This window comes from Coregonus clupeaformis, chromosome 30 (assembly GCF_020615455.1).
Source record: "Coregonus clupeaformis isolate EN_2021a chromosome 30, ASM2061545v1, whole genome shotgun sequence".
Lineage (NCBI taxonomy): Eukaryota > Metazoa > Chordata > Actinopteri > Salmoniformes > Salmonidae > Coregonus > Coregonus clupeaformis.
The window spans coordinates 53,776,003-53,848,091 of NC_059221.1; the positions used below are offsets into that span (position 1 = coordinate 53,776,003).

The window sequence follows — 72,089 nt, forward strand, 5'->3', positions numbered from 1 at the left end:
AAGGGAAGTGTTTGTGGCACGGCGTGAAAGACTGACGTGTGTTGCCAGTCCGGTCCGGCCCGTTCCTGATCCTCGGTTGAGGCCAGTGGTGTGTGTTCCCGGTACGGACCGGCCTGTTCCTGCTCCCCGCACCATGGATACGGTGCGCTACGCCAAGCCCGGCCCGGCCTGTTCCGGCCACTCGCACCAGGGATACGGTGCGCGTCGCCAGCCCAGCCCGGCCTGTTCCTGCTCCCGCACCATGGATACGGTGCGCTTCGCCAGCCCAGCCCGGCCTGTTCCTGCTCCCGCACCATGGATACGGTGCGCTCGCCAGCCCGGCCCGGCCTGTTCCGGCCACCCGCACCAGGGATACGGTGCGCGTCGCCAGCCCAGCCCGGCCTGTTCCTGCTCCCCGCACCATGGATACGGTGCGCTCGCCAGCCCGGTCTGCCCTGTTCCGGCTCTCCGTACTAGCCCTTATGTGCGTTCTCAGGGTCCAGCATGCCCTGTTGCTTCTCCCCGCACTAGCCCTGTGATGCGTGTCCTCAGTCCGGTACCTCCAGTTCCGGCACCACGCAACAGGCCTACGGTGCGTCCCCAGGGCCAAGCATGCCCTGTTGCTTCTCCCCGCACTAGCCCTGTGATGCGTGTCCTCAGTCCGGTACCTCCAGTTCCGGCACCACGCCACAGGCCTACGATGCGCCTCAGACGGCCAGAGTCTGCCGTCTGCCCAACAGGGCCTGAACTGTCCGTCGGCCCAACGGCGCCTGAACTGCCCGTCTGCCCAACGGCGCCTGAACTGCCCGTCTGCCCAACGGGGCCTGAACTGCCCGTCTGCCCAAAGTCTGCAAAGCCGCCCGTCTGCCATGAGCCATCAGAGCCGTCCGCCGGACCGGAGCCGCTAGAGCCTTCCGCCAGACAGGATCAGCCAGAGCCTTCCGCCAGACAGGATCAGCCAGAGCCTTCTGCCAGACGGGATCAGCCAGAGCCTTCTGCCAGACAGGATCAGCCAGAGCCTTCTGCCAGACAGGATCAGCCAGAGCCTTCCGCCTGCCATGAGCAGCCAGATCCGTCAGCCAGCCATGAGCAGCAGGATCCGCCAGAGCCAGCCAGCCAGGATCCGCCATTCAGTCCGGAGCTGCCCCTCAGTCCGGTGCTGCCACTTAGTCAGGTACTGTTCCTTAGCCTGGTGCTGGTCCTTATCCCGGTGCTGGCCCTTAGCCCGGTGCTGCCCCTTAGCCCGGTGCTGCCCCTTAGCCCGGTGCTGCCCCTTATCCCGGTGCTGGTCCTTAGTCCGGTGCTGCCCCTTAGTCCGGTGCCGCCCCTTAACCCAGTGGGGTGTAGTTGGGGGGGGGGGGTAATGTGTAGGAGGCATATTAAGTGGGTAATGACTATGGTGGGGTGGGGACCACGACCTGGGCCAGAGCCGCCACCTGGACAGACGCCCACCCAGACCCTCCCCTAGACGGTATGCTGGTGCGCCCGGAGTGCGCACCTTTAGGGGGGGGTACTGTAACACTCTGGCTCCAGGGACTCTGATTGTTGAGCCAGGGTTGTTATTTTCATTTAGGGTGTCTTTTGTTTTGGTTTTGTATTTCTAGGTTTGCCTTTCTGTTGGTTGTATTTCTAGGTTTGTCTATGACTCCCAATCGGAGGTAACGAGTGTCAGCTGTCGGCTCGTTATCTCTGATTGGGAGCCATATTTATTCTGAATGTTTTCCTGTGGGGTTTGTGGGTTTTTGTTTCCGTTACGGTGAGTGCACCGTGGAACTTCATGATCGTGGTTTATTGTTTTGTCGTGTTGCACTTTAATTAAATAAAGTCATCATGTTTATCGGTACACGCGCTGCGCGTTGGTCTCATCCTTCAGACGATCGTGACAAAATGGAACACTTTAGAAGTCAAACCGCCTTTTTTTGATGCGTTTACCTTATGTGATTTGAGCTCTTTTGTGCTCTTCTGTGGCGACGCAAACTTTGTGAGCGATGTGACTTCTTGATATCCTGGGGAGTGGTGTCTGACGAGGTTTTGTTACGTTCTCCTGTTTCTGAGAGTGAGCACATTCTTCCCCGTGGGTTCATTAGCATACATCAAGCCCCTGTCGTCAAACCGCAAACTTAATTTGAATCTTCGTTCGGGAACGGTGTCTTTCAACAGGCAGCTGTCAGGCACATCAACCACATGACACACAGCAGAGAAGGAGGAGGAGAAGTTAAATCGAAGTACACTCTCAAAGGCTATATTTAGATGACATGTCACTTTCTTTTTTCAAGAGAAGAAGCTCTTTCGAAGTAGTCAATACGGAGTGCTTTATCAGGAACAAAAAAAACTTAGAATAATTGGAAGAGATTAAGCGATTTTCAGTTTTTTTGCTTGAAAGACAGAAAAGTGAGATTGTTCCCAAGTAGACAGGAGCGTTTAAGGGCCTCGCGTTTTGAGCCGCCCGTCCTTCAAGGAGAAACGAGCAGCACCTCCCGATGGTGTCTGATCGTTAGGTGTCCTCATAGTGTCTCAAAGTATCTTTGTTATCGCTGAGCACGTCGATTAAAGAGACGAGTATCATTTATTCATCCCCGCCATTGAGGGAAAGAAAAGGATTCAAGAGTTTGTGTTTCATTTCCGTCAAATTTCAGAAGTACCTTGATGAAGTCAGCTTTCTTTGTCAAGCTGTGTGGTGAGACGAGGCAGAGAAATGTGGGCCATTTGAAAATTGATATTTTGGGGTGAGGGAGCACTTTGAATTGTTTTTGGTAAGATAAGCGGTATTTACACTTTTTTGTGGAACTTTGAATTGTAGGGCAGCAATACTGAGAAGAAAATACTACTAAAATGCAGCTCCACTGTTTGTAGAGCAGATGAAGCACGCTAACACACAACAATAGAGAAAACAAAATGACCTTGTAAGACTCTTGTGTGTAAGTGTCTATAGATGAATGTAAAATGGATTTCAGTGACGTGGACATTGTGTTAGAGTCAGACTTCATGGATCTGGTTGTCCTTTCAGTGTGGGACAAAAAAATATGAATTTAAACCCCCTTTCCGTGTGTGAAGTCTGATTCTTTAGTATCCTTGACAGTCGCAGTCCCATATGTTCCTACCGTTTACATTTTTAGATTACAATCCTGTTGTAAGGTTTCTTTTGGTGGTTGAAAAGTTGAGAAGTTTCGCCGTCTTCACTTTTCAACTGGCAAGATGAATATCGAGAGAAGAGAATGCTTTTGACTAGCCTTCTAACACCCAGGAGCGCATACTGTCTTTCTTTTGCAGTTCCCCATAACTGTCTGTCTCGCCTAGATGCTGAAGACACACTATATCAAATGCAAAGTGAGAAGTCAAAATCTTTCAAGTTACATCGGTAGGTCGTTGTGGAAATGCTGCTCTGCTATGCTTAGGTGTTTCAGAGCTTTTTTCCATTTAAAAAGAGGAGATTGGTTCATTTACTCCTATGTTTTTGGATGGTTACTTATGAGCAGTTATGAGCAGGAAGTGTTATAATAACCAGTTATGACCAGTTATGAGCAGAAATTGTGTGTTGTTTTTACTGTACTGCCATTCATTGTCAGCAGTCTTGTTTAAAGGAAGGATAAAGGCCTCTGTCTGTACCGTATTCACTAAAGTATAACCACAGGACGTTCACCCTAAAAACTCCCTTGAAATAAGTGCTGTGGCTGTCATCGGATAGCTAGGTGTCAACAGAGAAATGGCAGATGTTGTAATAAGGAGATAACACGATTTAGCACCAAAACAAACTTTAAGAGAAAACCATGATTAAGTGGATCTTTCTGGGGTGTTGTCACTTTTTTGTTTTAAGTATTTTGCTAAATGATAAGAAGCAAACGAGACGCTAATTCGATTTTACCCTGACACTTTCAAGTATCCCAGATCAGTCTAAAGACAGTTATACCATCCAACCACATCAAGACTACATTTATTTTCTCTCAAATGCAGTATGGTTTCTGTTGAGACCTTGATGTCTGAACATTCTGTGTTAGATATTTTAAGTCTAAACAGTCAGTGTTTTCTGTTCACCAAGATTGGGTGGCCAGTGGTTAACACTCTCAATAGCCCTTTCTCGGGTTAGAAACTGGAAACAGCATGTAACTAGACCTCATTGCAAATAATCACCCTGGGCTCTTTAAATGTTCTTTGCCCGTTTGTTTACGCATTGTAAATCGTGAACAGAAATGCTTGGACATTGTGCGCCATGTATATTTCAAGGTTTGAACATTATATGGTATCTGAATTTCTGCCACATGACCGCAGGCTTTCGGCTCTTTTTCCTCTGAAGTCTTACTCAGATTCCTGAGGAGAACAGAAAGAGTGATGCGTTCCGAGGTTTCGCAAAGAATGCATCTCTGACTGTTTCCAAAGGGGAATTTCCTCAGAGCGCAATATCTAGACTCAGACATGTGGCCTCTACACAAACTGTTGCATCCACATAACTCCCTGACCCTTTGGAGGAAGTTTATGAATCAGGTTTGGCACCGTACAGCAGCCAAGCAGGCACACCGGTTCCCAACACTGGTTTTCACCTCATAATTCTCTCCCTTTGAGCTGCTGTAGTTTCTAGTTTCGTAACGTCCTCTACTCCCTGTTTACCGTCCGACAGGCTAAGTCCCGGTGATGTCATTGTAGGCGACACCACCACCGCACCTGAGAGTATACCTGGCCGTTTCATCATCTCCGAGCTTTACTGAACACACCCCTGTGTGTGTGTGCGTGTGTGCGTGTGTGTGTGCGTGTGTGTGTGTGTGTGTGTGTGTGTGTTTGCTTGTATATGTGTCCCTCAGTGTCCTCCCCTGGTCTGCAGCAGCACAGGGGGGGAACAGAAGACCCAAAAGCGGCCCATCACTCCATGCCCCCGGATAGTGTTACATGGTGTGTCGTTCCAAAACACAAGGGCATAGAACAGGAAGGCTATGAGAATCAAAGGACACCGAGGAGGGTAACAAACAAGGGGACTACCTTTGTACATTCCGACAGGAAGGTAGTGTGTAAAACGGGGGATTTGGGACTGGAAATATTCTGACCTGCAAAAAAAAAGAAAAAAGGCTAACCCCCCCGAAAACTTGGCATTTAGTCAATGACCTTCTTCCACTCGACATCAAAACACACAAAACAAGTGACATCCTCTCTGTCAAGAGGCGAGGGAGATTTATATTGGGGAGAAAAGCAAGTAGGGTGACATTTTGAACCTTGGAGGCTGATGGAGGCTTTGAAAGGAAATATGATAAGGTATGCCTGTGGAATGTCTTTGAGAGTAGGCGCCTGGATCTGTAACTTGGGTTGCATACCAAATGGCACCGTATACCTATATAGTGCACTACTTTTGACCAGGGCCCATAGGGTTCTGGTCAAAAGTAGTGCACTATGTAGGGAATAGGGTGCCATTTGGGACACAACCTCAGGGTTCCTAAATGTAGTTGTTGAACTCTGACTGCATTGGGCTGTGCATTCCTTATAATGAAGTGTTTGGTTGAAGCATTTAAACAAAATACTTATGCAAACCTCAAAGTATGTCACACATTATCATGTTTTTTTGAGACTGAAACACGATTGATTGGATCAAAAAGTGGAACTGTAAACCTGCAGGGCCAGTAGAGCCAATTCACAGTAAAAGTCGAATTCACATTAAAAACAACTTCTCTTTCCCTGTCTCTGTCCACAACCTTGGGTTAGATCATATGAACCTATAGGTGATTTTAGGCACTTCATACTGACATTTTAATTTTTGGAGTTAGCGAAGACATTTTGTTGCTGTAAACATATATCTTACTACCTAGATATTACTATACTATCTACATATCGTATAATACAAATACTAACTTCTGCTTTTGGTTGCAGGTGGGCCTATCTGGAGGAGACTAGTGACACTGGAGAAGAGACTACAGACCAACATGCTGCCAGTGGTGAGTACCTGTTTACAAGTGGTGCATTAAATCATCACAAATACAATTGTATTTTGGAGCTGGGCTACATGGTTATACTGGCTTAAAAAGGCCAGTGACAAAGTCCCTATGGGACATCAATCCTGACATCACACACACATACACACATCAACCACACATTATCAAACACCAGCTCTTGCACTGAATTACATGGAGACATGAACACACACAACACACACACTCGAGGCCTGAGCCAGGCCATTCACTTCCCAGAAAGAGACACTACAAAGAGAGGGGTGACCTTGCATGACCACACACAGTCTTGTATAACTAACCTTGTGGGGACACACAATTCAGTCCCATTCAAAATCCTATTTTCCTTAACCACTAACCCTTACCCTAACCCTAGCCTTAACCTTAACCTTAACCCAAAAACATAACCTTAACCCTAAAACTAACCCTAGCTCCTAACCCTAAACCTAATTCTAACCCTAACACTAATTCTAACCTTAAACCTAATTCTAAACTTAATCCATTTGACCTTGTGGGGACTAACAAAATGTCCCCAGTTGGTCAAATGTGTGTTTGTTTACTATTCTTGTAAAGTATAGTTAAACACGTCCACAGTCTTCACACACACACACACACACACACACACACACACACACACACACACACACACACACACACACACACACACACACACACACACACACACACACACACACACACACACACACACACTGGCTCCACAGCACTACAGCTGCAGTGGGGTGCTAAAGTGACGTTGGCCCAGTGTGATTGAAGGTCCAGCTGGTGGCCACCCTTTTGATCCCCTCTCCCTTTCATGAGAAAGACAAACAGCACCGTGTCGTCACCCACGCCGGCTGATTGATACACACACACACACACACACTAATGGACGCCCTTTCTCACTGTAATCACTCAGCTAATGACCCGATTGAACTCTGAATGGAGCCTGAGGAGGATGGTGAGAACAGAAGGCGGAGTCAGCGGGAGAGAGGGCCCAGTGACTGATCAGAAGGGAGAATTTAGGGGGGACGGGATAGGGGGAGGGAGATCTGAGGAGTGACCATGAACTTGGTTGGGAAAATGTAAGCCTGAATTTTAATCATAGGATTCTGTTTCACATTTTCTTTTTGTTTCACTGTGTGAAAAAATGATTTATCTTGCCATGGTGGCACAGGGTTGAGGTGAGCCTGAGTCTTGGGCCCAAATCAGTGTATCCTTGTGGTCCATTCCATCAACAAAGTGTTTTCCCTTTATTACATTTACATTTTAGTCATTTAGCAGACGCTCTTATCCAGAGCGACTTACAGGACAGAAGAGCGACTTATCCAGAGCGACTTTATCACAACAGAAGAGCAGTTCTACTGATTGGTCAATAGCTCTACCTATAGCTCATCATGATTTATGATGTAATCGCCACCCTGGTGTTTGAAATAGAGACTCAAAACTATTGGATATTTTGAAGTAGTAGTTTTCCTCATGTCTTGTGGGTATTTTTCCCCTTTAGGCAAACAGAGGATAATAAGACTGACAACAATGCTAGTGGAGCAAAGGGAGAGGAATGCTCAGCCGGATCCTAGCTTCCTGGGTATCCGCCTCCCTGGAGGCCATTGTGGGGCCTCTTATTTCCTTGTGCCTCATTCATTTCCAATACATTTGTGTTCGACTGGGTTTCGATGGAAGCCACTTCCCACTGCCCGTGCCCATACTTGATCCTTGACCTAAAAATCACACATTTTCTTATCAGTTTCTCAGCAGATATTTTTGTTCTTATTGGAAGTCGGTCTTTATGAAACATGTAGTTTGAAGTGTGAGGATTGTCCCAGTGTAAAAAGTTGATAGACAAGAATGACAAGAGGGAAGGCCCTTTTAGAGCGGATGGTGTCATCTTCCTATTCCTTGTGTCACAGGGGTTGAAGGGTTTGAGTTTGTCAGGGCTGTTGACAAACTCAGCAGCAGACACTGGAACCCAGTCAAGAACCTCATCCCTTAACTCACTTTGCACGTCTCTTTTTGAACCTTGTATTACTGTTGTGTAAAGGTGGGGGCAGGTGTGTGTGTGTGTGTGTGTGTATATATCCGTATGAGCTTGTTTCAGAGAAAGATTCGTAGAAAGAGGGGTCGGGGTCTCTGTTACTGCTACCGCCAGTAGCAGTGAGCTGTTAGCCCCATAAATCACAACATTTGTATGAAATACCAGCGGGGGCAGAAAGGTCAGAGGAGGAAATTAGCAGCTGTCTTTTCCTCTCCTTTCATGTTAGCCGCCGGGCTAATCGCCACCGAGCCATCAGCTCATTTCCACTTGAAAACAAACTCAGCGATGAGACCGGGGAGGAGCTGTTTGCTCACATGTTATGGCACCGGATTTGATTCTGAAGGGAGGGGAGGGAACGATCCCCATGTTCTCACTCGCCTGTTCTGTCGCTCTCTCTCTCTGTCTTTATTTCCCACTCTCTCTTTCTGTCTCTCTCCTTGTTCAATTTCAATTTAAGGGGCTTTAGTGGCATGGGAAACATATGTTTACATTGCCAAAGCAAGTGAAATAGATAATAAACAAAAGTGAAATAAACAATATACTCACAAAAGTTACAGAAGAATATAGATATTTCAAGTGTCATATTAAGTCTATGTGTTGTAATGATGTGCAAATAGTTAAAGTACAAAAGGGAAAATAAATAAACATAAATATAGGTTGTATTTACAATGGTGTTTGTTCTTCACTGGTTGCCCTTTTCTTGTCGCAAGAGGTCACAAATATTGCAGCTGTGATTGCACACTGTGGTATTTTACCCAATAGATATGGGAGTTTATCAATATTGGATTTTTTTTTCTAATTCTTTGTGGGTCTGTGTAATCTGAGGGAAATATTTGTCTCTAATATGGTCATACATTTGGCAGGAGGTTAGGAAGTGCAGCTCAGTTTCCACCTCATTTTGTGGGCAGTGTGCACATAGCCTGTCTTCTCTTGAGAGCCAGGTCTGCCTTTCTCAATAGCAAGGCTATACTCACTGAGTCTGTACATAGTCAAAGATTTCCTTAATTTTGGGTCAGTCACAGTGGTCTGTGTACTCTCTCTCTCTCCCGCTTTCTATCTTTGTCTTCGTTCTCTCGCTATCAGCCCATCGCAGGTGTGGGAGGGTAAACACGGGAGCATGCTCCTTTCAAACTGCTCTGTTGACACATTTCAACACCGTTGGGGACTAGCGGTGATTAGTTGTGCTTTGCTTTGGCGGTCTACCAAGTTAAAATAGGCTACTAGAATGAGTACGGCATGAGTATTATTGCAACATGGCCTTTTGAACGCTGTTGACCTCAACATCAGAAAGCATAATGTACATTGTTTCTCTATTATATTCTCCTGCCTCTGCCAGCACTGTGGTCCTCTGTAGCTCAGCTGGTAGAGCACGGCGCTTGTAACGCCAAGGTAGTGGGTTTGATCCCCGGGACCACCCATACACAAAAATGTATGCACGCATGACTGTAAGTCGCTTTGGATAAAAGCGTCTGCTAAATGGCTTATTCTTATTATTACATAGATAGTGTACTTTCATTAGACTACTGTACCAAAAAGCCTTATATGCCAAGAGATATACGGTAGCCACAATAGAGCATGGATCTATTCAACATTATGTTTATAGTCTTCATCAAAAGTGAAAAGTGTTTTTCCCCCACATTTAATAGCACGATTCGAACTGATATGAAAGGAATTTGAATGTTTTCCCAGCATGCTTTCCTTTGCCCACTCTCTCTCTCTGTGGGAATGTTTCCCTATCTCCTGTCCTACAGCACAGAGAGAAGCACCGCACCATTGCCTTTGTTGATGTTCCTTGCCTATCTGTGCGCACTGTTTTTGAAGCTCACTCCCCTATTCACACCTGTGGAACACGGCTGACACAAAGAAGGGAAGGCAGCAGCATCCCACAACACTGGTCACAGAAGCAAAGCAGAGATCCCCTATTCTCTCTTGTCTTGAACTAGTCTTATCTCAGACTTTTACCTCAGAAGAAGAGAAATTGACGAGATAATAAATAATTTGCAGCTGGCCCTGGTCGAGGTCAGAGAAGCCTGGCCTGCCCCTCTCTTCTGTATCTGTAGCTCCCACAATTCCACTGGATCCACCGAACGTGTATCTACTGTTTAGAAAACACGATAACCTTGTGGGACAGAATAATTTATGTCCGGCAGTGAGGCGATATACAGTATAGCAGATGTTTAAATGGAAATAAACCTCATGTACACTATTTTCTTTAAACTAACTTAAACCTAAGGATTAGGGCAATAGGGTAAGTTTAGGGTATGGTTTAAGTTTGGAGTAAGTTCAAGTTTAGGCTAAGTATATCCTATTACCAAGTTAAGAACGGAATAGGGCGTATGTGTATAAAAACCGGTCACTGAGATATTTAATAGGTTTACGATTAATACACAGTGGTCTATTTGACTTTGTCGGAGGAGTCGCCAACCCTGTGTAGACATTTGATAGCTTTATGATTATTACACATTGGTGTACTTTACTTTAATTACTTTTCTGGCGCATTTGACACTGCGTATAGACACTGTAAATATGATAAACATCTCCTCCTATTCAGTGGTTTGGTTAAGGTTTGATGTGGTTACTTCCCGGTAACTTCCCAGCGCAGGATAGCCAACTGTAAATATTGTACTTCTACAGGTGTTGGGGTGTGAATTTGATTCCATCACCTCATTGTTTTTGCTCCCTGTGTTTTTACTATTGGACCCAAAACCTGGGTCTAAATACAATTTGAAATCTTTCAAATACATTGTGTGTTTGCTCTTGTCTGCCTGGAGTGGCAGATGGGTAGGGTTTGCACTTCTGCAAATATTATATTGGTTACTTTGTACCAGGCAAGCTCAATCAAGTACAGATAAAGTATCTGAAATTATTTCAAATAGTATTTGAACCCAGGTCTGTTGGGAACCAATGCTTGTGTACTGGAGTTAAGAATGTACAGTAGCTTGAAATGTAGCCAAAGGAGCTATCCAATTGGATCCTTTTTTATAGCTCAACATTTGGTACGTTGTCAAGGAGGGCGGTCACTTGTGTTGCGAAGAAGAGGGTAACTGGTTTGAGCCCGGTATGGGGACAGGGACAATGGAGGAAGCTAAACTGTTAGCAGAACACTGATGTCCATTTCACTTGTCACGGCGCCAATAGTCATTGGACACTCATTTGATCAATAGGAACAATTTATTTTCCTTATCGCCTCATTGACTTCCTGTCAGGACTTAGCCTCAGAATCACAAGACATGGTTAAACAGGGTACTTTGTCAGTTTAGCAGAGTGGCGAGCCTGTAACAGCTGTTTCTGCTCTTTATTACCAATCCACTTTAGTTTCCTTTCAAGCGGGTCGCTTTTCCGTCTCATTTGTCCGATTGTTATACAAAATTAGTAATTGATTGTTTTGTTTGCACATATGTTAACCATGCAATACCTTTCCATTCGACGTGACTAGCAACCTAATAAGTACTGTTCTAGTGCTGAGGCCTGTGGGTAGCAGCATCCATGCATGGACTGTAGGCTTTCTTAATACAACAGGCGTCATATTGCTGTAATAGATGGACAGTGGACTTGCAGAACCCATTTTTACACAATATTCCCTCTTTAGTAAATCAGTATTAAAGGACACACTGTTTTTAGTTTCTTCTCTAAAAGACACCTCTATATTTTAAAAAGGAGACATAAAGGACACACAGGTGAAACTGCATTGACAGAGAGAAGAAAGAGAATGAGAGAGACAGAGAGAGAGAGATAAAGAGATAGAGAAGAGAGGGAGAGGAAAGAGACAGAGAGAGAAAATAATGCCTATGATGACCCCATCCTGACCAGCCTGGCTCCCTTAGCTGTCCCGCTCTGCCACATCAGAGAGTTTTGGTTATTCAAAGTAGATCAGCATTGGGCCAATAATCTCAGTGATCTTTCCAGGGGCATCTGCTGAATGCTGAAAAGGATAGACCTTTTTCCAGTTCAATTCCATCACCCCCACCAGGAGAGAGGAGGAGGATAAAATGGACGCCATATTGTAGGCACACACACAAAGGTTTCCCTGGCCAAACGGATTAGGCTGAACATCAGACATCGTTTCTATACATTATTAAACTTTTAAGCCACCGCAAAACAGGATTAAAACAAATAGAGAGAGTGGGAGAGAAAGCAATTATTTATCTTTGGTGCCAAAACCCACCCCCATGTCCTACCCACGTATGTACCTGCACAAGGACAACCAGTTTTAAAAGAACCATCATCAGGTTCTTTCTTTCTGTCACGCCAGATATTTGTACACATCCGCAAGTCGCCCACTCTCAACTTACAGTGCCTTGCAAAAGTATTGATCCCCCTTGGCGTTTTTCCTATTTTGTTGCATTACAACCTGTAATTTAAATGGATTTTGATTTTGATTTCATGTAATGGACATAAACAAAATAGTCCAAATTGGGGAAGTGAAATGAAAAAAATTTCAAAAAATTATACACAGCGGAGATTGGAGTATCTGTCCATAGGACCACTTTAAGCCATACACTCCACAGAGCTGGGCTTTACGGAAGAGTGGCCCAAAAAAAAGCCATTGCTTAAAGAAAAAAATAAGCTAACTCGTTTGGTGTTCGCAAAAAGTGGGAGACTCCCCAAACATATGGAAGAAGGTACTCTGGTCAGATGAGACTAAAATTGAGCTTTTTGGCCATCAAGGAAAACGCTATGTCTGGCGCAAATCCAACACCTCTTATCACCCTGAGAACACCATCCCCACAGTGAAGCATGGTGGTGGCAGCATCATGCTGTGGGGATGTTTTTCATCGGCAGGGACTGGGAAACTGGTCAGAATTGAAGGAATGATGGATGGCGCTAAATACAGGGAAATTCTTGAGGGAAACCTGTTTCAGTCTTCCAGAGATTTAAGACTGGGACGGAGATTCACCTTCCAGCAGGACAATGAACCTAAGCATACTGCTAAAGCAACACTTGAGTGGTTTAAGGGGAAACATTTAAATGTCTTGGAATGGCCTAGTCAAAGACCAGACCTCAATCCAATTGAGATTCTGTTTTATGACTTAAAGATTGCTGTACACCAGCGGAACCCATCCAACTTGAAGGAGCTGGAGCAGTTTTGCCTTGAAGAATGGGCAAAAATCCCAGTGGCTAGATGTGCCAAGCTTATAGAGATACAGTGAGGGAAAAAAATTTTGATCCCCTGCTGATTTTGTACGTTTGCCCACTGACAAAGAAATGATCAGTCTATAATTTTAATGGTAGGTTTATTTGAACAGTGAGAGACAGAATAACAACAAAAAAATCCAGAAAAACGCATGTAAACATTTTTATTAATTGATTTGCATTTTAATGAGGGAAATAAGTATTTGACCCTCTCTCAATCAGAAAGATTTCTGGCTCCCAGGTGTCTTTTATACAGGTAATGAGCTGAGATTAGGAGCACACTCTTAAAGGGAGTGCTCCTAATCTCAGCTTGTTACCTGTATAAAAGACACCTGTCAACAGAAGCAATCAATCAATCAGATTCCAAACTCTCCACCATGGCCAATACCAAAGAGCTCTCCAAGGATGTCAGGGACAAGATTGTAGACCTACACAAGGCTGGAATGGGCTACAAGACCATCGCCAAGAAGCTTGGTGAGAAGGTGACAACAGTTGGTGCGATTATTCGCAAATGGAAGAAACACAAAATAACTGTCAATCTCCCTCGGCCTGGGGCTCCATGCAAGATCTCACCTTGTGGAGTTGCAATGATCATGAGAACGGTGAGGAATCAGCCCAGAACTACACGGGAGGATCTTGTCAATGATCTCAAGGCAGCTGGGACCATAGTCACCAAGAAAACAATTGGTAACACGCTACGCCGTGAAGGACTGAAATCCTGCAGCGTCCGCAAGGTCCCCCTGCTCAAGAAAGCACATATACCCGTCTGAAGTTTGCCAATGAACATCTGAATGATTCAGAGGAAAACTGGGTGAAAGTGTTGTGGTCAGATGAGACCAAAATGGAGCTCTTTGGCATCAACTCAACTCGCCGTGTTTGGAGGAGGAGGAATGCTGCCTATGACCCCAAGAACACCATCCCCACCGTCAAACATGGAGGTGGAAACATTATGCTTTGGGGGTGTTTTTCTGCTAAGGGGACAGGACAACTTCACCGCTTCAAAGGGATGATGGATGGGGCCATGTACCGTCAAATCTTGGGTGAGAACCTCCTTCCCTCAGCCAGGGCATTGAAAATGGGTCGTGGATGGGTATTCCAGCATGCCAATGACCCAAAACACACGGCCAAGGCAACAAAGGAGTTGCTCAAGAAGAAGCACATTAAGGTCCTGGAGTGGCCTAGCCAGTCTCCAGACCTTAATCCCATAGAAAATCTGTGGAGGGAGCTGAAGGTTAGAGTTGCCAAACGTCAGCCTCGAAACCTTAATGGCTTGGAGAAGATCTGCAAAGAGGAGTGGGACAAAATCCCTCCTGAGATGTGTGCAAACCTGGTGGCCAACTACAAGAAACGTCTGACCTCTGTGATTGCCAACAAGGATTTTGCCACCAAGTACTAAGTCATGTTTTGCAGAGGGGTCAAATACTTATTTCCCTCATTAAAATGCAAATCAATTTATAACATTTTTGACATGCGTTTTTCTGGATTTTGTAATTGTTATTCTGTCTCTCACTGTTCAAATAAACCTACCATTAAAATTATAGACTGATCATTTCTTTGTCAGTGGGCAAACGTACAAAATCAGCAGGGGATCAAATACTTTTTTCCCTCACTGTACCCCAAGAGACTTGCAGCTGTAATTGCTGCAAAAGGCGGCTCTACAAAGTATTGACTTAGTTATGCACGCTCAAGTTTTCTGTTTTTTTTTGTCTTATTTCTTGTTTGTTTCACAATAAAAAATATTTTGCATCTTGAAAGTGGTAGGCATGTTGTGTAAATCAAATGATACAAACCCCAAAATGATCCATGATAATTCCAGGTTGTAAGGCAACAAAATAGGAAAAATGCCAAGGGGTGCCACTGTATATGGAAATTAAAGTTTATTTTCTCAAATTGGCCCTTTAAAGAGGATCCTCTTAACAAAACATAAGGAGGGTATGAATGGCGGGCTTCTCTAATGTTAAGGGTGTTATGCACCATGTCCAACTTCAAAGACCGTCTTAACTCCACCCTCTAATTGTATCTTCGCTGAGCTGGCTGCCTGAACACCATCTGATTCCGCTGACAACTTCTCTCCTTCTCTCCTTCTCTCTTCTTCTATCTCTTCCCCCCCGTCCTTCTCTCTTTTCGTTTATCTGTCATTATGGATGGATACTTGTCTTTTTTTTTTCTTCACTCTCCCTCACTTTACCCCAAAAGACTGCCACCAAGTGTACTTCTCTCTCTATTCTTCCTCCTTCAGTCTCTCCCTCCTTCCTTCTTTGTCATTATGGATACCCCTCTCTTTTTTAAAATCTCTTTCATTGTCCTCTTTCACCTTTACTTCTTCTCCCTTCTTCCTTCCATCGATTCCTCTTTCTCACTTTCTATCTATCTGTCACGCCCTGGCTCTGGGGACTCTTAAATGTTGAGCCAGGGTGTGGATTTTTCGATGTTTAGTTTTCTATGTTTTTTGTTCTAGATCGTTTAGATCTATGTTGGCCAGGGTGGTTCCCAATCAGAGGCAGCTGTAGCTCGTTGTCTCTGATTGGGGACCATACTTAGGCAGCCTGTTGGCACCAGTTAGTTTGTGGGATCTATCCATCCATCCATCCATCCATCCATCCATCCATCCATCCCTCCCTCCCTACTTGCTTGTCCTTCATTACTGATAGATGTCCCTCTCTTTCTTTTTTTCTTTCACTTTCCTTCAATTTTCACCCACAAAAGTCTGTTACAAGTGTCAACTCGGGCACGAGCCTTAACATATTTATTTTCCATAGGCGTTGACCCCCCCACCACCACCACCACCACCACCACCAAAAGAGTTTAGGTGTTTCTTTCTCTTTTTCACTCTTGTGGCCCTATATAAACAGACATTCAAGCTCTTCTACATATGGGCTTTAATTTTCCATTGTCCTCCAGATATTCCTTCTCAGTCAGGCTTGAGATAAAGGGATAATCACTTCAAAGGGAGCCAGCAGAGAGTGTAACCCCCCAGCTGAAGTGGACAATGAACTAATTGAGAGGGGAACCATCACAGAGCCTGTTCAAAGGGAACCCTGGGCCACGCCCCCTTCTGATACACTTAATTTTATTAGTGTTTATGGGGATGCTTCAGTCAGAGTTATCACTCCTCCAACCACCACACTCTTTGAACTAGCAATATTGGGTTATTTATAATGATCCACCCTCTCTCTGATCCACCCTCTCTCTGTTTTCGTCTGTTCTTTTGGGGCTAGGGTGTGTGGGGTGTAGGAATAAGAAGGATGAAATTAGTTTATTGTTGTGCAATTTATTGTTGTCGCTGTTCATGAACATGCAATGTGGGTTAACATGTGGTAAGAAGCTTTCAAAATCTGCCATATTGCAGCTAGAAGGAACATATAGCCTACCACTTGACTTTTGCCACTTGTAACCTTACAGTATGCATGACTAGTAAACATCTGTTGGTTGTTAGTTACTGCTTTCCATACAGACAGTATGAGCTCTTTCTGTAGACCTAAATACTAATTTCCTATTTACCGAACCACCTGTATTTACACCAGTGAAGAAAGAAAACTTTCCCTATGTTGTTTAAAACAACTCCTAATTAGAGGCATTATTTCCAGTCTGTGGTGGTGCAGCAGTTGCCTTTAATTTGACTCTGTAGCAAGAGGCCTCAATTAGCCCCTGGGTGACCCCGTTTTATTGGGGCATAATAGCAAGAAGGTGGTGCTCTCATCCTGTATTGTGCTTTTAAAGCATTGGGGTCTTCCTGTGAAATGGTTAGGGCCCCTACAAAGAGGTCAGGGTAGGGTCAACATAAAAAAGGGCCACTCTGCCCCTTTCACCGCACCCTCCTTGGCTGCCACAGCTAGATAGTAGTGTGGGGCTGTGGGCACTGAGTGGTCAACAGGTGTGGTCACATGGCCATACAATGCAGTATGTCTAGTCACATTTCTATTCAATCATTCCAATATTTAGGTTCACACATGCTTAAGTTAATAAATTGATATTTTTGAAACAATGCCCCCATTGAGAAGTATTGAGAGAAGAAACAGACTAAAGAATGATACTCACAAAATGTGGTTGAGCATCTTGCTTTTTCAGTTCTGCCAAGTTCTGTCTGTAGTGCCAACTATAGTCAGGTCCAACATTATTGGCACCCTTGATAAAGATGAGAAAAAAGACTGTATAAAATAAATAATACAAATATGGAGCTACAGTGGGGAGAACAAGTATTTGATACACTGCCGATTTTGCAGGTTTTCCTACTTACAAAGCATGTAGAGGTCTGTCATTTTTATCATAGGTACACTTCAACTGTGAGAGACGGAATCTAAAACAAAAATCCAGAAAATCACATTGTATGATTTTTAAGTAATGAATTTGCATTTTATTGCATGACATAAGTATTTGATACATCAGAAAAGCAGAACTTAATATTTGGTACAGAAACCTTTGTTTGCAATTACAGAGATCATACGTTTCCTGTAGGTCTTGACCAGGTTTGCACACACTGCAGCAGGGATTTTGGCCCACTCCTCCATACAGACCTTCTCCAGATCCTTCAAGTTTTGGGGCTGTCGCTGGGCAATACGGACTTTCAGCTCCCTCCAAAGATTTTCTATTGGGTTCAGGTCTGGTGACTGGCTAGGCCACTCCAGGACCTTGAGATGCTTCTTACGGAGCCACTCTTTAGTTGCCCTGGCTGTGTGTTTCGGGTCGTTGTCATGCTGGAAGACCCAGCCACGACCCATCTTCAATGCTCTTACTGAGGGAAGGAGGTTGTTGGCCAAGATCTCGCGATACATGGCCCCATCCATCCTGCCGTGTAGTTCTGGGCTGATCCCTCACCTTCCTCATGATCATTGATGCCCCACGAGGTGAGATCTTGCATGGAGCCCCAAACCGAGGGTGATTAACCGTCATCTTGAACTTCTTCCATTTTCTAATAATTGCGCCAACAGTTGTTGCCTTCTCACCAAGCTGCTTGCCTATTGTCCTGTAGCCCATCCCAGCCTTTTGCAGGTCTACAATTGTATCCCTGATGTCCTTACACAGCTCTCTGGTCTTGGCCATTGTGGAGAGGTTGGAGTCTGTTTGATTGAGTGTGTGGACAGGTGTCTTTTATACAGGTAACGAGTTCAAACAGGTGCAGTTAATACAGGTAATGAGTGGAGAACAGGATGGCTTCTTAAAGAAAAACTAACAGGTCTGTGAGAGACGGAATTCTTACTGGTTGGTAGGTGATCAAATACTTATGTCATGCAATAAAATGCAAATTAATTACTTAAAAATCATATAATGTGATTTTCTGGATTTTTGTTTTAGATTCTGTCTCTCACAGTTGAAGTGTACCTATGATAGAAATTACAGACCTCTACATGCTTTGTAAGTAGGAAAACCTGCAAAATCGGCAGTGTATCAAATACTTGTTCTCCCCACTGTATATTGTATCCTAAAAAGAAATGGGGAAATCATATTATTTTATACTAATACAATTGCTCAGAGAAATATATTTTGTTTAATAAGTAATAAAATAACATCTAAAAAAGATACAGTGCATTCGGAAAGTATTCAGACCCCTTGACTTTTTCCACATTTTGTTACGTTACAGCCTTGTTCTAAAATGGATTTAAAAAAATAATAATCCCTCATCAATCTACACACAATACCCCATAATGACAAAGCGAAAACAGGTTTTTAGAAATGTTTGCAAATGTATTAAAAATAAAAAACATAAAATACCTTATTTACATAAGTATTCAGACCCTTTGCTATGAGACTTGAAATTGAGCTCAGGTGCATCACGTTTCCATTGATCATCCTTGAGATGTTTCTACAACTTGATTGGAGTCCACCTGTGGTAACTTCAATTGATTGGACATGATTTGGAAAGGCACACACCTGTCTATATAAGGTCCCACAGTTGACAGTGCATGTCAGTGCAAAAATCAAGCCATGAGGTCAAAGGAATTGTCCGTAGAGCTCCGAGACAGGATTGTGTCCAGGCACAGATTTGGGAAAGGGTTCCAAAAAATGTCTGCAGCATTGAAGGTCCCCAAGAACACAGTGGCCTCCATCATTCTTAAATGGAAGAAGTTTGGAACCACCAAGACTTTTCCTAGAGCTGGTTGCCCAACCAAACTGAGCAATCGAGGGAGAAGGGCCTTGGTCAGGGAGGTGACCAAGAGCCCGATAGTCACTCTGACAGAGCTCTAGTTCCTTTGTGGAAATGGGAGAACCTTCCAGAAGGACAACCATCTCTGCAGCACTCCGCCAATCAGGTCTTTATGGTAAAGTGGCCAGACGGAAGCCACTCCTCAGTAAAAGGCACATGACAGCCCGCTTGGAGTTTGCCAAAAGGCACCTAAAGGACTCTCAGACCATGAGAAACAAGATTCTCTGGTCTGATGAAAACCAAGATTGAACTCTTTGGCCTGAAACCTGGCACCATCCCTACGGTGAAGCATGGTGGTGGCAGCATCATGCTGTGGGGATGTTTTTCAGCAGCAGGGACTGGGAGACTAGTCAGGATCGAGGCAAAGATGAACGGAGCAAAGTACAGAGAGTTCCTTCATGGAAAACTGCTCCAGAGCGCTCAGGACCTCAGACTGGGGCAAAGGTTCACCTTCCAATAGGACAACGACCCTAACCATTCAGCCAAGACAACGTAGGAGCGCTTCGGGACAAGTCTCTGAATGACCTTGAGTGGCCCAGCCAGAGCCCAGACTTGAATCCGATCGAACATCTCTGGAGAGACCTGAAAATAGCTGTGCAGCAACACTCCCTATCCAACCTGACAGAGCTTGATAGGATCTGCAGCGAAGAATGGGATAAACTCCCCAAATACAGGTGTGCCAAGCTTGTAGCGTCATACCCAAGAAGACTCAAGGCTTTAATTGCTGCAAAAGGTGCTTCAACAAAGTACTGAGTAAAAGGTCTGAATACTTATGTAAATGTCATATTTCAGTCAATATGGGGTATTGTGTGTAGATTGATGAGGGGGAAAAAAACCTTTAATGTATTTTAGAATAAGGCTGTAACTTAACAAAATGTGAAAAAAGTCAAAGGGTCTGAATACGTTCCGAATGCAATGTAGGTGTCAAAATTATTGGCACCCCTGTTTTCAATGCTCCAGCACACTTCCCTTGTGAGGATAATTACATTTAGCCTTTTTCTAAAATGCTTTATGAGATTGGAGAACACATTGGGAGGGATCTTAGACCATTCCTTGATATAGTATCTTTCCAGATCCTTGATATCCTTGATGTCTGAGCTTATGGACTGCCCTCTTCAATTAAAACCACAGGTTTCAATGGGGTTCAAATCCGGAGACAGATGGCCATTGCAAAAAGTTGTTATTGTGGTCAATTAACCATTTCTTTGTTGATTTTGTGTTATGTGCTAAAATGTCCTGGTACTTGGTCAAGTTCATGATGCGGTTGAACTTAACAAGAGCACCAGGACCAGTGGAAGCAAAATAGCCCCATAACATCAAATATCCACCACCATATTTTACAGTAGGTATGAGGTACAGTATCAGCATTTGCTTCCGTTTTTCGAACCCTAACCCACTGGTATGTGTGGCCTCATACCTACTGTAAAATATGGTGGTGGATCTTTGATGCTATGGGTCTATTTGGCTTCCACTGATACTGGGGCCCTTGTTAAGGTCAACGGCATCATGAACTTTACAAAATCTCTTTCTCTGTGCAATTGTATAAGTATAAAATAATTTTATTTTCCCAAAAGATGTAGCATACAATATAGCTCAGTATTTGCATGATTTATTTTATAGTCTTTTTTGCTCATCTTTATATGTACACTACCGGTCAAAAGTTTTAGAACAGCTACTCATTCAAGGGTTTTTCTTTATTTTGACCATTTTCTACATTGTAGAATAATAGTGAAGACATCGAAACTATGTAATAACACATATGGAATCATGTAGTAACCAAAAAAGTGTTAAACAAATCAAAATGTATTTTATATTTGAGATTCTTCAAATAGCCACCCTTTGCCTTGATGACAGCTTTGCACACTCTTGGCATTCTCTCAACCAGCTTCATGAGGTAGTCACCTGGAATGCATTTCAATTAACAGGTGTGGCTTCTTAAAAGTTAATTTGTGGAATTTATTTCCTTCTTAATGTGTTTGAGCCAATCAGTTGTGTTGTGAGAAGGTGGGGGGGTATACCCTATTTGGTAAAAGACCAAGTCCATATTATGGCAAGAACAGCACAAATAAGCAAAGAGAAACGACAGTCCATCATTACTTTAAGACATGAAGGTCAGTCAATATGCAACATTTCAAGAACTTTTAAAGTTTCTTGAAGTACAGTCGCAAAAACCATCAAGCGCTAGGATGAAACTGGCTCTCATGAGGACCGCCACAGGAATGGAAGACCCAGAGTTACCTCTGCTGCAGACGATAAGTTCATTAGAGTTACCAGCCTCAGAAATTGCAGCCCAAATAAATGCTTCACAGAGTTCAAGTAACTCTGACACATCTCAACATCAATTGTTCAGAGGAGACTGTGTGAATCAGGCCGTCATGGCTGAATTGCTGCAAAGAAACCACTACTAAAGGACACCAATAATAAGAAGAGACTTGCTTGGGCCAAGAAACACAAGCAATGGACATTAGACCGGTGGAAATGTGTCCTTTAGTCTGGAGTCCAAATTTGAGATTTTTGTTTCCAACCGCTGTGTCTTTGTGAGACGCTGTGTGGGTGAACGGATGATCTCCGCATGTGTATTTCCCAGCGTAAAGCATGGAGGAGGTGTTATGGTGTGGGGGGGCTTTGCGGGTAACACTGTCTGTGATTTATTTAGAATTCAAGTTACACTTAACCAGCATGGCTACCACAGCATTCTGCAGCGATATGCCATCCCATCTGGTTTGGGCTTAGTGGGACTATCTTTTGTTTTTCAACAGGACAATGACCCAACACACCTCCAGGCTGTGTAAGAGCTATTTTACCAAGAAGGAGAGTGATGGAGTGCTGAATCAGATGACCTGGCCTCCACAATCCCCCGACCTCAACCAAATTGAGATGGTTTGGGATGAGTCGGACCGCAGAGTGAAGGAAAAGCAGCCAACAAGTACTCAGCATATGTGGGAACTCCTTCAAGACTGTTGGATAAGCATTCCAGGTGAAGCTGGTTGAGAGAATGCCAAGAGTGTGCAAAGCTGTCATCAAGGCAAAGGGTGGCTATTTGAAGAATCTCAAATATAAAATATATTTTGATTTGTTTAACACGTTTTTGGTTACTACATGTTTCCATATGAGTTATTTCATAGTTTTGATGTGTTCACTATTATTCTACAATGTAGAAAATAATAAAAAGTAAGAAAGACCCTTGAATGAGTAGGTGTTCTAAAACTTTTGACCGATAGTGTATATGCAGTAGAAACACAGTCAATCATCTTAAAATACTTTAAAATGTATTACATGCGCCCCTGAAAAAATATGGCCAACTTGGGACATTTTCTCCATATCAGCACAAAATTCAACAGCAATCTCTATTCAGAGAGGCATAGTTGTCCATTTGGTCTCTTAGAACTGATATGTTGGGTATATAATTTAATTTGACTGAAGTTAAGAATCTTATCCTACAAGTCAAGTATCCCACTTAAAGAATACTCCTCTTCAGAAAAACTCTCCCTATCTCAATCATCCTTTCATTACTGCCGTTGGAGAAGCCACTGGCCAATAACGATGCGACTAACATATTTCAAATATCACATTGACTTAAATTTAGACTCACAGATCACTGAGTTGGTGCTTTTAACTTCACAGTGTCTGCCAATGACCTAATTTTGCGTTCCATTGCCCAGACAATACTGTAGGCACTTCCCATTTAGAAGTGTTGGAAACCATTGTGTGTTTTGGGCCTGGATTGTTTGTTTTACAGAGCTCTCCCGCATAAACAGTGGCAGTAGATGACCTCCTATAACATTCATCCAGACCAAGCAATGTGGCTATTGTCGTTGGGGTTGGAGGAACTATGATAGTTAGAACACTTTCTGGTCATTTCTGGACAATATTTCTCTAATTTTGTTCATTTAGGCAACCCATTTAGAGGACCCATTTTGGCTCAGGAGCACCCCTAGAGGCAAAAGTTCTGTACAGCTTCTTTAACACAGTGGCTGTACTGTCTTTGCAAGTGCACAGAGCTAAAGGTTTAGTATCAACAGTGGAAAATAGTATGGGGGCAGACTGTAGCCTGAAAGGTAAGCGCTTAAATTCAAAATGTCCACATATGAAATGAAATTCTGCTGCAGATGACAAATTGTTACGGAAATGCTTGGACATGATATTCTGACTCAACATAGAACAAGTTACCCTCATCTACAGTGCTTTAACCTCAAGCATCTGTGTGGGGAATGGAACTAAACACATTTTAGAATGTTTATACATTCATGTGTATAGGAGTGACTGGACTAAGTTGAGATGTGATTGTGATAGGCGAAGTAGGGGTTATAGATATTTATATTGGGGCCTGACATGGCCAGCTGTCACAATGTATGCAAATTAGGTATACTGTTCAGAACCTATAGAATGCATGGTTGTACAGACTAATGAGCATCACTGGAAGAGTTATATTTTAAAGTAATATTATGTTAGTTCTCCTCTCCTGTGTCATGATTCAAGTGTTGTGTGTCTGAATTGTCTTATATAATTATATTTTTTCCTTTAAAGTTTATTTTCAACATCAAAGGGACAATATAGTCTTTGAAGTACCATGGGATAGGATCACTGTCTAACCCTTCCTTTAAGATGCCTTCACAATGACATTAGTGAAAGTCATCCGAATTAAAAGCCCAGGAAACATGTCTTGTCCATCTTCCATAGCCAATTTCAGCTAATGTCATAGTAGGCTATGGATTCTCCGTGTGTGGGAATTTACATATGGTGGTTCCTGAATAGGTAGGCTAATACAATAAATATGTTGTATTATTTGTCAATATCATCCCAGTGTCTCAATGAAAAGATTGAAATATATTGCTAGATAACTACCTCATATGATTATTTGATATCTTATGATTATTATTTTATATAATATGATATAGTATATTCCTTCGGCATTTTCATGGCAAATATATTTTTTTCCATTTGTTTATGAGAAATCCAAGTGAAATGTAGACAACTTTGTCTACATAAACTGTTTACATTAATTTATATAAAGTTTTGTATTATTGTCTACCATGAAGAAACCAATAAGTTAAAATACCAAATATTTAGGAAAGGAGGTATGCCTCTTTAAAGTTTATGTAGCAACAGAAGGATTGCAGGGATAATGCTATTGGGGCGGTAGATCACTTACTTCTGACGTTCCAAAGCCTCAGGGAGTTGGCTCGAGATTGCCAGTCTTTGATAAGGTCCTTACAACCTAGTAAAAACTTTGTCGTTCCAGATAACCTCCTGACAGCTTTCTAAATACCGCCGACTATTGTCCAACAGTGTGTTTTGGGGTCTATATATTGGCTGAAGCTTGTGACGATGTAATTCAGTGCATTTTATTTGCTTCTATGTTTTTTGTTATCGGAAAGATGTTTAGATGTTTTTATGTATCTTCCGGGACCAGGCTGACGGTTCTTTACTTTGATATCCACAGTTAAACCCTCAGCCCGTTCCTTTTGAAATAGCCTAGAGGAGCTCTGCCGCCTGCTATGACTACGTGAAACAGTACCTGGGGAAGGGGAAACGAGCTTTCTTTTCAGGGATACATTTTATATTCCTCTTCTTTCTGCGATAAACATTAGAGCGGAGTAGACTAACACCGGCAATCTGATAGCGTTATTGTAATACTTTTTGGGTTGTTACTTTGTGTCTGTGAACCGTTTCTGATCATACGGGAAAGGACTCGTGTGCATCGATGGTAAGTTGCAAGAATGCAGTTCTGCAACCTTAACCAAGGCCCCCTCTCTTGGTCGCTTTGATGTGTTGCTGCAATGCTTTGAAGTTGAGAAATGTAGGCTACACTTGTTGTTTGTGGTCGAGAAAATACCGTAGAATGAATAAGTAAGGCAACTCTGAGATCGGGGATCAATGTGCTCGTGCGTTTATAGTTTTGGTGATTGTGAAGGCTGTAGAAGAGACTAGTATTGGTTGATATAGTTTACCGTAGTCTGAAAGAAGGGGGAAAGTGGGATGTATTCGGCAAGGTCCCCCTCTCCCGCCTCCTCGAAATGTCGACACCCCCTCTGATCTACATAGAAGCAGTGCCTGCGTACTTTGGGGTCAGTTGTTGAATGGGACAGGGTACTTTAGACTATTCCTATTGCATCAAGGACACACATGTGGCTAAGTAAATCTAGTCCACTGTCGGATTACCATCACTTCCATCGGACTTTTTGTTGGATATATACCACTAAAGAGGACGGGACATAAGCAAATGGGAATCGTTTTTTCTTCACTTTCTGCTGGACTCGGATTTCGTTTTACAATGGTATGTGATGTAGCATAGCCCATGTTCTTTATATACACTTCGCGAGCTGTTTTCTTTTCGTAAAGCATGGTGTTAATTTATGAGTAGTTGGGACACATCGATTGTTTATGCAAGTCTGGTAAACATTAACGTTGTTTTGATTGCGCAAAATAGTTTAGTGGCGCGTGGGTTTATGGTACATTTGGCACAATATGGACAGTTTTACTTGTGACATTATTGAAGATGACGTATAGCGCTTCTTAGAAAAACTAATAAGGATATATCTTGTCTAGTAGCCTAGTAATATTGTATTGTGCAGGGTAATCAAATCGCGTTGCTCAGACACGTTGCCTAGTGCTCGCTGGCATAGTTATGTGTTGTAGCCTACATGTGAGCTGAAATTTAGTAGGCTAACTGTGCAAATGATTGAAGGAATTATAGGCTACTGTTGATCGTGATCATTGTACGGGGCTTTTATCCTCACCATTATAGGAAGCTTAGTCCATTGTGGCGCATAGGATGTGTTTTCACTGTCTTGGATGGCTGGCTGTGTGATGTGCAACACTGGTTGTATGAGGACAAGTGGTACGTTGGAACGCAATCCTTATGCATAATGCAGATAACAGTATCGGAAGTACATTTAGACTGAGAATTAATTTGAATTGAAAGCTGTCAGGTGATCGTTTTGATATGCGTAAAATATGTTTTTGGTGAGTATTTGGTGAGGAATGTTGGCGATGTGAAACGATTGTTCTTGTCAATGGTCGTTTGATGTGACAAATCGATGCAGACTGTAAATATAGGTTGCTAAACCCCCATTCAGATTATAAATAGATAACTTGATGAGACGAAACCTTTCATTTTTCATTCTCTGCGAACCGGCGGGGATCTGAAAGTGACTGTTTACTTCATGTCTGCCTTTGAAGTTAGCTGGATCTGGCTTTGATTAGATCAATACTTTCTGTTTCAGAGTGAAAAGGAGCCGAGAAGCTCCCCCGCGGATTTAAGAGAGTGAGGAGGATTACAGTGGAGCTCATAGCAGGCACAACGGCACACACGGCAACCGGAGCTGGAGCCATGAGCAGAGCGCTTACGGACCATATCAGCAGTAGCTTCCGAGAAGATGCTCCCCGTCCCCCGGTGCCGGGGGAGGAGGGAGAGGCGTCATGCCACACTCCCAGCAAACATGCCAAAATGAGAGCCCAAAACAAGGCTAAAGCTGTCACTGTCGCGTCTCCCGGCTCCATGCCGAGGAGGAACGAGGATGGACTCGGGGAACCTGAGGGTAGCGCGTCGCCGGATTCACCCCTCGCCCGGTGGACCAAGTCGTTGCATTTTCTCCTGGGTGACCAAGACGGTGCTCACCTGTTCAGGACCTTTCTGGAGCGGGAGAAATGCGTGGACACTTTGGACTTTTGGTTCGCCTGCAACGGGTTTAGGCAAATGGACCTCAAGGATACCAAAACGCTACGAGTTGCCAAAGCTATTTTCAAGCGGTACATTGAAAACAACAGCATTGTTGCCAAGCAGTTGAAACCTGCCACTAAAACCTACATAAGGGATAGTATTAAGAAGCAACAGATAGACTCTGCGATGTTTGACCAAGCACAAACGGAAATTCAGTCAACCATGGAGGAGAATGCGTACCAAATGTTTTTAACTTCGGACATATACCTTGAATATGTGCACACGGGGTGCGAGAACACGGGTTATGCCAACCATAGCGGTCTCGGGAGCCTCAAGTTGATGTGCGGATTTCTGCCACCTCTCATTGAGGAAGAGGAGTGGAGTTGTGACTTGAAGGCGAAAACGTTAGCCTCTGTGGTTGGACTATCTGCTAATGCGCTGCGGGCCACTGCTTCCATTCGGACTGCGGCGGAAGTGCTGGAGAATGGGTACAGGTAAGATAATGCCTTAATTTAATTGATTATGTTTACTGTCTATCGAGTAATTGAATTGTTAGTTTTTATTATGACTGTTTATCAATATTCTTATGTTGAATAGAGATCCTAAGGTTAATTAAGTGTATAGTATTAGTGAATTATTCGTTTTTGGGCATGTTGTCTGATAGATAATAGCATATAACTTGCATATAATCCAGTTATTAACATGTTGTAAAGAGCAGATATGCATTTGAATTAGTTATTTCCTAACTATGGCAATACGTTTTCCCCTCAAATTCCATTATGAGATAAAATATGCTTGATGGAGAGAAAAAATATGAAAGTGGAAAAATGTATGTTTGTCCCCTCTGCCCTGCAGTTAGTCAGGGGGGTGCAAACCATCAATGGATCTGGTCTTTCCTTTAAAGTAAATGGTGTATTGCAGGCAGCCCTTCGCTGGCTTGCTCAAGTTTCCTGTGCTTTGAAATTGCTCCTCCAGTAGAGGCATGAATTCAGACACCAAGCCTGCCTGGCTGGCTGTTGCAGCTAGAACATGAAACTAGTGATGCCATTGTGAAGTTATGCAATATTTCTTCATTTTTCACCCTATTATTAAGTAGTCCTATTATTACAGACTGCAATGTAACACACACACACACACACACAGAGTGAGTGAGTAATGCCCAGAATATATTGGCCTCTTGGTCCGAGATCAAAGACAGTGTTTCTGGAAAGCATTTGGGTTTGTTTCTTAAGATCTTGTCCCACATATTGTCCAACTGCTGCAAACTCTTCAAGTGAAAGTGTGGATTTTTTGCAAGAGCATGCATCAAAGAGAGCCATTCCAACGTTTTTCACCAAACTGTTCCCCTAGTATGTCCATACAATAAAAACAACATCTGGACACAATGATCACAGAGTGGTTAGAGAGTGTCTTGTTCCTTTCGGTGTCCATAGGAAAAGAGTGATTTGAAAAAGGGGCAGTTTTCAAGGAAACACATTTTTCTGAGAAATGTTTGTTGAGAAGAGGAGAAACTGGGTAACGTGTATGATAGTTTCATGACAAGTTTTCAATTACTAGTATTTTATCTAATTCATATTCAATTTTCATGCTAAAATAGTTTGGCAATGGGTTATGGGTTGACTGTCAGGAATATTAGTTCCTATGGCATGATAACTCTACATGCCATAGCTAGCTAGCAGGCTGGGGGACAGTGTTGCTGTGGCAGACAGGATGTTCAGAAGGGGCCATGTTGAGTTGGGAACTGAAGGGGGACTCAGGGGTTGTTGACATGAGGGCATCTCCTCAGCTTCCTGGTGTGATCCGCACATTCTTGTGTTTCACTAAAGAAAAGGGATAGCCCCCACCCCTCCCTCTCATCTCTTCCCCACCCCTCCCTCTCCTCTCTTCTTTCCCCCTGTCCCTCACCAACTGTTTAGGTCAACACATTTCCATCTGAAACATGTGGAACTAATTTCACTACTGCACTCAGAATTTATTTTTTCCCTCTGAAAGTTAGCCACTCTCCTCCGAAATAACGTGAAAAAACATAGCCGGCGCAGTTCAGCGTCAAACCCCCGTTACCCATTTTGCTTGTGATGTTTTTTCCCCCCTCCTTTCTACCCATTGCTTTTATCTCGTCTTTTAGAGAAATCCCTCTGACAGAGCCTAAGCATGTGCTTTGGAGGGAGACAGGAAGGGGGGGGGGGAATCATGAAAGAAAGAAAGAAAGAAAAAGAGAGGAAGGGAGGAACCGAGAGCCCAGCTGCGCTAAATACCTGACTCTTTGCGCGAACCTCCAAAGGTCAGGTTTGAGCTGGGGCCTACGGCTTTAGTCATCCTCCCGGCAGTAGGCATTCTCATAAAGAAAGAGGCCCTCCTTCCCCCTTCCCTCACTCCCTCTCTCCCTCTTTTGCTCTCTCTCTCTCCCTCCCCAAGCTCAAGTTCTCCCCTCCTTCCTCCCTGTCCACCCCCTTCACTAGTGGAACAGGAATGCAACACAGCAGGAGAGAGTAGAAAGAGAAGGGAGAGAGAGAGACTTTAGAAGGATGGGAGGGGGGCTTGGTTGTAGGAGAAGAAGGAGGGGTATACAGAGGGGCCTGGATTTAAGGAAAGAAGAGAGGAAAAAACCAGTAAGAAAAGAGTACACTGCTTCAGAGAGTGAAAAAGTGCGGGAGTAGGGCCCTTGCCCAAACAAAAGGGTAGAGAGATAGCAGGAGAGCGAGGGGAAGTGGCTCTGTTGTCCATTCACATACAGCTGAGCTGCTCACTTCACTCACCCCCTCCCTTACCCCCCCCCACCTCCCTGCCTGTACGATGGGGGAGGGGACATGAAAGGGAGAGAGAAAAGAAAAAACATTGTCACATTCCTGAGGCCCCAAAGTCTTGCGAAAGTGACTGTAATTATTCAAATCTGTAGGAACTCCAACTCGAAAAACTTCAAATCAAACTTTTACTCTAGCTCCAAAGCAAAGACTCTTACTAAAACATGTACACAAGTAAACACACAAACTCCATTTACATAGCTAATACAGGTTCACCAATAGAAGTCTATGCATGGCACTGACGTTTTTCTTTGGGTGTCAGTAATGAAATGGTGGAATATGTATTGTAGTGTAAAAGGGACTGTATCAAGGACTCAAGGACAGTTGCTGTTGTTTTTGGCAGGTCACACAGACGTGGAGACCCGGCCAGTCCCTACTTTGTCAACTCGGGCTATGTGTTCGCCCCTGCCACCAGTGCCAACGACAGCGAGATCTCCAGCGACGCCATGACGGACGACTCCATGTCCATGACCGACAGTAGTGTGTAAGTGTTCTCTCAGCGTTCTCTTCAGGGTTTTCTCTGGGTTTCTCACCTTTTGACCTGGGTTGGGGGTCAATTCCATGTCAACTCCATGTCCATTCTGAAAATCATTTCACATTCAAAGTTGACTCCAGGCCTGCCTTTCTGAAGCATGTCTGAACGTCTATATATTCTGAAGCTCAAAAATTACTTTGATCATTTAGCCATTCAGTTAACACCTTTCATGGATACATATATACGGAAACAATTGGCAAAGACACTCAAGGACTAAATATCAAGTTTATCTGGGAAGCTGGCGCTTGTGTTGTTGTGAAAGGGAATGGGAAGTTTATGTTTTAATGATCCTTTCAGATTGAGTTCAGATAATTCTATTAATTTATGAAGTGCCTCTAGGCTTGGGGGGGTGTCTGTGAAAGTAATTATGTCGAAAAATCTGTTGATGTCTATTCTGATGTGTTACAGGCAGAACTTCTTGATGTGGGGGGGGTGGGGGTGTAGTGGAGCGTTGCCTCAGTTTTCCTCAAAGTAGAAATGTATCCATCCCACCCACAACAGCCTTGTGTGTGTTTTTTTCTTCATATTATCTAATCACTTTTTCCCTTTTGAAGGACTAGAAGGGAAAGAGAGAGAAGGGGGGTGGGGGTGTGAAGACAGGGGGGAGGGAGAGAGAGAGAGGGTGAGGGGAAATAGCCATTTGGACCTTAAGACAAACTCATTGAAAAATGTTGGCAGCAAATGAAAGTGAGCTTACTCACATGGTGGCGCGGTTTCCTGCTCTGCTACTGGCCCTCTCTCTCTCTCTCTCTGCTGCTGCAGCGCCACTGCTGCTGCGATCATGTGTCAGCGAGGCTTTCACGGAGGTTACTCATTCCTGGACCCCAGGATAGGGTCAGGAGGGACTCCCACTGCCCAGATTAGGGCACCCCCAAAATCAACCCGCCCCCCACCCTCTCTCCCCAACCTTCCTCCCTTACCCCTCCAACCCCAACCACCCCCCTATTTCCCTCTACTCCCCTCTCTCCTTCCCTCTTCTCCTGCACTCCGAGCCAATAGCAGGGGAACGGTGAGGGTTTGGAGTGCAAGGGAGTGAGAAAATAAAGTGCAGGGAGGATAAAAGGCTTAACTGAATCGCTTTCAGCCTATTGTTAGCCGAGGGGAGCTTAGGGGGATAAGAGGGGTGGCTGTCTGCTTTGAAAATGACTTGCACAACTGAATAGGAGATCCCCATAAAGTAAGGGCCCGTGAAAGGTCTGTTTTCTTCTTCTTTGCCCATGCATCGCCGCCACAACCATCACAAAGGGCCTCGGCCATCGCATAGGCCTGGCTCGCTGGGGTTGATTAAAAACGCAACAGGAGAGGGTGAATGAGAGAGCGAGAGAGAGAGAGAAAGGGTGAGGGAAAGGGATAGATTGAGTGGTGTTTTGGAAGGAGAAGGGCCTGAGTTGGGTTTTTGTTTGGTACATTGTTTTGTGAATTGTAACTTTTTTTTTGTCACGAATTTCTAGAGTTTTTTCAAGTGTCTTGAAGGTTCATGACTTGTAATCGAAGGATAAAAGTTAGGGAAGTATCCATTTTGATACTTGTAAGAAGTATGCCGCTCTTACATGGGCATTATTGGCAGTACTATCTAGGCTCCATCTGGTAATGCCAGTGTAAGTAGAACCCTGAGGCATACAAACCCAGAGTCATTTGACCAAATGATATATTAAGTAGAAAAAATTGATCCCACTAGAATTCAGTCACATCTTTTTCCTGTGAACGTCTTCATGTGAATTATTAAAACGTCTTATGTTACAAAGTGTAGCGCCTGGCAATGGCCTGCCCTGCACAGAGTTCTTTGAGCCTTTGACAATCTCCTGTCCTCTCCCCCTGTCCCTCTGCTCTCTCTCTCTACCCCTCACCGATTGTAATAAAAACCACAGCTTCTTCCTCCTCATTGGGGGGAACAATTTGATTAGTGTGTCCTTTTATAGTTGGTTAAAAGGCACACTGCAAATTTGAATCTAATTTCCAGATAAAGAACAAGAGGATGAGGATTTTTTTTTGGGGGGGGGGATGGGGGTGGCGGGGGCATTTTTTTCTCTCTTTTTGCTTATATCTTATTTATGGATTTACTTGGACGCTAGGGAATGCTGCTGCGCTAACTTCAAACATTACCTTATCTTACAAACCAGCCTTTTGATGTTGCTGAGATCAGAGGCTTGCTGGCGAAACGCTTGCCAAATGAAGATGGCAGCGGGTGCATATGTGCATGAGTGTGAGGTTTCAAAGAGGCAGTGGAAAAACTAGCGTTTGGGCTAGGTCAGACACTTCTGAGCAACCAAAAAGACCAAGATAATTGGCCAGGCTTAAATGGCAGCGGACTGGAAAAGCACACTTTGGAGGGCAAGAAAGAGAAAAAGACACCTCCCCTTTCTTCCCCCCGCTACTGCCTAAAGGATGAAATGTCCAGAGACACTTGTTTTTTCAGCTACAATATGGCTGTTTTTCTTTATGTCAAACCTTTCTTTATGTCTAACACCGCTTTAAGCAAGATCGCTAGCCCCTCGAGTAGCAGCATTCTAGGCTTCTACTCTTAGCCAGCTTTAGCAAGGTAGTCGTTGTTACTGAGGCTAGAATTTAAAGTACCTTACTTAGCTGACATTTTGAAAAATCAGGCCCTTCCAATGTTGACAAGGACTGATGGGAACTTATCAGTGGGACACTTTTGAACCCCAGCGCCGGGATGTTTAGCATATCTCCCCCCATTGTCCCGGTGTGTTTTTGTTATGTGTGTTATTGTTGCCTTGGCTTCAAGGCCCTTCAAGGGCTCCTCTGGTCTTTGATTTGGGCTGTGATGCGCCCACCCTGGGGGCAAGGGGGGTGGTGGGGGTCAGGGTGGTGCTGGGTTGGTCACGTCAGTGATGATCAGGGTTCTGTCGACATCACTAGCCTAATGTGTCTTTCACGCGGCTAATGCATTTTGAGTATTACTTGGGCCTGTGGGGTCACTAGTGGGAATGTTTGAACACATCCACAACATCAACAACATCATTCTAGATAATTTGGTTTTAAGCAAAGAGATAGGGAGGCGAGAAAATGTAAATGTTTCTATGGAGATACTGTAGATATGTAGCGGTTAGCATGCTAGTTTGCTAACTAGCCCCTGGTTCTTCAGGGGACATTTTGAGTGACCTGTGACTATGTTATTGACCCTGTGTCCTACCTGTGTCCCTTCTGACAGAGATGGGATCCCTCCATACAAGCTGGGCACCAAGAAGCAGCTCCAGCGGGAGATGCACCGCAGCGTCAAGATCAACGGCCTGGTCTCGCTACCCCACTTTCCTGTGAGTCCCGCTTCCTGTTTTGATGTTGGATGTCTTTATATACAGTGTCTTTAAACTCCACAAACTTTTCTCAATCGCCCTTTACAACCGGTTCCCTTTCCCCCCCACTGGGACCTGTGTTTTCTTATTTTTATTTTGCAGAGTGCATGTTATTGATGTTGTGGTAGAATACTATATTTTTCCCCCCCGCTCATTTTCCTGTAAAAGTCAGGGAAAATGAAAAATGAAATTTGCATATCACTTATTTTGTCTCCTGCTCAGCCATATACACCCCCTCCCTTCCTCCCATCCAACGGCTGTCATTTATAGCTGTCAAATATAGACCCCTGTTGCTTTCCTTCCTTGTGTTTACCTCCATAACTTAGTCAAGAATGTTATAAATGCATCATGTTAAAAAAAATCATTGATAATGATGGTGGTGGTGGTGATAATGAGGATGATTATCATTAGAGGTCAGGGGTCACAGAACCAAGCCTTGTGATGCTCCCTAAATCAGCCAGCTTACTACTCAGCCCAGTGCTTTGATCATGGCGATGAATGAATGGGACCCAGGTTGCCTGGCCTCTTTATTGACAACCTCCAACCCCCCCCCACCCACACTCTCCCCTTTTGTCACAGTAGCCCCCTACCCCCACCCCAGCCCCCATATGACTCACCACCCCCACCCCCACTGCCTGTAGTGTCATGTGCAAGCAGGGGTTTCTAAATGCATGGTACTTCATGGCACAACTCTAGGGCTTGGAGTGGTTAGATTGACACTCAGTGCTGGGGCACCCGTGTCAGAAAACAACCAATGCAAATTGTTTTGTCCTCTTCCCTTCACAATGTGTTTGTGTACTATCTTGACGCATAGGAAAGGCTTTGTGTGTGTGGGTGTGTTGTGTAGGGAGGGGTGTAGCCAAGTAGAAGGGGCCCTTGTTGTCTGTTTCTCTCTCCTCGCTCCCTCCCTTCCCCACTTGCTCTCCTTTTAATGTCTCCCTCCTGATTTGGAGATGGCTCGGGCTCCCAAGATGCACCAGCCCCAGGCAGCGGGGGCTCTGCGTGGCGCTGACGCGCCTTTGCCAGCAGCCCCTCGCTCTCCTTTCTTCTCTCTTCCCTTCATCGTCTCTACAAAGAGATGAGAGGACCAACAAAAAAAGAGAGTAAAATCAAGAAAGCCAGAGCGCCAAATAATAATAAAATACAGAAGAGAGAAAAGAAGATGAGAGAAGCCGGCACATATAGTTAGAGAAAAATAGGATAATGCGACTACAGTACCTCAGAGGTGCCCTGCGTGCAGTCAGGAAATAAATTACCACTTCCCCTTAGATCTCCCCGGTATTTGACTCCTCTATCCTCCTCTCCTTCGCTCCCTCCCTCCCTCCTACCACTCCACAAGCGCCACACATCTCTCAATCCTCTTCCTCCTTTTTTCTTCTTCCTCTTCTTGTTTTAATATTGTCCCCCTCTCTTTTTTTCTCTGCCTCCTCCTCTGACTATCGATATCTGTCTTTTATTCGGGGAGATTTAAAAGCCGCGTGTCCCTCCCACCCCAAGCGGTGGAGTGTTTGATGTTTGACAAGGGCCCCTTTGAAGTGTGCTAACTTCAGAGGCTGCCTCCGCTGATGGCTTGGTCGGAGTACAGAGGGAGCAGGCGGGGGGCCCTCCTCCTCGGAGCCAGACCAACTGCTACCCCCCCCCTCTATCCCGCTACCCCGCCGACGGGCAGGCGGTGCCAAGGACAGCGGGAATGGGGAGGGGATTCGGGCTAGGGGTTAGCCCAGGGGCAAGGGCATCAAAGGAGGCCTATAGAGTTAGAGTAGAGGGCACTGGAGGAATTGGGGGGCAAACTAGGGACAACTAACTCAAACACTCACTCAAACACACACTCAAAAGTGTCCTTCCTCCCATCTCGCCGCTACAGAGGACACACAGGCTGCCAAAAGAGATGACGCCAGTGGAGCCCTCGGCCTTCGCCGCCCAGCTCATCTCCAGACTGGAGAAACTGAAAAGGGAGCAGGACACCATGAGCTCCCTGGAGGAGAGGCTACAGCAGATCCAGGAGGTAAGAAAACCCCCCTTTCCAAACTACATTGGTACATCCCACCTCACTCCCCAACCCACCTGCATTGAGCTATGAGCTTTGGAACGTTCCATTGTGACCTAGTTTAGGTGACTCTCCGGTCCTGAACCCTGTCTTTGCTACCTAGAAAGGCAATGTAGCTAGGATGAGCCATGTGAGAAGTTAGCTTTGTAGCTAGCTAGCTGACTCTTCTTCCTTGATTCAAAGAGACTTTGCGTGCGGTCTTGCTTTAGAAAGAATAAGACCCGGGGAATTTAACTAACTAAGGGTCTGCGGTGGAGTTTAGCGACTTCTTCTCTTAGTCTTCATTCCTCTTCTGAGGAAGTTTCAAACTTATGTTTCTTGACACACTTGAAGTTTCTTCAAATGGTTAGCGCTTAGCGCTCAACTCTCCAGCGGCGTATTGCTGAGTGTGTGTAGTGCCAGTCTCTTTGTGAGTCTGGGCTTGCTGTGCATTATAGATGAAGAAAGAAGAAGCTAGCACACCCAAAGCCTGTTAGTAAGTAGAACCAGGGTGAAAGAAACTGAACGAGAAAGTCAAATCAAGTTACGCCATAGAAATCGTCTCAGCTACTTCACAAGCCAATACAGTACATGGTGTTTGTCGCAGTGTGAAATTGGCTGCGAATGGTCCAAATATTGTCAACTGACTGAAGTAGCGTTTTCCGCAAATGTCATTTGGTTGGGTTTAGCAAGCTAGCAATGCTTATATTTGTAGTATTATGGAATTGAGTTGGTTAAATTGTCCCTGTACTTCTATATTGCGTCCATGTTCTAAAGCACTATGTCTTTGTGTGTGCGTAGGAGGAGGAAAGGGACGAGAGTGACCTCTCCACCACCGTCCCGCTCCACCACCCCCTGCTTCCCCCCTCGTCCGGCGCCGAGGAGGACGCCCAGGCCATCCTAGACGAGCACCTATCCCGGGTGCTCAAGACGCCCGGATGCCAGTCGCCCGGCGTGGTCCGCCACTCGCCCCGCTCGTGCTCTCCCGACCGGCCCTCTGCCGCCGTGATCCCCTTCCTGGGGCCCTCGTATCCGGGGGCCTCCAAGGGCCTGTTGGCTGGGATCAGGCAGTCAACCAAGCACATCCACCACCATTACATCCACCACCACACCGCCACCGGCCCCAAGAGCAAGGAGCAGATCGAGGCCGAGGCGGCGCAGCACATCCAGTGCCTCTGTCCCCCAGGGGGCGCCGACTACTCCGACTTCACCCCCGGGTCAGTTCACATACAATATTACCTGTACTGGGTTCCGTTAACAATTCACATCAAGTACACTACATTTACTTTAGAGTTGTGCTGGGGTCTCTTCACATACACTTCACATACAACTACATTTACCTTAGGGCTGTACTTGGGTCAGTGATTTAAACTGTGTACTTAGGACACTGGCAATGACACCTTATCTTATGGATATGTCTCAGCATATGCTGAGTTTAATTTAGATTGATGTGACAAGCTGTATTGTTCCTATCGCTTGGCTCTAGTGATTGTTGTAGGAAAATGTAGTCTCTCCTCATGGAATAGTCCCATGTAACCCTCTCCTCTCTGTCTCCCTCCAGCCGCTGCAGCAGTTTGTCCAAGCGGCCGGGGATGCCGTGTGAAGGCATAAGCCTAAGCCAGGCCAATGGCAGCGAGGGGGTCACATCCCCGCCCCACCTGCCCCTGGATTCCACGGACCGCTCGCAGAACGTCTGGCAGTGGATCCTGGAGAGCGAGAGGCAGGGCAAGAACAAACCTCACAGCAGCACTCAGGGCCTGAAGAAGACCCACCTCCCGGACCCCTCCACGCCCAAGACCCTTCCTGGCCGAACGCACACTTCCTGGGGAGGCGTGGGCGGCATGGGGGGTCACCTCCGTGGAGGTCACCATCCGGCCCACCCCTTCATCCAGGACCCGGCCATGCCTCCCCTGCCCCCGCCCAACACCCTGGCCCAGTTAGAAGAAGCCTGCAGGAGGCTAGAGGAGGTCTCCAAGCCCCTCAAACAGAGGTAGGCACACATACACACACTCAAACACTCATATAGCCCCTCTTTGTCCTAGCTTGAGATGTATAGTCATTTACATTGAGCCAAATTAATCTATCCAAATTAATTGAGAGATTTTCTGAAATGGTTGACTTCAGTCGACTATTGAAGCCTACACCTGTTTTCCAGTGTTTCCTCCATCTATGTCATGAATACCGATTCCATCAATCTCATTCTATTGTTTCTTTGTCTCTGTCTTTCTATGACTGACAGGCATTCAACGTCTAGCCTTCAAAGAGACAGGAGTCATCCTGTGCCTTTCCCCAGTGGAAACCCACCTCTGTCCAGCCCCGCACTTCAAACAGAGGAGTACGTTCATCTTTCTCTCTCTCTCTCCCTTCGTACTAGCTGCCTTTCTTTCTCTCTCTTGCACTTGTCCTCTCTCTGATTTCCCCCACGATAGGGATAGTGTGAGTCAGCATGTCTATCCCTTTGAACTCTTCTTTTCTCTCTCGCTTTTAATCATTTAAGATTAAACATGATGGGTGTAGTCTGACACAGTCGTCACACACACACACACACACACACACACACACACACACACACACACACACACACACACACACACACACACACACACACACACACACACACACACACACACACCGGCGGATACACAGACGTACACATGGAAGATAAAGACCTCTGCTAACTCAGCCCTGTGTGTGTTGGTGTGTTGGTGTGTGTACGTCTGTATCTGTGTGTTTGTGTAGGGCAGCTTGGTTGTGTTTGATGTTAGGGCCGTAGCCAACTGACTGCCAGGGTCTATTGAGATTTAATTGGCTGACCTTCAGCGGGCCAGCTGTCTCGTCTGAAGTATAGGACCACGAAAAGGCCCCTGGAAGTGAACGAGGAAGTGTGTGGGTGTGTGTGGGATCAAATGCACACACACACACACCTGTAATTGGGTCAGGTTCACCTTACCCTAAGCCAGGGTTCTTCAATTCCGGTCCTGGAGGGCCGAAACACCTCTGTTTTTCATCCTCTCCTTCTAATCAGGGGCTAATTCAGACCTGGGACACCAGGTGAGTGCAATTAACTACCAGGTAGAAATAAAAAACAGAAGTGTTTCGGCCCTCTAGGACCGGAATTGAAGAACCCTGCCCTAAGCTATTCCTCACTAAATTCAGCTTATTCAGTACTGCCTAACCTCTGAACCAACATTTACACACTGCCCATGTTAAGAGTGTTCGTAGCTCTGGATAAGAATTTCTGCTAAATGACTCAAATATAATGTCAATGTTAAATCTTAGTTATGGGATCAGGTTATGCTTTCTTTATCTAATGTGTTGCTTGTCTCTCTGTTTCCAGGTGGAAAGAGCCAAAGAAGTCGATCAGCGGTGTGAGTGTATCTGGCTGTGACCTGGTGGTCACCTACTTCTTCTGTGGTGAGGAGATCCCCTATCGCAGCATGATGAAGACACACAGTCTCACCCTGGGACACTTCAAGGAGCAGCTTAGCAAAAAAGGCAATTACAGGTAAACACCGAGACTAATACACACACCTTTTAATATAAAACTACGGGTGAACACACACACATCTTTCATGCACAACACACCTTTAATGTACAACTATAGGTAAACACCCCCCTTTCAAACACACATTTCATGCACAACACACTCTCTCTTGCTAAAGAGCAAGACACTTTATTTTTTTCACGATTTGAGTGTGTGTGTGTGTTTTGTCTATGTACGTGTGTTTGTGTATGAACTAAATGTGTGTGAAGTAGTGAGAAGGAAGAGTAGAACTCTGTCTGAGCGAGGGGGGGGATGGGTCGATCCACTGTACAGAGCGGAAAGGAGGGGATTTTTACTGGAACGATTTGGTTCACATCTGCTATTGATTTCCATAGTAAGGCAATCTTAATAAGGACGGCTTTGAAGTCCAGGCCTTTTATTTTGTGTACAAAGACTCAACAAGCCACTGCGAGGCACCCAAATTCCTCCTCCTCCCAAGGATTACATCAGGCAGTATTACGGGCACCTTTTTTCTTCTTAGATTCAGTTATATGTTGATTTAACATTTAAGAGGGTCGCATGAGTTGTCAAAATCACTGGTGTTTTGTTTAGTAGTCGTTGAAAGTGGATATGACTTGATAAAGTTAGGAATTAGAGAGAGACTGAATCGTTTCACACAATTTCACATTCAACCAAAAGGAATCTACACCTAAAGGGGACTCTAGAGTAAAGTAGAGTTTTATGACCGTCATATCTATAGGTTGTAGCACACCAAAGAGACAGTATTCCATGACATCAGTATCTCGATTCTAAACACCCATCCACATCTGCTTGTTAGTCCGCGCTAAACCCATCCAAACAACTCATCACACCCCCACCAGCCCGTAACTCTTCCGCGGGAAAGAAAGGTTGATTTGAAGCCGATGGCTCTAATGGCTCAGAATGTGTGGAGTTGGTTAATTTCAACATGGCAGGAGAACAGTACTCGGCCACGTTTCCAGATGATATCGGTGCCAGATGTTGCATAGAGAGAAACTTTGCCATATATAACATGATCCAATGGAAATACTCCTTTTCTCTCCTTATTCTCTATCGGTACTTCTCTCGCTCTCTTTCTCTCCTCTTTCTCCCCCATTCTCTATTTTCCTCTCTTCTCTCGCTCTCTTTCTCTCCTCTTTCTCCCCCATTCTCTCTCTTCCTCTCTTCTCTCGCTCTCTCTTTCTCTCCTCTTTCTCCCCCATTCTCTCTTTTCCTCTCTTCTCTCGCTCTCTCTTTCTCTCCTCTTTCTCCCCCATTCTCTATTTTCCTCTCTTCTCTCGCTCTCTCTCTCCTCTTTCTCCCCCATTCTCTCTTTTCCTCTCTTCTCTCGCTCTCTTTTTCTCTCCTCTTTCTCCCCCATTCTCTCTTTTCCTCTCTTCTCTCGCTCTCTCTTTCTCTCCTCTTTCTCCCCCATTCTCTCTTTTCCTCTCCTCTCTCGCTCTCTCTCTGAAAAGAAGAGATGCCTTGGAACTATTTGTTGGTGAAGATGGAGCACTTTCATCCAAAGAATAAGGTTGTGATTAAATGGCAAGAGACACGAGCATCTATTTAGATTTGATTTATGTCACGAAGATGCACTTGGCTAAGGCCTCTACCTTATTAGTTTCAGTATCAGTGTTAGGATCAGTAGTTTCAGTGTTCAGGCTTCCAGAAAGGTTTGAGGCCCTTCGTTTCGCTACAGCCTTCAACCATGTTGAAAATGCATCATCCCAAAAAGCATAGTAACGCCCAACCATCCAAACCACACCCTAGCAGCTGTACGACCCTCCCTCACCATTACTCCGCCGTTTGCCAACCCTCTCCGCTTGCGCCTAAGTACGATTAAAAACATGATGAAGAAGTGGAGAAAATAACATGCTTTTTACGTGTTACACGTGTTGTTTGTATGACTTGTAGGCCGGCGTCGCTCATAAAAACAAGGGAGTCGGAATTCCTGGGCCCAGGCATACATGGGTAAAATGAGGCATTTTCTATTACCAAGCTTATCATTAAATCTCCCCTGTTGGTCATCACTGCCTTTAAAGCTAGAGGAGAAGAAACCATTAGTAACTCTAGTTAGTAGACTTCATAGACTGAGCTGAATCAAGCCTGGGATTTTGGGGGGAGGGAGGGGTGAGGGGTAGGTGGAGGTGTTGGTGAGGTGACTCTTTGACCTCCAGGAGACTGTCTGGATTGGTGTACTCCTCCTCGCGGGGTATCGGCCTTCGGGCCCGGCCTGCGTCCAATCTATCACACTCACGGAGGGGGTCCGGGAGAGAGGCCTGCTCCTCTCTTTCGCTCTCCCTCTGTTCTCTGCTGTTGATCGGAAAGCTGCCCAAAGTTTCTCTCTCTCTCTCTCTCTCTCTCTCTCTCTCTCTCTCTCTCTCTCTCTCTCTCTCTCTCTCTCTCTCTCTCTTCTCTCTCTCTCTCTCTCTCTCTCTCTCTCTCTCTCTCTCTCTCTCTCTCTCTCTCTCTCTCTCTCTCTCTCTCTCTCTCTCTCTCTCTCTCTCTCTCTCTCTCTCTCTCTCTCTCTCTCTCTCTCTCTCTCTCTCTCTCTATAGTTGTCTCTAGCAGTGTGTTAGTAGGTGTGTGTGTGGGGCGTGTAGTGACAGGCAGACTCTCAGGCACCTAAAATGTCAGCCCTAGTGAAAGGAAGGCCCTTCATTTGACAGTGGGGCACAATTAAAAGGCCAGGCTAGACAAGGGGAGCTCAGTGCTAAGGGAGGGGGGGGGGGGGCTTAAGACAGGTCCTAATTAGCCCTTCAACTTTAATGAGACCTTCCAGGACAGATAGGCATCTGTACAATGGCCAGCAGTCAAGTTCCTTTAGCTCCCTCTCTCTTTGGTCTCCGCTGCTGCTGCTAATTCCCTGAAATGATCACTGACAGAGCTATACCCAACCTGGCAACCCAAACTAGTTGGAGTGGTTGGGGTTGCCAGGGTGGGATGAGTTCTGTTTGTGAGTGGCGTTGGTGGTGCGTAATGTAGTCAAACTTTGTTCTTTGAAGTTAGAGGGATGGCGCTGAACTGTGTGACTAAGGCTGTTTGGTTACAGGTTTGAGTCATCGTGTGTGTGGAGTTGGTTGTGTAGGTGCCGAGAAACTATTTTCATGGTATAAAATACTATTTTTAGCACTCACTTGTCCATAGTGACGAGTTAAAGAGGAAGACACCATGCTAGTTTTGTTTTGTACTCTCGAAACACCTTTTCTGACCATGCCGCTCTCTCTCTCGTTTCTCTCCAGGTACTACTTCAAGAAGGCCAGCGACGAGTTTGAGTGCGGGGCCGTGTTCGAGGAGGTATGGGAGGACGGCGCCCTTCTGCCCATGTATGAGGGCAAGGTCCTGGGTAAGGTGGAGAGGATGGACTGATGCCACCCTTACCCACCCTACCTTACTCATCAACCAAATACCCAACCTCCGGGGCACAGACTGTCGCGAGGAACCGGAGTGATTGACTTGATTGGGGGAAAACGCTCCAGACTTTCTTTTCTACTATTAAGCTAAATAAGAGTTAATATATCCAGCACAAGAGGAGTGTGATTGAAGGAACACGAGCCAATGAAGTATGCCGAACCCAGAGGAGGCCCTGCCTCCCCTCACTTTCTTAACCAATCAGCCTTAGAAACGCAAGTGAACGACACTACAGACTGAGAGAGAGAGAGAGACGGCGATTGGAGGCCTCTAGGCTCCCTGAATATAACCACTGAAGATGCAGATGACTGTTTGTCCATTACAAGAGACTAACGTTGCGATTACGTAATGGTAACATTGTGAGAACGTTGAGCTAACGTTGCGTCGCTCCCTGATCACCTGCAATGGACTGGCTACAGCACCAGAAGCCCCGCGAATGCCGGCACCTGCTCTTATAACATTGTGCTAACGTTGTGCAAACGTTGTTACAAAATGAAACTTCTGTACGTGTGCATATACATACATGCAAATATGTGTATATATACATGTATTATATTATATTGATGCGTTTTTGTCATGAGTTGAAAGTTTGAGTATTTATTGAAAAATTGTCCTCTCCCTCCCTCCCTCACGTTCAACTTGTCTATCCCCATCCCCACCCCCACCACCCAACCAACCCAACCCCGTCCCCCATGTCCAGTTGATGGACAAGCTGCTTCGAGTGTTGGGAGAATACTGTGGTGATTATTTTAATTTTATTTACCTTGTAATGTCACAAAGGTCATGACACTAGCCTAGTGCTCCCCCTAACTTCCCCCCTTTACCCATGTCCAACCTCACTGTACCAGGGGTCTGCTGAGACTGAACCTTCCACTGTCGTAAGTAAACCAACCAACAACCCAGTCTTAATATATGCTGCTGCTGATATGTGTTCTCTTCCGTTTCTAAGCCAGAGTAAGAGTAGTTAGTTTTCTCTCACTCCAGCACAGAGCTCTATCCTTTTTAGTTGTTGTGCCTTTGTGGACCAGGCATCACACAGGGAAAGACAAGAAAGAAAGAAAGAAAGAAAGAAAGAAAGAAAGAAAGAAAGAAAGAAAGAAAGAAAGAAAGAAAGAAAGAAAGAAAGAAAGAAAGAAAGAAAGAAAGAAAGAAAGAAAGAAAGAAAGAAAGAAAGAAAGAAAGAAAGAAAGAAAGAAAGAAAGAAAGAAAGAAAGAAAGAAAGAAAGAAAGAGAAAGAAAGAAAGAAAGAAAGATGGATTAGATGAACAGAGAGGACCTGGAGAAAACTTGTACCATCTAATAATGGAATGTGTTTACAGCGAGCACACCAAAATAACCTTGTCGCGCTTCTATCAAAATGACCACCTCTCCAGGAAGCGGTGGCTTAATATCGCTACGTTTCAAAATTGCTTCCGATCCATATTTATTAGCAAAGAATTTGTTTTGCTCCAATAGCATTTGAATGTTGTGAAAAGAACATCTTAAACTACAGAGCTCCTGTATACATTTGTAATTATGCATTTTCTGAAGTATGGATAAAAGGACACAAACACTATTGCTAGTGTTTTGATGAGGACAGCACCTGTGCCTACATGGATGCCATACCATGTGCTACCCTGATTCAGGGTGTTAATAATTATTCCCTTGGTTTTCAGAAGGGTTTTATGTAGATTTTTTTTTTAATGCATTTAATAATAATATCCTGTAATCATGTTATTTGTTTTTACGCCATGGCTTTTTTTGTTTTGTTCTATCTAAACTGTAAATTATACATTATATACAGAGTTTCATTTAAAGATTTACATGGACCTATAATTATTGTAATTATTAAGAGATGTAGCCTTTATTAAAGTTTTATATTTTTCAAATGAAAGCTTTTGTTGTCTGCGTATTTCTGTTGTTCAATTGCAAACGAGAACGGGAATGCTTGATTATGTGACAATGCATATGACATTAACAACAAAACTGTCCTCTTTGGTGGAACATTCAAGACACAAGATTACATTTCTGCATTATTCTTCAGATCACTCCAATTTAACACTTAATTCAAGTTAGGATTCTATAGTTCTATACGGGATTGGAATCCGTATGATCGAAAAAGGAAGTACAACACAGCTGCAGAATGATGACCGTAAGCTAAAGTGGCTCAATACTGACGGAAGTGGGCATTGCGTACTCATGGCCCATGGGGTAGACAGATGTAGCATTGTGTCCCAAATGGTACCCAATTCCTTATTTAGTGCACTACTTTTGACCAGAGTCGATAGATTCTGGGAATAGGGTGTGATTTGGGATGCAACCGTAGCCTGGCATTCAATTGTTTCAGTGAAATGTAGTAACTTCAGTTTGGACACCAGGCTAAGACAGATGTCAGGGTAGAAATAAACTGTCTGAGTCCTAAATGGTATCCTATTCCCTATATAGTGCACTCCTTTGACCAGAGCCTATGGGGCTCTGGTCAAAAGTAGTGCACTACAGTGCATTCGGAAAGTATTCCTACCCCTTGACTTTTTCCACATTTTGTTACGTTACTTATTCTAAAATTGATTAAATTGTTTTCTACACACAATATCCCATAATGACAAAGCAAAAACAGGGTTTTTTGAAATTTTAGCAAATGTATAAAAAATAAATACATTATCAGACCCTTTACTCAGTACTTTGTTGAAGCACCTTTGGCAGCGGTTACAGCCTCGAATCTTCCCTCGGTATGATGCTACAAGCTTGTCACACCTGTATTCGGAGAGACTCTGGTTCTGCTCTGCAGATCCTCTCAAGCTCTGTCAAGTTGGATGGGGAGCGTTGCTGCACAGCTATTTTCAGGTCTCTCCAGAGATGTTTGATCGGGTTCAAGTCTGGGCTCTGGCTGGGCCACTCAAGGCCATTCAGAGACTTGTCCCGAAGCCACTCCTGCATTGTATTGGCTGTGTGCTTAGGGTCGTTGTCCTGTTGGAAGGTGAACCTTCACCCCAGTCTGAGGTCCTAAGCGTTCTGGAGCAGGTTTTCATGAAGGATCTCTCTGTACTTTGCTCAATTCATCTTTCCCTCGATCCTGACTAGTCTCCCAGTCCCTGCCGCTGAAAAACATCCTCACAGCATGATGCTGCCACCCCCATGCTTCACCGTAGGGATGGTGCCAGGTTTCCTCCAGACATGACACTTGGCATTCAGTTCAATCTTGGTTTCACCAGACCAGAGAATCTTGTTTCTCATGGTCGGAGAGTCTTTAGGTGCCTTTTGGCAAACTCCAAGCGGGCTGTCATGTGCCTTTTACTGAGGAGTGGCTTCGGTCTGGTCACTCTACCATAAAGGCCTGATTGGTGGAGTGCTGCAGAGATGGTTGTCCTTCTGGAAAGTTCTCCCATCTCCACAGAGGAACTCTGCACCTCTGTCAGAGTGACTATCGGGTTCTTGGTCACCTCCCTGACCAAGGCACTTCTCCCCTGATTTCTCAGTTTGGCCGGGCGGCCAGCTCTAGGAAGAGTCTTGGTGGTTCCAAACTTCTTCCATTTAAGAATGATGGAGGCCACTGTGTTCTTGGGGACCTTCAATGCTGCAGAAATTGTTTGGTACCCTTCCCCAGATATGTGTCTCGACACAATCCTGTCTCGGAGCTCTACGGACAATTCCTTCAACCTCATGGCTTGGTTTTTGCTCTGACATGCACTGTCAACTGTGGGACCTTATATAGACAGGTGTGTGCATGTCCAATCAATTGAATTCCCCACAGATGGACTCCAATCAAGTTGTAGAAACATCTCAAGGATGATCAATGGAAACAGGATGCACCTGAGCTTAATTTCGAGTCTCATAGCAAAGAGTCTGAATACTTATGTAAATAAGGTATTTCTGCCAGAAATTTCTAAAAACCTGTTTTTGCTTTGTCATGAGGTATTCTGTGTAGATTGATGAGGGGAAACAATTATTTAATCAATTTTAGAATAAGGCTGTAACGTAACAAAATGTCAAGGGGTCTGAATACTTTCCGAATGCACTGTATATAGAGAAAAGGGTGCCATTTTGGACAGATCCCATGTTCAATCCCTAATTCCCCTCTAGTTACAAGGCAACCGTTGCCTGTTGTGAGGTCCCCATGGGCTCTTCTCCTTTATTTTCCAATTCTCTCCATTAGAGGAGAGGAATGGCAGATCGCCATGGCAGCTGACACCTCACAGGGAGAAACCCCAGGGTAACCCTACCCACTTAGCACAGACGTCAGTTCAACATCTAGTTTTGATTTACGTTTGGTTGAGTTGTCAACTAGCATGAATTCAATGTGAAATCAACAAAATAATTGATTAATAGTTGGGTGAAAAAATTATGAAATGCCCTTACATTGATGACTTTTTGCAAATTCAATTCGTTTTCCACGTTGATTTATCACATAGATCTTTTGGTTTGAAATTACGTGGGAAAAAAACATTGATTCAACCAGTTTTTGCCGAATGGGTAGCTATCCCTTTTGTACTGTGGTCTTTAGTCCCTCCTCGCAGACCTGGGTCGTGTTCAATAGGGCGCAACCTCTTGCAACAAAAAACAAAAATCTGTGCTCTCATTAGGCAAAATCAGGTCGTACTGCTTACTGAACAGGACCCAGGTACACTCTGCAGTCTCCGCTGTGGCCTAATGGGAGACATTAGTGATCAAAATGGGGCCATTGGGCTAATTGGTAGCCTAGAGAGCAGAACTGGGAGAACTGCTTTCCCTCCTGCAGTCAACAAACATTTCATTTAGTACCCCAGATCCCAATGAGACGGCTCAGCCATATTTGCGTCAATTATCTGGCTTTTATTTGCAGGAAATGATTAAATACCCTACAGAATTAAGTTAGTCACCGCAGTCCTGCTACATTAGCGAATCAGAAAGAGGTTGTCCAAGCCAAGGCGCACTGCTCAGTGTGTAGCGGTGGGACGGAGTCAGGCGCAGGACACAGAACTAGGTTAATGACGTACTTTACTTGTCAAGAGTAAATAACATATCTTCCACGCAGGGAAGAAAATACCGACTAACATGTCACTGACAACAAAACAACGAACAATCACGCACAACACCATGAGGGAACCAGAGGGTAAAATAGGGAAACAAATTATCGTAATTGGAACCAGGTGTGTGCAAATTAGACAAAACAAGTAGAACACAGAAACATAGATCGGTGGCAGCTAGTACTCCGGTGACGACGAACGCCGAAAGGAGGAGGAGCAGCCTCGGCTGAATTTGTGACAGCACGGGAGCCGAGGTGAACACAGCCTTCAGGTGACCGAAAGGCCCTGTCCGCCTCAGCTGACCACTGCAGGCGCACCGGTCCCCCCTTCAGCAAGGAGGTAATGGGAGCCGCTACCTGACCAAAGCCCCGGATAATCCTCCGGTAGTTGTTGGTAAACCCTAAGAATCGCTGCCCTTCCTTAACCGTGGTTGGAGTCGGCCAATTACGCACGGCTGAAATGTGGTCATTTTCCATCTCCACCCCTGACGCGGACAGGCGGTATCCTAAGAAGGAGACGGACTGTTGAAAGAACAGACATTTCTCAGCCTTGACGTACAGGTCATGTTCCAACAGTCGACCAAGCACCTTGCGCACCAGAGACACATGCTCGGCTCGTGTAGCGGCGTATATGAGAATATCATCTATATACACCACTACACCCTGTCCGTGCAGGTCCCTGAAAATCTAATCGACAAAGGATTGGAAGACTGAGGGAGCATTCATCAACCCGTACGGCATGACGAGGTACTCATAGTGCCCAGAGGTAGTACTAAATGCCGTCTTCCACTCATCCCCTTCCCGGATACGCACCAGGTTGTACGCGCTCCTGAGATCCAATTTGGTGAAGAAGTGCGCCCTGTGCAATGACTCCGTCATACTAGCAATGAGAGGTAGTGGATAACTGTACTTCACAGTTATCTGATTGAGACCTCGATAGTCAATGCACGGGCGTAAACCTCCATCCTTCTTCTTCACAAAAAAGAAACTTGAGGAGGCAGGGGAAGTAGAAGGCCGAATGTATCCCTGTCCCAGAGATTCGGAGACATATGTTTCCATAGCCGCCGTCTCTTCCTGTGACAGAGGATACACGTGACTCCGAGGAAGTGCAGCGCCCTCCCGGAGATTTATCGCACAATCCCCCTGTCGATGGGGTGGTAATTGAGTCGCCTTTTACAGAAGGCGAGAGCCAAATCGGCATAATCGGGAGGAATGTGCATAGTGGAGACCTGGTTTGCACCTACGGAAACACCTACACACCTCCCCGAGCACTGACGGGACCATCCCTTGAGAGCCCTCTGTTGCCACTAAATATTGGGGTCATGAGAGGCTAACCAGGGAAGCCCCAACACCACGGGAAACGCAGGAGAATCCATCAGGAAGAGACTAATTCTCTCCTCATGACCCTCCTGCGTTTTCATCCAGAGTGGAGCTGTGACCTCCCTAATTAGGCCTGACCCTAAAGGGCGACTATCTAAGGCATGTATAGGGAAGGGCACATCAACAGGCACAATAGGGATCCCTAATCTATGTGCATATAGACGGTCCATAAAATTCCCAGCAGTGCCTGAATCTACGAGCGCCTTATGCTGGGAATGCGGGGGAAAACTCAGGAAATTCTACGTGAACACACATGTGCGCAACAGGGAGCTCTGGGTGAGTCGGGTGCCTACTCACCTGGGATGGTCCACCAGTGCCCTGCCTGCTGCCTCGACTCCCTGAGGACCCTTTCCAGCACCGACTAGCAGTGTGTCCTCTGCGGCCACAGTTGGTGCAGGAAACAGCCCCCCTTCCGGTCTCCCTTAGATCAGCACCTCCGAGCTCCATCGGTGTAGGGTCGGAAGTGCTGGGGAATAGACTGGACGGACCCTGATCCGGACGTCCGCGGGTAGCCAACAGGTTATCCAGTCGTATCGATAAATCCACCAGCTGGTCCAGGTTAAGGGTGGTGTCCCTGCAGGCCAGCTCCCGACGAACATCCTCCCGTAGGCTGCATCGGTAATGGTTGATCAGGGCCCTCTCATTCCACCCTGCGCTGGCTGCCAAGGTCCTGAAGTCCAGTGTGAAGTCCTGTGCGCTCCTCTTCCCCTGTCTGAGGTGGAACAACCGTTCCCCCGCCGCTCTCCCCTCCGGTGGATGATCAAATACCGCCCGGAAACGGCGGGTGAAATCTTCATAGCGCACCGATGCCGCGTCTATTCCTCCCCACTCAGCGTTGGCCCACTCGAGTGCTTTCCCCGACAAACAGGAGAAGAGGGCGGACACGCTCTCGTATCCCGAGGGAGCTGGGTGGATGGTTGCCAGGTAGAGCTCCACCTGGAGCAGAAACCCCTGGCACCCGGCAGCTGTTCCATCATATGCCCTTGGGAGCGAGAGCCGAATCCCACTGGATCCAGGTGTTGAAGGGGTGGACAGCGGTGTGGGGTGAATTGAGGTGGTGGGGTGAATTGTAGTGGAAGGAGGTGTATACAAACCCTCCCATCACTCCATAGTCTGAACCACTCGATCCATGGCTGTGCCAAGAGTCTGTAGCATGGTCGAGTGCTGCTGGATGCGTTCCTCCACTGATCCTGGAGGAATGGATATACCTGCTGACTCCATAATGGTGCGTGATTCTGTCATGCATCAGTGTGTAGCGGTAGGACGGAGTTAGGCGCAGGACACAGAACTAGGTCAACGACGTACTTTACTTGTCAAGAGTAAATAACATCTTCCACGCAGGGAAGAAAATACCGACTAACATGTCACTGACAACAAAACAACGAACAATCACACACAACACTATGAGGGAACCAGAGGGTAAAATAGGGAAACAAATTATCGTAATTGGAACCAGGTGTGTGCAAATTAGACAGAACAAGTAGAACACAGAAACATAGATCGGTGGCAGCTAGTACTCCGGTGACGACGAATGCCGAAGCCTGCCTGAGCAAGGAGGAGGAGCAGCCTCGGCTGAATTCGTGACACAAAGTGAGGTTTCTATTTTGTTATTTTATACAGATTTTGTATTTTTCTTGAATCCGTATTTAACTGTATAGACACACAGGCACAGGTTGCATTAAATGGCACCCTATTCCCTATATAGTGTACTACTTCTGACCAGAGCCCTAAGGGTCCTGGTAAAAAGTAGTGCACTATAAACTATAAAGGAAATAGGGTGCCATTTGGGATGCAGAACATGCTCTACAAGCACAGGAAAAACTGTCTTTGGTTCTGTTGAACTGCAAGTTTAAAAGGGGGAGATGGAACCCTTCACCCCTCCCCCTGTGCCCTCTCCTCCACCCCTCCCATGCTCCTAGCTCTATATTTATAGCCTCTCTGGGCTCTTGATTTGAAGGGAAACCTAAATTGCTGGCATTTTTCCCCACAAAAGTGTTGATAGATGGACAATGACTGTTGCATTCCCCTCTCCCCACAACAGGCCCCAGACCTTCCCCCATCTCCCATCTCATCTCTCTGGTGAAGTTTAGAGTCCTTGGACAACTCCATACAGGTGCTTTGTAGTACATAGGTTTTCATTCATTAAGAATGAAGGAGAACTTCCATTGACTTTCATGTTAAGACTCTGAAAAGTTTTCTCAAAGTTTGTGTTCTTTCACCTTCATAAGGGGAGAGAAATGAATGAGACGTGGTTTTACATTGATTCAGTTGGCAGCGTTCCGTTTCCTCCCTCTCTCTCTCTCACTTTCCCTCTCTCTCTATCTAAACAGTGTGCTAACTGTGCCATTCATTTCTCCTTGTGTTGTGGTAATTGGCATTTAGCATGGTTGAGGCTATTGTAAACATGCCTGTGTGAGACTGTTAAAAGCGGCACCACTCGCTCCACAGGCTACGCTAGCTCGCGAGCCAGACGAAGGGATACTATTGTACTGGTGAGCCTTTGGGCTTTTTAATCGCCTTCTCATACTGCACCTACTCCGTTTACATATTTAATTGCCAGGTAAAATCATTTGTCGGCAATCCGTTTAATATTTTGATTGTACAGTAACCATAAAGAGTGAAAGAGGGGAGAGAGGGAGGGATAAAGAGAGAAAGAGAGAGAGAGAGGGAGCAGCAGGCAGCAAGGGGAGAAAGAGAAGGGTCTGCTGCCAGAATACACATCAAAGGCCTGCCTTGATGTTGATGTTGAATAGGCATTAATGGTTTCTGAAGGCAAGAGATTGCGTGGAAAAAAAGAGCGAGAGAAAGAAAAAAATTAAACCCTGTGACAATCCCGCCAGCAATCTCACTAAATGCATAAACATTGGAACCCTGTGCTAGAGAGAGAGAGAAGGAGAGAGGAGAAAGAAAGTGAAAATAAATGGGTTGGGATGTTGGATGTACATTCTCATTTACTGCAACGACCTGGGGAAGAGTTACAGGGGAGAGGAGATTGGTGAAATGAGCCAATTGGAAGCTGGTGGTCACGGCTGCATGAGAGGACAGGTTGGTAATTTAACAAGGACAACGGGGTTAACACCTCTGGTCTTGCAATACGTGCACTGGGATCTTTAATAACCACAGAGTCAGGACCTCGTACTCTCATCCAAAAGACGGGACCCTTTGCAGGGCAGTGTCCCTGGGGTATTGGGGTCTCCATTGACCAATTTCAGCAGCGTCTGGTCTCCTATACTAACCAAGCCCAACCCTGTTTAGCTTCAGATGAAAGCCATCATAGAGATGCAGAGTGGTATAGCTACTGACAGAATAGATGTAATAGTTTCACAACTATGTTTATTTAAAGAAAATGTCAATGCTTTGGGTTGTGAGACCTATTTGAAAATGTATATGCATTTCCCATGCTATTTTTATAGTCAAGATCATATCACATTGTTGTGAACAATACCAACCGCCTGTGTTTATTTTAGGAGTTCTTCTCTGTGTGGGAATATTTTGGCTCCATTTTTATAGGTAAAACATTTACTGTATAAAAATCCCAAGACCTCAAAGAGCGCCAGGTTGACATCATATTGAGAAAATGTGTTGCCCATCAAACTTTATTAGGTCAAAGTGTGTGTGTGTGTGTGTGTGTGTGTGCTTTGTATTTACATGTGCATATGTGTGTGTGTGTTATAGTCCAAACGTGGTTCTATTGTGCTCATGGTCTTGAAAGGAGCAGAGCCGGTAGACAGCTTTAGAGAGCTCCATGTCTTCACTTGCCGTAGTGCCCTTGGTCTGAACCTAAATGTAGTCTTGTGTTTCATTGTATTTGTGGTGGGTCTCAGCGTTTGCGTGTGAACGGTCCAGGCTGGGGGTTTTAACAGGAGCTTACATCTGAAACTCAACCAAAACCACCTTTATCCTCCAGGGGCGAGCACAGTGATGTTCCCTCGCTCTCTCTGGTTCTCTCTCTCTCTCTATCCTGTCCTTTCTTTCTCTCTCGCACGCTTATATTCTCTCCTGTTTCCTATCTTCCTTCTCTCTCTCTCCGCACCTTTCTCTTTCTCTCTCACTTGTCTATTCTCTCTCTTTCTCTCCTTCTCGTTCACTCCCCCCATTCTCTTTTTCTCTCTCATGATATGGATATGCCACTATGAAGGGGGATTGTGGGGGCTCTAGATTCAACATTATCTTTTCTGTGGTGTGTTCTGTTGAGTGTCAATAACAGCACTCCTCTTCCTAAACTTTAGGAACTAATGTAGTAGACCCTAAGTAAGAGGCTCGCCCATTATCCGAGACACAGTAAACATATCCATATGAGACAGGATATACAGTACAGGGTGGATCTGCCCAGTCCTAGACCTATTCTATATAGACCAAAATAGAGAGCGATAAATAATACCTTCGGCTTTGTAGATTAAAGAGTTGTGTGAGTGCATTCAAGGCGAGCAGAAAGATATGCCTCATTCAGAGCGTTAAACACGTCCCCCATGGAGAATTGATAGGCTTTAGAGTAACACTGATCACTGGTTTATGGTTTGGTGGTCTCTCCAAACCACACAATGTGACATTGCATTTCAATGTCCTCGACCGCAATATCTTTAAAAAGACAAAGTAATATCATGCTCCTCTGATTCTAGTGAACCCTTTTGGACGTTCGTCTTCTCCTCTGTTTACTCTCTTTATTTTAGGGCGCATCATTCTTCTCCCTCCTTCGCTCTCTCTTATTTTACCCCTGTCAGTTCTGAAACACGGATGGATCGATGGATATAGACATTGTCTATTTACACTAACTACCCCTGTGGAGGATCCCTCCCTACCCCCCATAGCAGCATGTGTTCCTTGGGCAAGAGACATGAGCCTTAGGCCCAAAACCACTGTCAACAAGGGGGAGCAATTTGGCTGGCAGGGTTCGTATTCACAGAGGGGTGAACCACAGCCGTATATAGCAACGTGCTAGCTCCGTTCCGCTAAACACCACCGGTCGGTGTGTGTCTCTCAGATCTGGGGAGGCAAATGGAGATGGGACGGGACTCGGCGGTCACCGCAGATTGCCGCTTAGGCCTCCATTGTTTGGAAGACCGGAGTGCCAAACTTCAGAACGTCCGGAATGATCTGATAACACAAGCTTTATAGCACGCAACGAACCCCAGCATTCCAGAGCGAGCCATCGGAATGCGCTTGTCACCAGAACGGCTTCGCCTGTGGCCTCAATTGATTGGTGTGTGTATTTTAAATCCTACCAACCGCCCGTCTTTTCTCAGACAATCCCAGATATCGAGAACAACATTGCCGAGAATACGACGATCAAATCGCTGTGGTTTTTCCCTTGAATGTGGGAATACGATGTTCTGAGCTTTGCGGGCGTTGTCCATACATTGGTATGTTAATGTCTAAAGATATCGCAACCTGGTGTCATATAAACACCTTGGCCCTACATCACATTGTGGTCAGGCTGGTATGCCATGGGGATTTGGAGTCATAGCCATAGGCTAAGAAAGCAAACATGCAGTACTTTGTCATGAAGTTACATAAAACCAGTAGTCAGATGAGACCAATAAACACGTCAAATCCGTATCAGAACCAAAACCGGCATGTACTGTGGTCCTTGAGGACCAATTATGAACCCCTGTACTAGATCAATAGTAGATTAAATAACAAACCTTGATTGAGTGATATGAGGAGACACACTTTTACTGATTGATGAACGAAGCACAAAGAAACAACATACTCTACACGTCGACACCCCAATACTACTAGTAACATGGGAAATGGGGATCTCTTTGAAGACCCGTGACCTGACGTTGACATCGTACCATAGCAGAGTGATCGGGCGTGGCTGCAGTGGAGAAGAACACAGCGAACACCCCGGTTCCTTTTGGAAACAACCAGGGACTTTCTATGTATGTATGGAGTAGTGCTGCAGTACTGCGGCTCGCACAAACGTACCTCTGGGCCCACAGTCCATTCCCCAGACGGCTGTGGGAGCTGTGGTGAGGCCACTCTGGGTTTGGAGGCCTCCCAGGTACCACAGGGATAAAACAAACCCCTGTCATGTGAGCTGCTCATGTAACCCGCCGGCGCTTCGGAACTTGCCGGAACTTGCCCTGCAGCTAAGGCAGTACGGCCTTCTTCAGCCAATTGTGTGGGTTAATCCTGCGGTATAGGAAGATGCATGTTCGTCGGTCAGAGACAGAAAAGGGTACAAAACCAGACAAAGACATTGCATTCTTTTTTAGATAATTTTTTCAGGACTTCTAGTTCTAGTAGAAGTTTTCGTTGGATGTGCTTTATCTTCAAGATATCATTCTGCACGTACAGCAACAGAGCAAAGTGACGGCAGCCAACGTCAGTTAAACACGAAAGGACACGAACCCCTAGTGATTTTTATTGATTCTCGCCATCTAGAAACGCTTTGAGTCAAACGAGGCCTGGTGTTTATACACAGCTAAATGAATCCTCTCAAACCACCTGGGTTGTGTATGTGTGAGTCCTCAGCATCTGACTAGTTCCAATCGTAGACATTCTTCTCTCTGCCAAAAGACTACGGGCTTTGCTGCCATTGTTTACCCACAGCGCCCAACACCTGTTAGAGATTGAACCGTACACAACCCAGCTGCAAGCCATTTCAGTTAACACCTAAGAAGATAACTACCGCCAAAGCACTAACGATTGGGCTAATGAAGAAATGATCCAGCTTCTAATAAGTCCAGAGGCTTTTTCAATGATGGGAAAGCTAGGAGATTTAGTGGGGGCAGACAGTGAACAGATGGATCCACCACACTGTGATTTGGCAGGTAGGAAGGGTGGTAAAGGAGGGTCCCCAAAGACAATGGGGAGAGGGGGGTACAGACACGAAAAGGGGGCCTCTGAGGAAATCTATCCATCTTCATGCTATGGGGAAACTGACCACAGAAGAACAGTAGAACACAGTCATTCTGAATGGAGGACTGAAGCGGCATTGTCTTCCCTGTTTGTGTTTGTTCGTCCCACACAGCACTCGCTGACGGGCGCCGTCTGCCCCCCTGGTGCAACATAGCCAGGCATTGTGAGGAAGCTGCATTGGAGTCACAGAGCCCACAGCTCCTTGTCCTTTACCCTCCTGCTTCTCTGTCGCCAGTCCTTCTTCGCACACATGCAATTAAGTCTGTTTCCCAATGCTGTGATTTCCCCACGTTCTTTGTCCTCTAGTCTTTGTTGTTTTCCTGTTCCTTGCCCTATTTTTCTTAGTTTTTTATACTCTCGCTCTTGTGGGTTTGTTCCTTGGGTGAAGGGCCGAGGCTGGGGGTGGGCGCGTGGGGGGGTGGAAACGAAAAATTATATTTTGCAGGCTTTATGACTTCCCACATGTGTTTCTGGGTCTTTGTATTTACATGTTTCTCATGGAAAAGAGACGGGTGGTGGAGAATGAGGGGAGGAGGTAGTGGATAAAGGGGGGATGGAGAAGAAAGATAGGCATATGGTTCTTGTTTGGTGGGTTAAGACAGAGCTGGTCTGCTTGTTCTCTGCGATGAGCAGGGGAATACGTTCTCATAATTATCTTCAAATATGGCTTCTCCCGTTCAGAAATGAGGCTTTTTCCTTTAAATAAGGGATGTAAACGCATAAACAGAAGCGTTGTTTTTGGAGTTGTGAGAAGTCTCAGAAAAGTCTGAATTTGCCCTTTAGGTCAAAAGAGGCAGCAGATTATTTTGATTCCATTCTTCCGTTATTTGAATTAAAAGTTTTGGTAGCTGAAGAGGTGAATTATTTGGCTTGTGAATCATGAGAATTCTCCAACTCAGAGGTGGGCAGTCTCCTGCTGTAACTGATTCACCCTGGATGCCTTGGGGGACCTCAACACTTGGCACTGATTTGGCTATTATAAAGTGTTCATGAGAACCAGCACCAGGTATTATGCTCCGCTCTGCACCCACATTTCTGAGATGGGCCGGTCCAGAGCCATAGAGTTCTGGGCCCATCCAAATGCCCTGTAGGGGTGAACATTCCATTCTCTTTCGCACAGCTCTGGCTTGTAATCCTCTCTGAAAGCTCATACCTTCATGTGGAAAAAGTGGGGGAAGCAATCGTGTTTAAGAACCTCTAAGTTGTGTCACACTACAGGAAGTAAGGGTCATATCAATTAAGTAGATCACTTTGATAGATGGCTCAAACATACATAATACAGACAAAAGAAGAGCATGAATACATTTGTAAATGAATTCACAAATGCATACATCAATGTGTATGTAAAAAGAAATTGATAATGATGGCTAGAAAGATAGATTGTCAGAAAGAGAAGTAAACATTTGTCAGTTTAGCATTGTTAAATGGCATCGGAGGCCTTCCCGGTTTCCTGAAGAGAGTGGAGTCCCCGTGGCTCCTGAAATGGGACACTGGAAAAGCAAACAGATAATTAATTTATACTGTATGTTGCTTTGGTGGTTGTTTGTGTCTCCAATGTCACACTCCCATTTCAAATGTCAAGAGAACTAGGCTACATTTGGGTTGTGTCGAAATCCCCACTCGAAGTGGAAAAAGAAGCCACCGGAACCTCTTCTAAAAGAGGGCTGTTACTGATGGGAAACCTTTGAAGGTGGCGATGATTAACTCTTTGAGTCATTTCCTGAATTTCCTGAAAGTGGACCAACTTGAGAGTAGAGGAGTGCGGGTTTTAGTTGGCAAGATGAGATCTCTTCGTCAGGTCTAGATGTGGGGGCGTTTCTTGGAAAAAGCGTAAGAACAGGTACAGTAAGGAGGTGTGCAAATAGGGGAGGGGGGGGGGGGTTCTTTTGACGAGGTGGGACGCGAGCCAGAAAAGTGAAGGGGAAAGATAATCAGTGTGGCTTTCTGCTGGGGTGGAGGCTGATGTAAACAAACCCAGAGCTTATGTAAGCTTTTGATCTCGTGAACCGTGAAATCTTCCCAGCAAAAACAGGAAAATTAGGCCTCACTGCGGGGAGGGGAGGAGGGGCACCCGGGCAAAGGCTCATGGGGAAAGAAGATATTTAGCCCGAGATGGAGAGTTTCCTTAAGCTATTAATTGAGCTTTTTTTCCAAACATAATTTTCTGCCGCTTAGTGCTTTACCCTGTTTTTCCTCAAGTGTTTAAGCTCAAGGTATTGCAACAGGGTTGGTTTTTATATTACAATTTATTATTCCCTAATGCAAAAGTGGCGGAATTGTAATCGAGTCCCTTTGTAGTTTAATTGTCTTTATTCAATGTCAAGTCCTTACTGCTAAAAGACCATTGGGCTGGGGCATATTGAGAATAACGAGCCAGATGCCAATAACTGGATGATTAGTTCATTTTCACTATAGAAATGGCTTATGATAATGATAGTTGGGGGAATCTGTTTGTTCTCTGGCGCTGTTCTTTTCATGTGAGAACCCCATTGAGCAAGCTGATTTTCATCAGAGGGCCACATTCCCACTCCCAATTTTGTTGACATTCCAAGGGGGGCTTGAGGGGATGGGGGTGATAAGAGGAAGGAGGGGGGGGGGCAGCGAGAGGGAGAGAAGAGAAGAAATCGACTGCTTTGCCCGTGAGCTGCACTTTTAATTCTTCCCCCCCGCGCTGTTCCCTGGTAGGATGTGAGTTCGGTACAGAGGTGAGGCAGCTTCCCTCCTACCCCCTGCAATGCTTGTGCCCGAGAGCTATCCATTTGAACTTCAATGTGAGGCTGCCTTCTTGTGAGGACTTGAAACGGGCATCTTTGGGAGGCTGATAGAAGTGCCCGGGCATGCCTTCTTTACCTGATGTGATGTGAAGCTTACTTTTGTTTGATGATTTGATACATAGATACAAACTGATAAAACAGGCAAAAAAAAAGTGTGAAAGGGAGGGAGGGAAGAGGGGAATGAGAAAAAGAAGGAGGGAAAAGAAGGGAAAGTGGACAGAAAGATTGACACTTGCTCTACCACACCTGCTAGTGAGTTGTGGCCACGATGGAAGGGTGTTGCTCCACATATCCCTCAGATCTTGCTGAGAGGTTGAACGACGGAAGGGGGGAAAAATGTATGTAATAAACCAAAGTCAGGCATGGAATTGTAACGGGTTTGATCTGCTGAGATTGTTGTTCTTGCCAGTCCCAGGTGTGCCTTGTTGTAATTAAGGGCGTGGGCCAAAGTATAAATGCTTGTCTGTTTCAATCATTCAGGGGATCCTCTTACTATGTGCTGGTCACCTTGCCTTGGGAGGACGGGAGTAGTGGTAGTGGTAGTGGTAGTGGTAGTGGTAGTGGTAGTGGTAGTGGTAGTGGTAGTGGTAGTGGTAGTGGTGATGGTGGTGGTAGTGGTAGTGGTGATGGTGGTGGTGGTGGTGGTTGGTGGTGGTGGTGGTGGTGGTGGTGGTGGTGGTTGGTGGTGGTTTTTTAACAAAGTACTATAAGAGTATGAGAAATAGGAATTATTGTACATGGAGTGTTTTTAGGCGTTGGCGCCCATATTCCACCAAGACCTGCTCTCCTTCTCCCTGGGCATGCCCTTCGTGAGTGTTGCAAAACATTATTATTGTCTGTTTGAGTATGTGAATGAAACATATAAACCTAGTTTGTTTGAGAAATCTGATATTACTATTCTGTCTTGCAGGACAGTTTTATAGAGCTCCTGGAGCTGATGATGTATGTAAGTGATGTAGGCCAGCCTTTGTTACAAGTTTTGATCGTCTTATCATTTTTTATAAGTATTGGTTTGCAGTATTTTGCTTGGAAATATTGTGTATTCAGCCAAGGGAAAACAGGCTTCTCCAAAAATTTAAAAATAAATAAAAATGAATGTATCTTTTGTCTCTGTGTTTCATAATTTTCTTTCAATTCGCAAGAGGCTGAAAGTATCTCACAGGAGAAAGCATCCGAGCGCGCGAAACAGTGCCCCCCTGTCTCTCTATGTGTAGGCCATCTACAGTGCATTCGGAAAGTATTCAGACACCTTGACTTTTTCCACATTCTGTTACGTTACAGCCTTCTTCTAAAATTGATTAAATTGTTTTTTCCCCCCCTCATCAATCTACACACAATACCGTATAATGACAAAGCAAAAACAGGTTTTTAGAAATGTTTGCAAATAAAAAAACGAAGAAAACTGAAGTATAACATTTACATAAGTATTCAGACTCTTTACTCAGTACTTTGTTGAAGCACCTTTGGCAGCGATTACAGCCTCGAGTCTTCTTGGGTATGACGCTACAAGCTTGGCACACCTGTATTTGGGGAGTTTCTCCCATTCTTCTGTGCAGATCCTATCAAGGTCTGTCAGGTTGGATGGGGAGCGTCGCTGCACAGCTATTTTCAGGTCTCTCCAGAGATGTTTGATCGGGTTCAAGTCCGGGCTCTGGCTGGTCCGTTCAAGGACATTCAGAGACATGTCCCGAAGCCACTCCTGCATTGTATTGGCTGTGTGCTTAGGGTCATTGTCCTGTTGGAAGATGAACCTGCGCCCCAGTCTGAGTGCTCTGGAGCAGGTTTTCATCAAGGATCTCTATTTTCTTTGTTTTGTTCGTCTTTCCCTCAATCTTGACTAGTCTCCCAGTCACTGCCACTGAAAAACATCCCCACAGCATGATGCTGCCACCACCATGCTTCACCATAGGGATGGTGCCAGGTTTCCTCCAGACGTGATGCTTGGCATTCAGGCCAAAGAGTTCAATCTTGGTTTCATCAGACCAGAGAATCTTGTTTCTCATGGTCTGAGAGTCCTTAGGTGCCTTTTGGCTAACTCCAAGCGGGCTGTCGTGTGCCTTTTACTGAGGAATGGTTTCCGTCTGGCCACTCTACCATAAAGGCCTGATTCGTGGTGTGATGCAGAGAGGGTTGTTCTGGAAGTCTCTCCCATCTCCACAGAGGAATTCTGGAGCTCTGTCAGTGACCATCAGGTTCTTGGTCACCTCCCTGACCAAGACCTTCAATGCTGCAGAAATGTTTTGGTACCCTTCCCCAGATCTGTGGCTCTACGGACAATTCCTTCGACCTCATGGCTTGGTTTCTGCTCTGACATGCACTGTCAACTGTTGGACCTTATATAGACAGGTGTGTGCCTTTCCAAATCATGTCCAATCAATTGAATTTACCACAGGTGGACTCCAATCAAGTTGTAGAAACATCTCAAGGATGATGATGGTGTGACACACCGCCCCAGACCATGTGTCTCTCTCTGGCGGGAGGTAAGCTTGGCTTATATGGGGTCGAGTAAAGCTTAAACCATGTATTTAGATTGTAGGTAGGTAGCTAGGTAGGTAGGTATTGTAGTTAGGTATTGTAGGTAGTTTATCTAGGTAGTTATTGTAGGTTATTGTAGGTAATTATTGTAGGTAAGTATTGTATTCGGCTGAGCCCGGTGAAGCACGAGGCTAGCTAACTCACTACCTGGACCAATAAAGCTAGCTAGCTAGCGGGTAGCTACTGGTAACTATCAGCAACTGTGGATAGTTGTTTCCAATGTTATTTCACACTTAAGAGTACCTGTAATTATGCCAGCTAGCTGCCTACCATTCAGCTGTTTTTCTAAACTCATTTTCTGAAGCGTTAACTTTAGGTAGTTAGTAGCTACTGTACTTGAAATGTAGCTAGCTTGTTGCTACCTGGATAGCTAACTAAACAATAGCTGGAACGACCTAGCGAACAGGTAATTGGTAAAAATTTAAAAGAGTAGAGGGCCAAGAGAGCTGCCATGAGATGCGATACACCACACTTTACATGTTTAATAGAGAGGCTTCCATTAAAGAAAACCCTCTGTGTCTATTAGATACTGTAGATAGCAGTGAATCCACGATATGGCAAAAGCTGAAAAGCCATAAAACAAGTTTCAATAGGTTATGGTCCATAATATCAAGGCTGCACTGAAATCTAACAGTACAGATACCACAATGTTATTTCTTTCAGCCAATCATCAGTAATTTGTGTCAGTGCAGTACATGTTGAGTGCCCTTCTCTATAAGCATGCTGAAAGTCTTAATTTGTTTACAGAGAAATAGCATTGTATTTGGTAAAAACATTTTTCCAACAGTTTGCTAAGAGCTTGCAGCAAGCTGATAGGTCAGCTGTTAGAACCAGTAAAGGCCGCTTTACCATTCTTGGGTAGCGGAATGACTTTGGCTTCCCTCCAGGCCCGAGGACAAACACTTTCCTCTAGCTCTGGTTAACCTCTATGGGATCGGTGTTCCGTATATGGGACGGTTGAGCTAACGTGTGCTAATGTGATTAGCATGACTGTTGTAAGTAACAGCAAACTTTCCAGGACATAGACATGTCTTATATGGGCAGAAAGCTTAAATTCTTGTTCATCTAACTGCACTGTCCAATTTACAGTAGCTTTTACAGTGAAACAATACCATGTTATTGTTTGAGGAGAGTGCACAACAACTGTCACACCCTGACTCAGGGGACGCTTATATGTTGAGTCAGAGTGTTTATATTCCTTGTTGTGCTTTTTCTATGTGTGGGATCTAGCATGTATAGATCTATGTTGGCCGGTGTGGTTCCCAATCAGAGGCAGCTGTCGCTCGTTGTCTCTGATTGGGGACAATACTTAGGCAGCCTATTGGCACTGTCTAGTTGTGGGATCTTGTTCCGTGTAAGGTTAGTTGTGTGTCTACCTTAGGACTTCACGTTTCGTTTCCTTTGTTGTTTTGTTGTGTGTTTAACAGTTAAAATAAACATGTACGCATATCATGCTGCGCCTTGGTCTGACCCGTCATTAAACGAACGTGACAGAAGATCCCACCAAACAAGGACCAAGCAGCGTGCTGAGAAGGAGCAAACGCCTGGGACTCAACAGGAGGTTACGTTAGTAGATGTCCTCCTCGGTTGGGGGAGAATTACGGAGGAGGAGGCCGTCCGTTATCGGAGGGCGATGAAGGAGGATGCCCAGGTAGGAGAGGAGAAACGGCGCCAATAGTGCCGACGACGGAGACCCGAGAGGCAACCCCAAGAAAATGTTTTGGGGGGGCACACGGTGTGGACGACGAGGCAGCAGGAGGCCGTTAAAGGGCGGATCTGCAGGTTAGGAGAGGAGGCCACCATGTTACGGGGGCTATTGGTTCAGAGGGAGCAGGAGTTATTCGGTCAGAGGGAGGCGCTACAGGAGGCTAAAAGGGAGAAGGAAAGAGTAGAGGCACGGCGAGAGGAGCTGGTTAGGCAGCAGAAGGAGCGGGGGTTAATAAAGGAACCCAGTCCTGCTCCTCGCACCAAGCAAGTGGTGCGTGTCGCCAGTCCGGTCCGGCACGTTCCTGCTCCCCGCACCAAGCCAGTGGTGCGTGTTCCCAGTACGGCCCGGCCCGTTCCTGCCCCTCGCACCAAGCCTGTGTGCGTGTCGCCAGTCCGGCCCGGCCTGTTCCTGCTCCTCGCACCAAGCCAGTGGTGCGCGTCGCCAGTCCGGCCCGGCCTGTTCCTGCTCCTCGCGCCAAGCCAGTGGTGCGCGTCGCCAGTCCGGCCCGGCCTGTTCCTGCTCCTCGCGCCAAGCCAGTGGTGCGCGTCGCCAACCTGGCCCGGCCTGTTCCTGCTCCTCGCACCAAGCCAGTGGTGCGCGTCGCCAGCCCGGCCCGGCCTGTTCCTGCTCCTCGCACCAAGCCAGTGGTGTGCGTCGCCAGCCCGGTCCGGCCTGTTCCTGCTCCTCGCACCAAGCCAGTGGTGCGCGTCGCCAGCCCGGCCCGGCCTGTTCCTGCTCCTCGCACCAAGCCAGTGGTGCGCGTCGCCAGCCCGGCCCGGCCTGTTCCTACTCCTCGCACCAAGCCTCTGGTGCGCGTCGTACTGTCACACCCTGACTCGGGACGCTTATATGTTGAGTCAGGGTGTGTATATTCCTTGTTGTGCATTTTCTATGTGTGGGATCTAGCATGTATAGATCTATGTTGGCCGGTGTGGTTCCCAATCAGAGGCAGCTGTCGCTCGTTGTCTCTGATTGGGGACAATACTTAGGCAGCCTATTAGCACTGTCTAGTTGTGGGATCTTGTTCCGTGTAAGGTTAGTTGTGTGTCTACCTTAGGACTTCACGTTTCGTTTCCTTTGTTGTTTTGTCGTGTGTTTAACAGTTAAAATAAACATGTACGCATATCACGCTGCGCCTTGGTCTGACCCGTCATTAAACAAACGTGAAAAAAAAAAAATAAACATAACGGCAACTGGTTTCATACATTCACCTCTGAAGGGAAATAATGTACTTACATTCAGTAATCTTGCTCTGATTTGTCATCCTAAGGGTCCCAGAGATAAAATGTAGCATTGTTTTGTTTGATAAAATCAATTTTTATATTCAAATGTAGGAACTGGGTTCTACAGTTTGAACCTCTGCTGTCTCTGGCTCCACACCCACCCCGCCCGGCCATCTAGATGTGTGAAAGTTAGTGTATAAGCTAATGATCCATCATGTATGATATTCCTGGGAGTGTGTGAATTTACATTTTGTATTTCCATATCATTTTTGTATGTTCTCTGTAGTTATGTACTTGAAAATGTATCAATTGACCAATTCGGCACATTTGGGCAGACTTGATACAAAATAGTCCAGTATTGCAATGCTTCACTGGATCAATCTGAAACTTTGCACACACACCGCTGCCATCTAGTGGCCAAAATCTAAATTGCGCCCAAACTGCAATATTATATTGTGGCCTTTCTCTTGCATTTCAAAGATGATGGAACAAAATATATATATATATATATATATATATATATATATATATATATATATATATATATTATTTACACTCTGTAGAAACAATGAGAATAGAAGGATTCAGAACTTTTGTGAAATCACAGTACAGTTGAAAAATATATGGCAAATAGAATATGGATGGTGTTAAGAGATAGATGGGAGGTGTTGAATGGAGCTGAAGGATGGGACTAATAACAACTAACAACAACTAATAACAACAAGATAACTAATGTAAAGCATACTGTGTCCATAATAAGTATATAGGTTATAGGTTGAGAGCTTTTGTGAAAGAGCACAGTTAGAAAGATATGGCATGTAGAGGCAGACCGGATGGACATCATGAAGATGATCAGAGGGGTTGAGGGTAGAGGAAGTTCAGGAGTAAAAACAAACAAAATATAATTATTGTAAAATTGACTGTGTCCATAAAATTTATATAGTATGTATAAGCTGGAAGTAGAGGCCTAAGCATTGTTGTTCACTAGTTTACTCCAATTAGGGAAGGGGTGGTGGGGTTGGAAAGTAATAAAGGGAAAAACAAAACCAAACAAAAAATAGAAAACGCATGTTCTTTTGTTTGTATTATCTTTTACCAGATCTAATGTGTTATATTCTCCTACATTAATTTAACATTTCCACAAACTTCAAAGTGTTTATTTTCAAATGGTATCAAGAATATGCATATCTTTGCTTCAGGTCCTGAGCTGCAGGCAGTTAGATTTGGGTATGTCATTTTAGGCGAAAATTGAAAAAAAGGGTCCGATCCTTAAGAGGTTAAAGATATGACATATAGGAGTGAATATAGAGTCAGCTACCCCACGGGGGGCCAGTATAAAAATAATATGTATTCACTAACTGTAAGTCGCTCTGGATAAGAGCGTCTGCTAAATGACTAAAATGTAAATGTAAATGTAATGTAAATGTCAATGCCAGGAGGTTTGTCATTATTGATTATTAACAATCATCTTTCCACCTCTCCCACAATAACTTTACAAAATTCAAAGTTTTTTTTCATTTTTAAATTTTATTTATGCTGGAGTAGGATGGCTCACTGTTTGTTGTTGGCATTTCCTGCCTAAATTTTCCAACTTTGCCAATGAAGTAATCATTAAAATAATTGGCAACATGAAATGGTTTTGTGATGAATAAACCATCTGATTCGATGAAAGATGGAGTTGAATTTGTCTTTCTGCCCATAATTTCATTTAAAGTACTCAAGTGTTTCTCCATCATACTTCATGTCATTGATCTTGGCTTCATAATAAAGTTTATTCTTCTTTTTGTTGAGTTTAGTCACATAATTTCTTAATTTGCAGTAAGTCAGTCAGATGTGCAGCCAGATTTATAAGCCACTCCTTTTACCCCATCTCTTTCAACCTTACAGTTGTTCAATTCCTCATCAATTCATGGAGTCTTAATAGTTCTAACAGTCAGTTTCTTAACAGGTGCATGTTTATCAATAATAAATTCATCAAGTGCAGCGTCTGGATGCTCTTATTAATCACATCAGACCAACAAGTATAAAAAGGTGGCATAGTATGGCTACAGGAATTAGGTTATTTATTGTTAGATTTCCAACGTTACAGAATCGTCACATCATCAATGGGCAGCATGATGGAAACTTTGATGTCAAGAATCAGATGTTTCTTCTCCATCTTTTAACTTTCAAACCGCTGTCACTCCTAGTCTTCTCCTCTTAAATAACCATTTTGTAATTCCATACCTGTTCAATTTTGCTCTGCAAAAAACTGGGCCAATTTCTTTACCAGATGCATAGCAGATATTTCAACACTCAATATGGACGACCTGATTTCACAAGACAAAGGAGCTATGAATACTGACTTCATCTTGTTATGCCTGCTTTGGTCCCTATTCAAGTTTGTTTGATATATTTCAAAGGTTTCCCAATTTCAGTCTGTTTGAAGCGATGCCTCTTGAAAGCATTGAATTCGAGCTGTCCTGTTGTGCTCTTTGCACAAACAAATTACGCCTTTTTCAGATCAAATTAGTTCTGTTGAAAACTATATGCTTCACATCTACTGTATAGATGGCCAACTAGTGAAAAAATCTCCCAAAAACATTCTGCAATACTTTTGATGGTTTCCTTTCAAGCTCTCTTCATATCAAAAGAGAAAGAAGAGGGCAGAAGATAGCAGACAAAAGAACTTTAAACATTGAAGCTTCACTTTCCCTTGAAGATGTTGAAATTAGCGTCTCAGAGAAAAAAAATCTAAGCGAGTGTAGCCTGAAATGTCGACACTGCAGTGTTTTTTTGGACAAAAGACACTAAGATGAGAGATACCAGTGGCTGGTTTTGGTGTCACTTCAATGGCTTGACTTTAAGAAAGTGGGCTAATACTGTACTGATATGAAGATCTCTACTGATATGAAGATTTCTACCTGGTTTCGTGACCCCATCTGTACCTTCTTAAGCCGAGCCACAGATCCTGGAACAGTCCTTACCTGGCGGGGGGCAGGGGGCAGGTTTAACGTGTAACCCAGAGGTCGTCTTTGGTCTTCTTACCTTCTGTAATGGCAGTAGCTCTTTCTTCTTTTGTTATGCCCAGAAAAAGATGGCCTCCTTTGAACTCTACAGTAGCTATAGAAACGGCTGGAGTTTCTCCACTTAATGCACAGCTGTCAGTGTCTGGCTGGGCTGCTGCTCTGTGGGTTGAAGTCATTAAAACGCCGACACACACAGGACACACATTGACACATTTGCTGACACGGGCTAGACAAGAGTCTGTGTAAGTGTTTGTTTTTGGGAGGGAGGGGGATTCCTTTTAATTTAGGTAGTCTACCCACTGGGCACAGACTTCAGTTCAACGTGTAGATTTGCGGGTGAAATCTCAACTACAGGATAATGTCATCATAATAATCAACATAGACAAACCTTGTATAAAATATGTTGAATTTGTACCAACTTCAGATCTTCGTTGTTATATCCACTATCAGGGCAGCATCGCCTACTGGACAATTGATCTATCTACAGCTATGTCCATTTGGTCTCCATCCAGGGTTTTAACCTAGCCCTGCTTAGCATTGATATTTGTCACTGACTACTACCAATGCACCATCATGAAAGTTATTATTGGGAGATCTCGTAGCCCTTTCCTGCAGTCAAATGACCTAGTGGCCTCATGGGTGGAACGTCATTCATATCTTTCATAATTTCATAATTCATAAACTTTTCTATTTCTTTTGAAAATATGGGGATTTTGTCAAACGGTTTTGTTATATTTCAGTCTTCTGTGATGTATATAAAGTGTAATATTAGAATGCAATCTCAAAAATTGAATACATTCAGTGGTGATTTTAGCATGTAAATCTTGGTAGGGCAAACAAAACAATAAAATGGTTGATGCATGCCAGCAAAGCCACTGCACAACACAACACTAAACAATACATTAATTGCACTATAACGGTGACAAACGGTGCCCACAAACTGTTAGGGCCTACATAAAGCTGTCCCAACAGCAGAGTCCCAGCACCTTACCAAATCAAATCAAATCAAATTTTATTGGCCACATGCGCCGAATACAACAGGTGCAGACATTACAGTGAAATGCTTACTTACAGCCCTTAACCAACAGTGCATTTATTTTTAATAAAGAAGTAAAATAAAACAACAACAAAAAAGAGCAGAAGTAAAATGAAATAACAGTAGGGAGGCTATATATACAGGCGGGTACCGGTGCAGAGTCAATGTGCGGGGGCACCGGCTAGTTGAGGTAGTTGAAGTAATATGTACATGTGGGTAGAGGTAAAGTGACTATGCATAAAAAATTAACAGAGTAGCAGCAGCGTAAAAAGATGGGGTGGGGGTGGGGGGGCAGTGCAAATAGTCCGGGTAGCCATGATTAGCTGTTCAGGAGTCTTATGGCTTGGGGGTAGAAGCTGTTGAGAAGTCTTTTGGACCTAGACTTGGCACTCCGGTACCACTTGCCGTGCGGTAGCATAAAGAACAGTCTATGACTAGGGTGGCTGGAGTCTTTGACAATTTTGAGGGCCTTCCTCTGTCACCGCCTGGTATAGAGGTCCTAGATGGCAGGAAGTTTGGCCCCAGTGATGTACTGGGCTGTACGCACTACCCTCTGTAGTGCCTTGCGGTCGGAGGCCGAACAGTTGCCATACCAGGCGGTGATGCAACCAGTCAGGATGCTCTCGATGGTGCAGCTGTATAATTTTTTGAGGATCTAAGGACCCATGCCAAATCTTTTCAGTCTCCTGAGGGGGAATAGGCTTTGTCGTGCCCTCTTCACGACTGTCGTGGTGTGTTTGGACCATGATAGTTCGTTGGTGATGTGGACACCAAGGAACTTGAAGCTCTCAACCTGTTCCACTACCGTCGATGAGAATGGGGGCGTGCTCAGTCCTCTTTTTTTTCCTGTCTGGCAGCGAAACAGTTCATTCAGCCTAATTTACTGCCTTAAAAAAAAAACATACAGTAGCTGATATGGCTGACTTGCTTAAACAAATGTGGTTTCTACTGACAATTGAGATGTACAAACTATGACATAAGGGGAAAACGAGCAGATAAGAGGCAATCCATAATTTTGATTAAGACATTAATGAGCGAGCTAGGATGGATGTAGTCAATATAACTATTTGTTCAGCACTTTTGAAATGTACAGCGACAGAATTCAGAACATGGGCCGTTCTTACAGTATTCTCCCTGTACACCAAGTCAGAACGGTAGGCTATGTTATGAGGGGAAAAGGGACCACATTATTAGGGTGAGGCACATGGGCTACTAACAGCTTACTACACAACGTAAACTTAGTATGACTTTCTTAGCTACAGTATACAGTTGAAGTCGGAAGTTTACATACACCTTAGCCAAATACATTTAAACTCAGTTTTTCACAATTCCTGACATTTAATCCTAGTAAAAATTCCCTGTCTTAGGTCAGTTAGAATCCACACTTTATTTTAAGAATGTGAAATGTCAGAATAATAGTAGAGAGAATTATTTATTTCAGCTTTTATTTATTTCATCACATTCCCAGTGGGTCAAAAGTTTACATACACTGAATTAGTATTTGGTAGCATTGCCTTTAAATTGTTTAACTTGGGTCAAACGTTTCGGGTAGCCTAACACAAGCTTCCCATAATAAGTTGGGTGAATTTTGGCCCATTCCTCCTGACAGAGCAGGTGTAACTGAGTCAGGTTTGTAGGCCTCCTTGCTTGCACACGCTTTTTCAGTTCTGCCCACACATTTTCTATAGGATTGAGGTCAGGGCTTTGTGATGGCCACTCCAATACCTTGACTTTGTTGTCCTTAAGCCATTTTGTCATAGCTTTGGAAGTATGCTTGGGGTCATTGTCCATTTAGAAGACCCATTTGCGACCAAGCTTTAACTTCCAGACTGATGTCTTGAGATGTTGCTTCAATATATCCACATAATTTTCCTTCCTCATGATGCCATCTATTTTGTGAAGTGCACCAGTCCCTCCTGCAGCAAAGCACCCCCACAGCATGATGCTGCCACCCCCGTGCTTCACAGTTGGGATGGTGTTCTTCGGCTTGCAAGCTACTCCCCTTTTTCCTCCATACATAACGATGGTCATTATGGCCAAACAGTTCTATTTTTGTTTCATCAGACCAGAGGACATTTCTCCAAAAAGTACGATCTTTGTCCCCATGTGCAGTTGCAAACCGTAGTCTGGCTTTTTTTATGGCGGTTTTGGAGCAGTGGCTTCTTCCTTGCTGAGCAGCCTTTCAGGTTATGTCGATATAGGACTTGTTTTACTGTGGATATAGATACTTTTGTACCTGTTTCCTCCAGCATCTTCACAAGGTCCTTTGCTGTTGTTATGGGATTGATTTACACCAAAGTACGTTCATCTCCAGGAGACAGAACGCGTCTCCTTCCTGAGCGGTGTGACGGCTGCATGGTCCCATGGTGTTTATACTTGCGTACTATTGTTTGTACAGATGAACGTGGTACCTTCAGGTGTTTGGAAATTGCTCCCAAGGATGAACCAGACTTGTGGAGGTCTACAATTTATTTTCTGAGGTCTTGGCTGATTTCTTTTGATTTTCCCATGATGTCAAGCAAAGAGGCACTTTTTGAAGGTAGGCCTTGAAATACATCCACAGGAACACCTCCAATTGACTCAAATGATGTCAATTAGCCTATCAGAAGCTTCTAAAGCCATGACATCATTTTCTGGAATTTCCAAGCTGTTTAAAGGCACAATCAACTTAGTGTATGTAAACTTCTGACCCACTGGAATTGTAATACAGTGAATTATATGTGAAATAATCTGTCTGTAAACAATTGTTGGAAAAATGACTTGTGTCATGCACAAAGTAGATGTCCTAACCGACTTGCCAAAACTATAGTTATATATGTTAACAAGAAATTTGAGGAGTGGTTGAAAAACAAGTTTTAATGACTCCAACCTAAGTGTATGTAAACTTCCGACTTCAACTGTACATATCTCCCTTGCATATTCCATCATTTATGCAGCAGCATACAATACATTTTTGAACTCACCTTGTTGTGCTGTGCTCACTTGAACAGGAAAGTGGCGCGACGGTCTTTCGTGGGAAAAGTTTGTCATCAAACTTTGTCATCAAAGTCTGGCATTCTCTGGATTCATGGTGCTTTCAAGACAACTGGGAACTCGGGAAAAAAAAGGTTGAATCATGTCGTCAGTGATCTTCAGGTCGGAGCGCTTGAAAGAGTCCCAAGTTCCCGACTTGGAAATCTGAGTTGGATGACCGTTCAAAATGTATCTTCCCAGTCGGAACTCGTTTCTTTCTGAGTTCCCAGTTGTCTTGAACTGAGATTTCCCAGTTCCAAGTTTCCAATTGTTTTGAACGCAGAAGAAGTCTGCTGCATTGACAGCATGGCCAATGTTGAATGTTTATCCTTTTAAGCTTGGAAAAGAGAACCTTAAACGTAGACTTGGACCACACACCCACTCTACTGAATAGCATGCTAGTGATTGCTTTGCAATGATTGCAGTTAGCTACTGATTCCTTCTAAACCATTCATTATTGAATTTGCGATTTCCAACTTGTTGTGTAATGTTTATGTCCAATAGCCGATGAGCACCGATACGTTTTATCTATAATTTCTTCATAATTTGTCTTCATATGACAAGGATAGAAAAGGATTTGCCAGTAGATTGTCGACTTGATTCATGATGGTGACTGCTAGCTTGCTAGCTACGATTTTGAAAGTATGATGTTGACATGATCAGTCCATTCAAAGCTATGGTAGATATAGCGTGATTTGACATAATTTTATCTGTGGCCAATGACCTTGAGCCTTCTTGGATTGGCACTTCTAATGCAACTCTATGGCAGCACCCAAGGGGCTTGAATTTCCGAGCTCTCCCCATAGATTTGGCAGTGACGTAGTGTCCCCATGAGTGACAGAACACTGAGCCAATCAAGGCGCAACTAGAGACCATTATCAACCCCTTTGCTCCGTATTTTCCGCTGGCTGCCCTACCACCACAGAAAGCACTGAGCTAGGCTGAAACATCTTCTTCTTTGTTTTTTTACATTGTCTGCAATCTGATATGTGATACGTATTAATGGCAAAATAACATGCAAAACAGGCAAAATAACAACAACATATGTTTTTTATTATTTATTTTTTGCTTAACAGGTAGGGCTCAAAACATGACGGGTCGCCACT

At 44.7% G+C, this 72,089-nt stretch overlaps 1 protein-coding gene across 3 annotated transcripts; it reads left to right on the forward strand.

The window, feature by feature from the left end:
- The first annotated feature begins 5,821 nt into the window (after nt 1-5,821).
- On the forward strand, nt 5,822-43,570 carry LOC121533154 (axin-2-like). Of its 3 annotated transcripts, none has more exons than XM_045209680.1 (10): nt 5,822-5,891; nt 26,437-27,367; nt 30,018-30,158; nt 33,379-33,481; nt 35,385-35,525; nt 36,348-36,763; nt 37,108-37,536; nt 37,786-37,881; nt 38,884-39,051; nt 42,294-43,570. In XM_045209680.1, exons 2-10 carry the CDS (start codon nt 26,544-26,546, stop codon nt 42,418-42,420), a joined length of 2,445 nt encoding a protein of 814 aa, XP_045065615.1. In that variant the 5' UTR covers nt 5,822-5,891; nt 26,437-26,543; the 3' UTR covers nt 42,421-43,570. The 3 variants fall into 3 exon arrangements, with proteins under 3 accessions (XP_045065615.1, XP_045065614.1, XP_045065613.1); XM_045209679.1 differs by lacking the exon at nt 5,822-5,891 and adding an exon at nt 24,682-24,917; XM_045209678.1 differs by lacking the exon at nt 5,822-5,891 and adding an exon at nt 24,926-25,487.
- Nucleotides 43,571-72,089: the final 28,519 nt, after the last annotated feature.

Bases quoted from the DNA above. Each gene is read 5' to 3' on its own strand.
- LOC121533154 (XM_045209680.1), top strand. From the start codon at position 26,544: ATGAGCAGAGCGCTTACGGACCATATCAGCAGTAGCTTCCGAGAAGAT. The intron at 37,537-37,785 runs GTAGGCACACAT...TATGACTGACAG, and splicing joins TCCAAGCCCCTCAAACAGAG to GCATTCAACGTCTAGCCTTC. The intron at 37,882-38,883 runs GTACGTTCATCT...CTCTGTTTCCAG, and splicing joins CCCGCACTTCAAACAGAGGA to GTGGAAAGAGCCAAAGAAGT.